General features: G+C 33.0%; 3 protein-coding genes across 5 annotated transcripts in view; 2 read left to right on the forward strand and 1 right to left on the reverse strand.

Annotated features, from left to right (window-relative positions):
* Positions 1 to 9,310: 9,310 nt before the first annotated feature.
* On the reverse strand, positions 9,311 to 9,835 carry LOC140444536 (uncharacterized). The gene has a single exon (XM_072536296.1). The coding sequence runs from the start codon at positions 9,833 to 9,835 to the stop codon at positions 9,311 to 9,313; it is 525 nt and encodes a 174-aa protein (XP_072392397.1).
* A 6,666-nt stretch (positions 9,836 to 16,501) lies between these two features.
* Positions 16,502 to 55,630, forward strand: LOC140443622 (glutathione S-transferase-like). 3 transcript variants are annotated; one of them, XM_072534977.1, is made up of 4 exons: positions 16,502 to 16,746; positions 18,937 to 19,104; positions 53,578 to 53,717; positions 55,357 to 55,630. In XM_072534977.1, exons 1-4 carry the CDS (start codon positions 16,611 to 16,613, stop codon positions 55,543 to 55,545), a joined length of 633 nt encoding a protein of 210 aa, XP_072391078.1. In that variant the 5' UTR covers positions 16,502 to 16,610; the 3' UTR covers positions 55,546 to 55,630. The 3 variants fall into 3 exon arrangements, with proteins under 3 accessions (XP_072391078.1, XP_072391076.1, XP_072391077.1); XM_072534975.1 differs by lacking the exons at positions 53,578 to 53,717; positions 55,357 to 55,630 and adding exons at positions 23,391 to 23,530; positions 31,127 to 31,400 and having other exon boundaries at positions 16,508 to 16,746; XM_072534976.1 differs by lacking the exons at positions 16,502 to 16,746; positions 18,937 to 19,104 and adding exons at positions 48,777 to 49,031; positions 51,339 to 51,506.
* An 8,010-nt stretch (positions 55,631 to 63,640) lies between these two features.
* LOC140443623 (glutathione S-transferase-like) overlaps positions 63,641 to 72,089 on the forward strand; it is an 11,310-nt gene continuing 2,861 nt past the window's right edge. Inside the window, exons 1-3 of the mRNA XM_072534978.1 lie at positions 63,641 to 63,892; positions 67,775 to 67,942; positions 70,761 to 70,900. Coding sequence (XP_072391079.1) covers positions 63,757 to 63,892; positions 67,775 to 67,942; positions 70,761 to 70,900 — 444 coding nt within the window. The 5' untranslated portion in view covers positions 63,641 to 63,756. The remainder of the gene's footprint in view (positions 63,893 to 67,774; positions 67,943 to 70,760; positions 70,901 to 72,089) is intronic.

Here is a 72,089-nt window from a genome sequence, read left to right on the forward strand (position 1 = left end):
TCCCAACTTTCGACGGAAAATCATCATGGAACAACTACATGAAACAGTTCGAATCAGCCGCAAGAGCAAATGGATGGTCTGAAAAAGAAAAGGCTGTAAACCTGACTATCGCTCTTCGAGGAGATGCCTTAGATGTGCTTCAGACCATAGCCGTAGAGGAGACCGATGATTTCGAACAACTGAAGAAGAGGTTAAATATGCGATATGGCCACGAACATTTGGAGCATGTATATCAGTCACAGCTTAAAAATCGTAGACAGAAGAAAGATGAGGCTCTTCAAGAATATGAGGTAGATATTGCCAGATTAGTACGATATGCTTATCCAACAGCTCCCGAAGACATGATGGAAAAATTGGCCGTTCAAACGTTTATTGATGGTCTTCGTGATCATGAAATGCAGAGAACACTGCGATTAGCTCGTCACAAGACGCTGGTTGATGTCCTATCCGCCGCCCTCGAATACGAGTCAGCTACGCAGGCCTCTGGCGGGTACAGTAAAGTTAGGACTGTAAAAGAGGAAGGAGATGAAGATAAACTTGACCAGCTCGTTAATATGATGAAAAGCATGACATACAAGAAAACGAAGACCATCAGATGCTGGAATTGTGGCGAAATAGGACACGTACGAAGCTCCTGTAAGCACCCTAGGTACGACGCAAATCAAGAAACTCACCATCAGGAAAACTAGAACGGGTCAGCCTTAGGGGGGCAGCTTCGACCCAAAACTTTTCCAAAGACCCTCTCATACTAATAGCTTCTTTGAAATGCCGTGAAGATAGTGTATATGTAGATGGAGACATAAATGGTAAAAAGCATACGTTGTTGGTGGATACCGGAGCGACCAGAACCATTATACGCCCGACAGTTATAAACAGCCGAAAGAAACTGTTACCAACGAGGTTACGACTTCGGACCGCTACAGGTGAAAATGCCAACATTCATGGAGAAATCCAGGTACAATTGGGAATTGGGGCAGAAAAGTTTGTCCATACTGTTATAGTTGCTGACATCGAAGAGGATGTTATATTAGGAATGGACGTAATGAATATGCATGGATTCCAATTGGATTTTAAGAATAAGGTAATCAAAGTTGGCAACGAGGAGGTATTTCTCCATCCACATAATGACAACACTGTGCAAGCAGCCATTACAGAAGATACAGTCGTGCCTGCGAGAAGCGAAACGATCATAGTAGCGCGACTACAGGGAATTGTAGACGAAGGGAGACCTGTTATGATGGAGCCTTGGAACCACGACGATGAGGTTGGCCGTGGAATCATAATTGGAAAGGAATTGGTGACTTCGGCTAAAGAAATTCCTGTGAGACTTATCAATGTCAACGACTACCCAGTGACCATAAAGAAAGAGACAAAAGTAGGAACTTGTGTACCTGTGACATCCATAATTCGTCAGGCGACAACATCTGATAATTCCAACGACAAATTCGACCAAATGGTTGCAGTTGCAGGACAGTCTCTAAATCAGATGGAGAAAAGGAAATTAAGGGAATTTCTTCGGCAGTATCGTGATACTTTCGTACCGAAAGGAGGAAAGACGGGAAGAACTACCGTTGTTAAGCATAAAATTGATACTGGTAATGCTAAGCCAATTCGTCAAACAGCTCGACGATTACCACAGGCGAAGAGAGAGGAAGCTGAAACGATTGTTCAGGAAATGAAGAAAGACGGGGTGATAGAACCTTCTACGAGTCCATGGGTCTCTCCGGTGGTCCTGGTTAAGAAGAAAGACGGAACGACGAGGTTCTGTGTGGATTACCGTTTGCTGAACAACGTTACCAAAAAAGATAGTTATCCTCTGCCTCGGATCGATGACACATTGGACACATTGGCTGGAAGTAAATTGTTTTCTACTTTAGATTTGAAGTCTGGATACTGGCAGGTAGAAATGGACCCAGTCGATAAAGAAAAGACAGCCTTCACCACAGGATCTGGATTGTGGCAATTCAACGTTATGCCATTTGGACTTTGTAATGCTCCTGCGACATTTGAGAGGCTTATGGAAAATATGTTGAGAGGGTTATCTTGGAAAACATGCCTGGTTTATTTAGATGACATAATCGTCTTGGGGGAGACATTCGAAGATCATTTGAGGAATTTAGAAAACGTTTTTAATCGACTTAAAGCTGCCCAATTGATGCTAAACCCCAAGAAGTGCCAGCTATTTCAAGGTAAAGTCAATTATCTGGGTCATATAGTCAGTAAAGAAGGAGTGGCCGTGGATAAGGGAAAAATCGATTCCATTAAGGAATGGCCAAAACCAACTGACAAACATCAAGTGAGAAGTTTTCTTGGACTATGTACTTACTACCGGAGGTTTATTAAGAAGTTTGCAGATATCGCTAAGCCATTAACGCGACTTACAGAGGAAGCAAGAGAATACCGCTGGGATATAGACTGCCAAAATGCCTTTGAAACGTTGAAAAAGCATTTAATAACAGCACCAATTTTGGGGTATCCACTGCCAGAAGGAGAGTTCATCTTAGATACGGATGCAAGTAACGTGGGAATTGGAGGAGTGCTGTCTCAGATTCAAGGAGGACAGGAACGAGTCCTCGGATATTTTAGTAAAGTCCTTTCAAAACCTGAGCGGAATTATTGCGTCACGAGAAGAGAACTTCTGGCAGTAGTGAAATCAGTAGAGCACTTCTATCAATACCTCTATGGAAGGAAGTTTTTAATCCGAACCGACCATGCCGCCCTTAAGTGGTTGATGCAGTTTAAGAATCCAGAGGGTCAGATAGCCAGGTGGATCGAACGACTCCAAGAATACGATTTTAAGATTGAGCACCGAGCCGGAGTTAGCCACAGAAACGCTGATTCTCTTTCCAGAAGGCCATGCCCAGCAGAGTGTCCCCACTGCAACAAAACGGAATCCAAGGAAGCAGCAGTGCTAAGAACGACGATTGTCAACGACGACTGGACGCCTACTAAGATAAGGGAAGAACAAGAGAGAGATCCAGTTATACAGAAAATCCGAAAATGGAAAGAGGAAAACCGTCGACCACCTTGGCAGGAAATATCAAACCTATGCTCAGTAGTTAAGACGTATTGGGCCCAGTGGGACTCATTTATCATCGAAGATGGCTTGCTTAAACGAGTCCTGGAAAATGATGACGGTTCAGAGAAGAGAAGACAGTTGGTGATCCCAAAGAGCAGAATAGCCGAAGTACTTCGTCAGTTACACGACAGTCCATCGGGAGGGCATTTTGGTGTAAGGAAAACCCTTCAGCGAATTCGGGAACGGTTTTATTGGATGAACAGTTCCGACGACGTAAAAGACTGGTGTAAGAAATGTACTATTTGTGCTACGAGTAACGGGCCTCACCGGAAAAGGAGAGCTCCTATGAGACAATATAATGTTGGAAGCCCGTTTGAAAGAATAGCTTTGGACATTGCAGGGCCATTTCCAGAAAGTGAAAATGGGGGCAAGTACATGTTGGTAGTAATGGATTACTTCACTAAGTGGGTCGAGATTTACGCACTTCCAGACCAGAAGGCCGCCACCGTTGCAGATAAGTTGATCCAAGAATATATCAGCCGATTCGGAGTGCCTTTGGAGATCCATAGTGACCAAGGCAGGAACTTCGAAAGTGATCTATTCCAAGGAATATGTGATAGACTAGGCATGAAGAAAACAAGAACTACCGCGTATCATCCGCAATCGGATGGTATGGTAGAACGAATGAATAGGACAGTTGGCAAGTATTTGACAAAGATGGTGTCCGATCATCAGCGAGACTGGGACCAATACCTTCCGTTCTTCACAATGGCCTACAGATCTGCTGTTAACGAATCAACGGGCCAGACACCAGCCAGAGTCCTATTCGGACGCGAAATGCGACTACCTTGTGATCTAGAATTTGGGTGTCGACCTGGAGAAGATGTAGCAGGTGAAGATTATGTGATCGAATTACGAAGAAGAATGGACGATGTACATGAGTTGGTCCGTTCCCACCTTCAGATCGCTAGCGACCGAATGAAGAAACGGTACGATACACAAGCCGAAAAGGGTTGCTTTAAGAAGAACGACAAAGTATGGCTGTATAATCCCAAGAAGCGAAAAGGTTGTTCTCCCAAATTGCAGCAGTTTTGGGAAGGTCCATACCTCATCATGGAGAAGATCAACGATGTCATCTACCGAATAAGCAAGATTCCGAAGGGAAAGCCGATGATAGTACACCATAACCGGTTGGCATCTTTCGAAGGTGACCACGACGTAGATGAAGAAGTGGAAGTAAACCAAGTCCAAGATGTGTTTGACCTCACGTTTGAGGAATTCATGGGTGCCTATGGAGGTACCGGTAAAGCGAGACATGGTGTTACCACTGAAGAAAAGCAAGATCTACTCGCGCTCCCCGATGACTACTCGCTGGCCCTTACCATCCCGGCCAGTATCAAAGACGCACCAGGGTTGGCATCCGTCTTTCGAAGGAAGTTTGGTCGAGTTGCAGAACTTCAATGCCAAGTGCCAGCTCCCGGTAAAACCTTGAAACTCCAAGATGCATCACGTTACCTTTTCTACCTGGTAACAAAAGACACTGCCCGTGACCAACCTACCTACCGAGATGTATGGGAAGCCTTACTTCAATTGAGAGGGCACGTACTAGAGTCCGACGTGCAAAAGTTAGCCATGCCAAAGTTGGAGTGCCGCCAATTAGATTGGAGGGTTATCCGAAATATGGTGGAGGAGATCTTTAAAGACACCGAAGTCCAGGTGTTAGTCTGTTGCAATCCGCATAGTTACTGGTGCGGAGAGAAAACCGTCCCTTGTCATTTTTATACAACTGGAAGTTGTAAAAGAGGGTCCAGTTGCCGATACCAGCATACCGTTCCAGTTCTAGTCCCAACAAGGTTCCAGGAGGAACCATCTTTTGAGAGGGGGGCAATGTTACGTAAAAATATGAGTCATAGTTTTAACCTTTAAAACATGTTTTTATTCTAATATGTTGTAGAGTTTACGAGAGGCCTCGATTTACCTGAGCGACCTTCCAGAACCGATGCGAGGGAAATCCAGTTTGCCTTTACCGTTTCGCCATCGAAGGTTTTAGACTATTCGAGATAACGGCACTGGTATATAATAACGGAACTTTATTTGGAAGGGACAGTTAATTCTCAACACCCGCGCTCGCGAATTTGTTACGTACGGATATAATAAATTATTGTCAGATAAGTTAATATAAATAAAGAAATAAATTAAATCCGTAAGTGTTATAAATATTGAACCTTTTAATAAATTCACAACACTATTCTAGATGCATTACCAATAATGTGATATATAAACATCCTTGGTTTCCAACTTAAGGTATCGTACGTATGGCAAAGTAACATGCCCTGTATAACCCACAAGCCACCAGGTTTTGATCTTTCACGCAAAACATTGTCCACTCTAAATAGGATCCGTACCAGACATGGCAGATGTGCAGACATGCTACATAAATGGGGAAAGAACCCGTCTCCTTAATGTGACTGTGGGGAGAACCAAACCATCAACCACATTATTGAAGAGTGTCCCTCAAAATCCTACAATGGTAGCCCTGAAGACTTCCTGTTTGCAACTTCAGAGTCAATTGATTATATCAATACACTTGATGTTTGTTTGTAACTATTTAAAATTTGTCCTATATTACTAGTGTTTGTAATTTTGTTCTAAATGTGTTGTAATTGCCATACGATAAATAAATAAATAAATCCAACTTGAGGTACAACGTTCTAACAAATGGATGCAGAACCTCTTTAATCGGATATTTCACTGTTTACTAATTAATCGCAATTAAAACAAATTCTAGATTCATTTTCATTATATTGATGAAATAAATCAAAAATTTATCAGATCTTGTGATACATCTTTGAAAAATTGTAGACTTCTGTTTTGCATAAAAAATGGTAATTTTCACGAGGAAGTTTGATCTTCAAATGACCTTCGGAATTAATATCAAAGACAGAGCAAATACCACCGCTGATTACATTGTTAAAGTCTAAATAAAGTCGTAAGGGTGACCTCTGTCTCGGTGCTATTGACTACGTTACCTCATGCGCGGGAACAAGCTAACGCCATTAATTTCTTGCAATACATAACACAGCTGCATTTTTTAAAAAGAAGAAAATCTTATGTGGAAACAATACTACTTTGAGACTGAAAATTAGATAATAAGATGTAATGTGTTCTCTATTCTCTTATATGGTGTCGAAGCTTGGACTTTAACAGATACACTTCTAAGAAAATTTTAAGCCTTTGATATCTGGGTGTATCGGAGAATTAAGTTGGCTACATAGAATTCGTAATGAGGTTGTTTTGCAGCGGATGAGAAAAGTAACGGAAGTGGTAGAACGGTCAAAAACCTTAAGCTAGAATAGTTTGACCATGTTATGCGTAACCTAGAAATATATAATACACTTAAAAAATAATACAAGTCAAGATAGATAAAAGAAGCGGGCAAGGTCAAAGAGGAACCTCAAGGCTTAAAACCAAAGAGCATGGTTTAACAGATCCTCTGCATCCCTTTTCCGAGCTGCCATAAAAAAAATAGTATAGCCAATTTGATAGCCAACCCCCGATAATCGAGCAGGGCACAAGAAGAATAAGAATAAATAACAACTTTGACGACCTTCAGCACCCTTAAATTTTGGTTTTTGGGTCCTATGCCCATTAAGACATTTGCTCGACATATCAAATACTACATGGGAAAGTTTGGGTAGATTTAACCGGGGACATTTTTCCATAACGTTTGGGGTCCTTTCAGAATTTCTGACTTTTAAAAACTTTTGAATTTTCCACGAGTAAATCCATATCTAAAAAGATCAAAAATAAACCCGAAGTCAAGCAACATGTTCATCGAAGTTGAAAACATTTCAATACAAATAGTGGTATTGGTTTCTGTAATAATCTTGGAAAAAGAGAGACATTATTGAGCGTTCAATTACTTGTTCAGATCTGTAGATATATTAATCATCCTGTGTACCTAGGGGTACCTAGGTTTATAGACTTTGGGAACGCATTCGACAAGATTAGACATGACATTAAAAAAGAAGATGTAACTATTATTATGAGTGACTTAAATGCGAAAATTGGTCAAGGGAAAAGTGGTGAATTAATTGGTGATTTTGGTCTAGGGAAGAGAAATGAAATAAAATTCAATGATCTAACAAACCTTAATACGTTTCTTCTTCTTCTTCCTACTTTATAAATAGGCTTAATGCCTGTTTTATTTCGGGTTTTAGCCTCAATTGACGTTGTCTGACCATCTTTTCCTCGGTTGTCCCAATTATCTTCTTCCATTTGGCGATTTGTCTCTTGCTATTCGTACTATTCTATTTTCTGTCATTCTTTAGATGTGTTGATTCCATTCCACTTTTCTTCTTTTGGTCCACGCTTTTATTTCCTCTATACCACATCTCGCTCTTATTTCCTCACTTCTTACTCTGTCTCTTAGAGTTTGGTTTGTTATTTTTCGTAAGACTTTCATTTTTGTTGTTTCCAGTAGTCTTTGTGTTTTCGCCGTATCTGCTCTTGTTTCCACTGTATACGTCATTATCGGTCTTATTGTTGATTTATATATCCTGGTTTTCGTTTCCGTTGTTGGGTATTTGTTTCTCCAGATTGTGTTGTTGAGACATCCTGCTGCTCTGTTTGCCATGTTCACTTGTTTTTGTACTTCTTCTTCCACTTTTCCGTAGGTTGACAGTTTTATTCCCAAGTATTCAGTTTCCGTTACTTGTTCTATTATTTTGTTATTTACGACTAGTTTACATCGTCTCGGTTCCGCTGATATAATTATTGTTTTAGTTTTTCTGTTGAGATCTCCATGTTGTATATGAGCGCCGTATCTTCGAATTCTTTAATTAATCTTTGTAGGTCATCTTCATTTTCGGCTGTTATTATGGCGTCGTCGGCGTAGCATATTATCCTTATTTCCTTTTCTTCCATTCTATAGCCTCTTCTTTTTTTAAATTTCTTTATGATTTCATCCATTATCAGATTAAATATTAATGGGCTCAGCGAATCTCCTTGTCTAATGCCAATTTCATATTTGATAGGTTGCGATAGTTTTCCTTTACATCTTACCATAGTTATGTAATCTTTATATATTCTCAATGGTTTTTACTAAATCCAGTGACATTCCCTTTTCATATAATAAATGTATCGCGTCCCGAATTCCCACTCTATCAAACGCTTTCTTCAAATCTATCAGACACATATATGCTTGTTTGTTGTATTCCAACGACTTTTCTTTTATTTGTCTTATTACAAAAACTGCATCCGTGCATGATCTTCCTGTCCGAAATCCTTGCTGTTCTTCTTGCAGAGATATTCGTTCGTTTATTTTTGTCGCTATTATTCTGGTTGTCAATTTGAGTGTTGTATTTAATAGATTTATTGATCGTTAATTATTGGGGTCTTTCTTATCTCCTTTTTTGAAGAACATCACCATGATCGCTCTCCTCCATTTATCTGGTGGAGTCCTCCATTCTGTTCATGGTGATTATTTTATTAATAAGAAGTTGCAGTTGTTGTACAAGGTGATCACCTAAATATTTTAAGAGTTCATTTGGTATTTGATCTTCTCCTGGTGACTTTCTGTTTTCTTCTGACCGAGATTTCGGCCTTTTCATCAGTTATTGTATTAATTTGGCGTTTCTTGTAAAGGTTCTTTGTTTTGTTTTTTAAACATTTCTGTCAGGAAGACCACCCATGTATTCTCTTGTATGTGTTCTATTTCAACTAGTTCTTTCATTTCGCTTCTTTGTTGTCTTATGAACCGCCATACTTGTTTCTGTTGTCCATAGAAATCCATCTCTAATCCTTTTGTTAATCTTTCCCAGTAATCTGTTTTTGTTTTTCTTACCAATTGATGAGTTTCAGTTCTTATTCTTTTATATTCTTCATATGATTCATTCGTTTTTTCTGACTTATATTTTAGGAAAGCTTTCTTTTTTTGGTGACATTTTTGTTTAACCTCTCGTGTAAACCATGGTGTTTTCGTTGACCACTTTTTGTTTATTATTTTCATTTCAAGGGCTTCTCGGATAGCATCCAGAATATTTTTCTTAAGTTTTCTCCAGCTAGTCTTTACATTGCTTTTATTTTCGATATTCTCCATTTGTATTTTCTGTTCTAGCCTTTTTTGATATAATGATTTTATGGAGTCATCTCTTAAATTTTCTATTTTTATTATTTCCTCTGCATTGGTTTGTTTAGGCTTCTCTTTCCACCTTTCATTGAATCTAATTTTACCAAGTACCAAATAGTGATCGCTTCCCACATTGGGTGACGTCAAACTTCTCACATCCACTATCTGTTGGATTCATATTCACCATATTCACTATGGTGAATATTTCTGTTTGTAACCACATAATCTATCATTGATCTATGTCCTCTTGTATTTTCAAACGTGTATTTGTGTTGAATTTTATGATCAAAAAATGTGTAGTTTATCCTTAGTTCGTTTAGCTCATCATAGAATTCTTCTTTATCACTGTCAGGTTTGCAGTCGTCTGGTGCACATATCCCTATTGTGTTAATAATTTTACCGTTCGCTCTAATTTTTACTAAAAGTATTCTCTGAGATATGTACTGGCACTCTTTAATTTGATCTTTATATTTTGTTTTGATCATTATTGCTACACCTTCCTTTGCTCTTTCTTGTTTCGGAACCCCACTATATATTAGTAAATATTCTCCAAGCCGCGTCTGTCCTTTACCTTTCCTCTTTGTTTCCTGTAGGGCGAAGATATCTATTTGATATTCTGTCAACTCTTTTTCTATTTCCTGATCTCGGTTATTTAGGCTTTTTATGTTCCACGTCGCCACTCTCATTATATTTTTCGTTTTCCAGTTCGTCGTCCTTTTTTTTTATAACTTATTACGATTAAACCTATTAATAATGTGGTACATTCATACTAAAAACAGTCATTAAAGCATTAAATATAAATATTTTCGTTAAGAATTAGCACGGTATGTTAAAGTCTTCTTTATATTTTTATTTACAAGAATAAAATTCAAATAATTTGTAAATTTGTTCTTAAATTATATAACCACTATTACTTGCAGTTTTTATTATATTTTTAAGATTAATATTACTGACAAATATTTATTCACAATGATTATCATAGGTACACGTAACCGTAAGATACAATTTGGTAATACAATTTATAAATACATGTTTATTTTAGAAACAAACCACTTCAGGTTAAAATATTCAAGGTTATTATTTTATTAAAAAATCATTTTTATAATGAAAGAAGCAAGTATATGTATACAGGGTCATCAACTTTTGTGACAAAGTCAGTTATATTTGTTGCTATAGGAGATATCAAAAAAGTTAATTAACACGTAATTACAAGCACGCGCGCAACTTGCCTCAGTTCAAGAAATTCTTAAAATAATTCTATTTTTCGTATAAAAGAAAATTCACAATACTGACTTTTCCCCCCACTCCTATACAGTACGCTTGTAGGTCCAACTATATTCCCCATACAAATATAAAAATTAGACAAGTCCAAAGTAACTATAGTCGTATTAGAGATGCAAGAGAAACCGATTTTGTTGAGACGCAAGCACTAAGTGGTGTTGTTGTTTATCAATATGCTAAACAAAATAGAAATAGAAATATGCTTTATTGTCACTGAAAATTATTGAACAATTTTATGGACAAAGCTAAAAAAAATCAGTCAAACAGTACAAAAAGTATAAAACAAAAAGAAATATAATAAAAAACAGAACAATACAATTTTAAATTAGTAAAATTATTGTATAACTTACATAATTTGTACAGACAACAACAAATGAGACAAATTGTAGCCACTGCTTGAGACACCCAAATGAAATTATAAACAATACTAATTTTGTTTCTTTGTTATACATTAAGAAACTCGTCAACTGACTAATATGGTCTTTCAGAGAGATAGATTTTTGTCATCTTACGAAACTTACTGAAAGATGTTGCGGATTTAATTTCTCTTGGAAGGTGATTATAAAGTTTTTTTGCACTATATAGAATAGAATTCTTTACTAGCTGAGTGGACGGGACGGGTAAATAAACGTTACAATCCGAATTTCTAATGGAGTAGCCATGATCAGGTCTATCGGGAAAAATGTTTAGATGCTTGCGAATCAAACAAACCGTTTCCAAAATAAATAAAGAGGGAAGCGTCAAAATTCCGTGATTTTTGAAGTAGGTCTTGCAATGAGTTGTTTGTTTGAGACCAAATAGATAACGAATTGCTCTTTTTTGCAACTTAAAAATAGAATCAAATTGGGCCGCTGTACTAGAACCCCAAAATGGAAGCCCATATCGAAGATGGGACTCGAACAATGAGAAATATGCCATTTTGACAGATGATAAATTTAGTTCCTTCGAAACAGATCTTATTGCAAAGTAAGCTGAGGCTAGTTTCTTCAGGCTTCTTCAGGCTAAGGAGTCAGTATGCAAGGACCATTTAAGATCGCTGTCGACAAGAATACCTAGAAATTTCACGGAATTAACGATACTGATTTGGCTCTCATTCAGAAGCAAGGGTTGAATGACTCCTTTATAAGATAATGCTACTGTCTTATCCACGTTAAAGCTAAGTAAGTTGGAGTCTGACCAAGCCTTGATTGTAAGCAAATCAGCGGTTATAATTAAATAAAGCGTTGAAATATTAGAGCTGCTCCAAGTGATACTGGTATCATCCACAAATAGAAAAATTCTCCTCAATTTTCAAGTAAGTGATGTCATTAATGAAAAGTCAAAAAAGAATGGGACCTAATATTGAACCTTGCGGTACTCCACACTCAATGTCTTTACAACTAGAGTCGGTGTCTTTTATTCTAACCAATTGTTTCCTACCTACCAAGTAAGTTTTGAACCAATTTAAAGACACACCCCGAATTCCATAGAAAGTTAATTTTTTTAATAGAATGTCGTATTTCACGCAGTCAAAGGCTTTGGAATAGTCGCAGAAAACGGTGGCGGAGGAGAGGTTACTATTTAGTGATAGATATACCTCATGTAACACAGAAAACATGGCATCACTAGTACATTTATTAGACAAAAAGCCGAACTGATTTTGCGATAAAATATTATGTTTAAGGAGAAAGGGCATAAGTCGAACTTTTATAAGCCTTTCAATAATTTTTGATAGTCCTCGAGTTATGGAAAAGTGATGGATTGGGTGTAGAAATGTTCACAGTTAACATGGGAGTAAACCGATTCAGATTTCTATTACAAGTATAAGTTAGCAGTGAAGATAGACAACAACCATAGACGTATATACGAGGAAGCAGTCTGTAGAGCTGAAGGTATGATTTCGACAACGACTGCAGACATCAACTGCAGACGGCAGTTGCAGTTGCGGCTGCAGCAGAAGTCATTGCTTTGCAGTATTAATTGGTATGAAACTGATTCCAACATCGGCTGAACGTCAGTTGCTGTGTCGCTCAACTCGATTGTCACTGTTGAGCCATCGCATCCGAAAAGGGAAATACCCCAATGTCAAAGATGTTAACATTTTGGCCACACACAATAATTTCCACAGATGGCCGCGCTGTGTATAATGCGTGGGCGATCAACTATCGTCTTAATCTCCAAAACAAAAGAATAAAATATGTTCAATGTGAAAATTATCTAGAAAATCATCCTGCCAGCTACAAGGGATGTTCAGTATACAAAGAGCTGCAGAAAAAAGAATTTCCAATACTTCGAGAAAAAAACGCAAGTCAATAACCTCTTGCTGTACATCCGTCAATCACTAAACCAACTATCAGCTATGCGAAAGTTGTTACAGAAAGAAATAATAGAAATTCATTTACCACAGATAAGACTTCTCATGTAATTGGAACAACAACTCCTCAATATATAAAAAACAATTTAGAACTAGTAGTACATAAGATAAGATAATGAAAATAATGGATAAGATTGTTCTCATAATTTGTCTGATATCTAAGCTTAACCTTCAACACTAAACTAAAGATGTGCTGTTGAAATGCCAATGGTTTAACCACTCATTTCCACGAAGTTAAAGTCGTTATTTACTCTCATAATGTAGATGCTATGTTTATTTTCAAAGCACACACGATTAATAAGAGCTATTTCTATATTCCCAAATATTCAACCTATTTAACTTAACATCCATCAGGTAAAACCCACGGAGGTACAGCAATTATTATATGAAATAACAATAAGCATCATGAAATAAATAAAATTACTAGAGTTAACATCCAAACCACAACAGTGTCGGTCGAAGATTCACAAGGCCCAATTATTTTATCTCCTGTTTATTTCCTACCGAATAAAATAATTAAAGCTGACCATTTTACTGAATACTTCAACATGCTCCGACATCATTTCATCATCACTGCTGGAGTTTATTATGCCAAACGTCATAAATAGAACTCCAGAATCATAACCTTATGTGGACGAGAATTATTAAAAAGTATTGAGAATGGTTTAATTCCTCTCTCTACTGGAAAGCCTATTTATTGGCCCACTGATAGACAAAAAATTTCTGATCTCATTATTTTTTTTATTCATAGATCTACAAAGCCAAATTCATAACTGTCCTAAACATTTAACACTTTCGAATAAAAAAACAAACTGAAACCGATATAGAGAAGCAATAGAAACATCCGTTAACCTAAACTTGCCCCTTGAAAATGATAGCTGCATAGAAAATGCAGTTGCTCACTTAGCTTAAGTTATTCGGCAAGTTGCTTGGACGTCCACCCCAAAAATTACCTACAAATACAACTTCAAGTCCTATGTTGCTCACATAAATGCACTTAAATTGGAGAAAAGAAAACTGCGAAAGAGGTGGCAGCTCACTAGGCATCTAGAAGATAAAGCAAATCTTAATAGAGCTTGCAGACTACTAAATAGATAATTGATCCAACATAAAGACAATGGAATCAACGAATATTTAAAGAACTTCTCACCTACAGATGATACAAATTATTCGCTATGGAAACTAACAAAAAAACTTAAACGTAACGAACAAATGGATATGACAATCAGGAAGAAAAATGGCAATTGGGCTCAAACAACTGACATAGATAAAGAATATACTTTTAAAAATCATCTATGCGAGGCATTTCAACCGCGTCAGCGGGAAGTCTCGGCTGAAGAAGAAATAAATCATAAAGTCGTAAATTCACCATATCAAATAGACTCGCCTATTAAATCTGTTATGAAATTAAAGAAGTAATCTGAAAGTTAAAAAGTCATCTGGGTATGATATAATATCTAGTTTAGTACTAAAAAATCTACCCAACAAAGGCGTGAGTTTAATCACCTATATATTTAATTCAATATTAAAAACAGGTTATTTTCCACTTCAACGGATTGTTCCTCAAATTGTTCTTATATCAAAACCTAATAAGAATCACATAGAAGTATTTGCAAATCGCTCAATTAGCGTATTGCCTATTGTATCCAAAGTGTTTAAACAGCTTTTTCTGAAAAGACTGGAGCTTATTTTATATGACAGTAATGTTTTATCGAATTATTAGGTTTGGTTCAGGTAACAACACGGTACCATCAAGCAATTTCATAAGGTAGTAAAGACTTTTAGAAATTCGCTCGAACACAAAAATTACTGTACCGCTGCATTTCTAGATGTCTCTCAAGCATTCGACAAAGTTTGGCATGTAGGTCTTATCTCCAAAATTAAATCTATATTTCCTCATCCATAAGTTTAATAGGTTTTAAAATCCTACCTGAAAGATTGATTTGTTTAAGTCAAAAGAGGTGGGGAAATCACTAACCTGTATCCAATATGTCTCGGAGTTCTACAACGAAGCATGTTAGGAACCACTCTCTACTGAGTATACACATCGGATCTCCCAATAACGACCGATACAACAATTGCTACATATGCCGATGACACAGTTATCATGGCTTCAACTTCTACAGCAACTAAAGCATCTCAAGTAGTGCAAAATCATCTTCTTAAAGTAGAAAGTTACCCTAAACTTTTCTTACGATTCTACTTTTAGTGGCTTTTTGCAGGATTTATTGCATTTTAAGATAATCACTGATGGTTTGAGCTTAGCTTTCTTTGATTTTTCTTGTTTAGTTGGTGTTTCTATATTTTATTTTCTGGTTAATGGTTTTGACACAGTCTTTATCGGTTTTACTTTTTTTTCTAGTTTACGTTATCATGACAACGTTTTGTTTATTCGCTTGTTCTTTTTGTCTTTGTATGCCTCTGGCTACACGTACTTCCTTATTTCTTTTTTGAATTATTAGTGTTTGATTTTTGGGCAGCACTAATTCTTTTTGGTTCGTCTTCTGTTTTTCGTTTTTTTTTTCTACCGTTTTGCTTTTTTTACTGGTTTTCTTTTTTTGCTGGACTGTCCGTCCTTTGTCATTTCTTTTCAGTTGTCATTTTATTGCCATTATGTTGTCTTTACTATATTTGCTAGTAAGAATACTAGTTTTTTCGATTTGTTTTCCCTTTTTTGTTTCTGGTTTTTCCGCTGATGGTTTATATATTAATTCTGTGGGTTTTTAAGTTATTTTTGTATCTCTTAGTCTTTTTTCGCAATGGTTTTCTCCAGCTTTTCCATCCGATTTAAGAGAGGTTTATTTCCTCTTTTCATTCTGTCCATTTGCGCGACCAATGTCTCCATTGATCCGGTAATATTGGGCCCCATTTCTGTTTTTATGCTCTCTTTCCTTCTTTTTATTAATTTGTCGTTTTCAATGCTGCGTTCTTAGGTCTCATAGAAGGCGAGATCAATAGAAGGTGAGAATATCTTTTGTCTCTAGTATATTCGCCCAAGCTGACACGGATAAGTTATCTGTTAGTAGTTTATACTGAGATTAAACTTATTCTGAACTTGTAGAATACAATTTTTTGTTATTATACTGTGTATAGCTTATACTAGGTATATACCTGAATTGTAAAACCGGCTCTTAAGAAGACGAATAACGTTTGCGATTAGATCGGTCACGCCTGAGATGTTGAGTAACGTTAGAAGAAATTTCTATTTAAGATTAGGATGTTGATCAGACGTTCAACGCTAGCATTTTAAACATCTGTTACATTTACATTGTCTAATATATTTTTTGCTATTGTAACCAATTACTGTATTCAAGAAATTTTATTATCTTTTTACTTTTTGCAATAAATTAGAAAATACTTAATAATTCAGAAACACTTCAAAATGAGTATATGACATTGTACATAAGATATGTCTAGAATATTCTGAGGAATCCAAATATTCAATAATATGTAGAGTGTTGTATTTAAAATAAGAAAGTTGGTATTGACCGCTTTTACATGACACACCCTGTACCGCCTGTAAGAAAAGTTTTTATTGCAAAAAAAGGCGCAACAAAAATATAATTTTTAATTTTTTGGCTGTTCCACCCTGTAGAATATCCACTTGTTTACTATTTTGACTCCATTACTTTTCCACCTGTTGCCGTATTCATAAAATATTCATTAAAATTAATAACATGTTCACTCAATTTAGCAACACTTTATACAAGATAAGATACATAAAGTGTTAGTCACGAAATAGTATAAAAACAGTTTACAACAGTGTTTCGTTTAATTCGAATCGTAACACCGGTGGTTCTAAGTGGACAAAAATTTAGTAATCCAAAATGGCACATACATATAAACTTACATATTTTGACATCACCGGAAAGGCTGAACCAATTAGATTGCTTTTAAGTTATGGAGAAATTCCATTCGAAGATAAACGTGTCGAGTTTGGGGAGTGGCCAAAAATTAAGCCAAGTAAGTACTTATTATTATAGCTTTAACGAAATAGAATAGAACATACCTATTTATTAAAACTTAAACAACAGCTTTCTTGTCATACATTTTCATACCATTTTAGTTAATAATTTTTAACCGGTGAATCTAATTACGTTAACCGGTTAACACTAATCTAACCAGTAACGGCTCGTGATGAGTTTTGGGGGCAAAAATTAATCAAAAAACTTTTTTCGTGCAACTTTAAAAATGATTTTTTGGGTAAAACCGAATAGAATTTTATGAGATACGTCAATAAATTATGGTTTGTTTTATAAAATAAACCATAATTTGTTAAAAACTAAATCCTCTTCGAGATTTTTTAAACAATAAAATTTTCCATAACGTTGTCAATATAATTATTTATCTAATTCAGTTAGTCATCTCGCATAATATTTTTTAATAATTTTTTTACGCGCTTAAAAGTCGAAATCAACGTTCTTATTCTTATGTAGCCATTGGGTTAGCCACAATATTTTTTAATCTGTTTGCATTTACAAATACTTGCAAATATTTTTGTTACAACAAAGTATCATAAATTCATAATAGCTCTACCAACGATTTCCTTTAAATCTTGCCTCAAGTGAATTACACACAACCAAACTATGGAATAACCAATTTCTTTTGAAAAACTTGTTATGTATTGTTGCGAAGAATAAACGTTTTTATAAAAAATAGACAAACCAATGATCGGTGAAAAAACTCCTTTTATTTCCATATAACGAACTTTAATAGCTCGCAGGTATTTTGATTTGGTTCTAGAACCTGTAGTTAGGCTCTGGAAAGGTGCAATGGGGGAAAATTTAATTTTTATGCTTGATAATGTACCTCCACATACCAACAGGGTCACTACAGACTTTCTTGAAGCAGAAGATATCACTGTTGTTGAGTGGCCTCCTTGCTCACCTGACCTTAATCCTAGATTTGTAGAATATGCTTAAAACAAGAATGATTGCTCGCCGATATATTCCACAATACGCCGCATAGCTATTACAACTTGCTTTTGAAAAATAGAAGAACCTACCACAACTTAATGTTGACAATTTGTTTAGGAGCATGCTCACGCGAATTTTTAAACTTACTTAAGGGCTAAGAGTGGAAACACTGACTACCAAGAAACCTTAAAAAATAAAAACAATTTAAACATTATTTGGCTTAACCTTCGAAAATTGGTTTGGTGCATTCGATTTATGAGAGTGTCAGAAAATTTTGTGAACTAATGCGATCATGAAGAAATAAAAAATTTCGTTTGGAAAATACATTTTCCAGAGTTGCAAATTTAAAAAGTTTTAATTCGGCAAATATTGAATAAAATACGTCCAATTTTGCTACTCGTGGGTTTTGGGGGTCGCTAAACAGTGGACAGTGCATACCTCTTCTCCAGGAGTTTTATGCTGATCATAAAACATACAAAATCATTCGAAACTCGTTTCTTGGGTTTTTTCGAGGTTGCTGAACATTAATATCATTTTAGCGAAGGTGAGAAGTGCAATAAAAATTTAATAAATATATGTAAAAAAAATAAAAAAAAATGTATACAGTGAAAGTAGGTAAAGAACTCCTTACCTGACGTAGCTTAAAGATAGCATCAGGGCTACCAACTTTTTTAAAAGCTAACAACTTTAGATAATATAAAAAAAATTTAGATTTCAGTAAACAAAATTTATTTTACACTTTAATGAGTTTTTCTCTATGGTAAAAAACAAAGTTACCTTCGTGAATGTTACAGTTTTATCTAGCACAAGCTATTCTGGAAGATTGTTACAATTAGTTACAATTCTGAAATTCTTTTGTAATTTTATTTTGTAATTACCGACACTAAAATCACAAAAAATGAACAGTATCGCAGCCCGCCCAGAATCTTTAATTTTTATTGGCTTGGAGTGCGTGGTTGAAGCGCAAAAATATATTGCAAAAAGATTAGGGAGAAGTTTAACTATGTGATATTATCAATATAGGGTTAAAGATTTATAAATTGAAATTTTCTGCGTCGTATACTTTTTTGAATGCGTCCTGGAATCTAATGATTTTAATTTTTAACTTTGAACACAATATTTTAAATAAAATGATTTTGTAACAAATAAAATAACAGTAATTTTTTTTGTAATAAAACTTTCAATTTACAAACATTTTATTTTCTCTTTGTATATTAAAAATTGTTATACATTTTAGCTACTCCTCTTGGACAAGTTCCAGTGTTGGAGGTTGACGGTAAAGCAATCCCTCAAAGCACTGCAATCTGCAGGTACTTGGCATCAATACTAAAACTCGATGGTAAAGATGCGAAAGAAAATCTTGCACTAGATGTCGCGTTGGAAACTCTGTTTGATTTACAAAAACGTGAGTATATATTAATTTAAATTGCTTCATTATATATAAAATAAGTATATTAACACGTCTTTTAAAAAAAATTATTATTTTTTAAATTTTATTCATAACAGCTCCCTTTGCAATTATAAAAATCGATTGTTTTTGTTTTTAAAACTTCTCCATTTACAGGAAAATGTTCAGAACACTTCAGCATGTGACAATTTATTCACTAACTGCTAATGTTTAACGTTTTCCTGATTCAGATTTCATCTCTTCCACGTGCTCCACTATATTTTTTTCTTCTAAGATCGTGTTTACTAACAAGTCCAACTAAGTACATATTTTCCTCAATAACTTTTTTAAAATATCAATTTTACATTCAAACCTAGAGTCTTGTGTTGCCGTTTAAATTTTTAACTATAGTTCTGTTTTAAAAGGACAGATAAATATGTAATACATATTTATCTGAGCTGTTTCGCTCTTCAGTAGTTGTTGCATTGCCTGAGCCTTACACTTGTGCAAGTTAAGTCTTGTTGTTAATTCGCTATAATTATTTTTTTCTGATTTTGCTGACTCTATTTGGATATTAATTTCGTCGCATGTCTTGCAAGTATCTGATTTTGGCAGCTTGAATCCAATATTATACTCGGTACAAAATATTTTACGGTAAATTATGCTCCTTGATTGGTTCAATTCCCATTTCTGTACACCAAGGGACATATCGATCCAAATAGAGACTGGCTATACTTATGTTATGATCCAGATAAACTTTATTCATGTTCTTGTGTCGACTGTAGTGACTTTGATACTTTGGAATCGAATGTATGTGGTTTTTAACACTTAGCATTTCAGAATCAGATATTTTGTTCACACGGTTTGTATGCTTTCCTCTGTTGTCTCTTTCTGGCACTAGATTTCCTTCTATCTTCTTGTGAACAATGTTATTTACTCTGCCCTTAGAAGCTTGAAGTCTGTGGATATTTAAAAATTCTGTTTTACAGACACGTGTAGTTTCACCATTAACAATAATGAAGTAGACTGCATTGCTCTTTCTGTGCGATTCTTGATGTTTTTTCTTCTTTCGGTAGGACCTTTTCTTTTTAACAATATCTATACATCCGAATAAGTAGCTATTTTGTAACTCCCATGAACCGAGGTTCCAGAATTCGTTAAAAATATGGCTACGTGAGTATTTCTTAATTTAAATTATTCCATTATATATATATAAAATAAGTATATTAAAGCGGTTTTTAACAAAAAATATTATTTTTTAAATTGTATCCACAGGCATATAACTCCTTCTGTTTGTTTAGTTTCTCCTTTTCGTCAACTACTATGTCCTTTATAATTCTTTCAAGCTTTTGTTTTGGTTCCTGCTATATTTTTAATTTTTTACTATTTATTCCGCGCTGTTATTGAATTTTATCACATTATGTTTTTACAGTTACATTCTACGTTATTTCAGCTTTTTATCCTTATATTCTCTCTTTATCTCTCTCTCTCTCTATCTCTCTCTCCCTCTATCTCTCTGTCTCTCTTTTTAAATATGTAATAAGTAATTTTTAACTAATAAGTAAGAAATGTTTTGTCATAATGTTAATTTAATTACATCTTATAAATGTATACAGTTTCATTTTATAAATACAGTAAAATCTCATTGATTCGTCTCTATAGAGCTAGAGGGTGTCGGATTATTGAAATTTTCGGATAACTGGATTCCATAGAAAAAGTTGTAATTAATAAAATAAACAATTTTATAAAGGAAATAGGTACAACGTTTATATTTGTGTTCGTATTCTATTCGTTTTTTATAACTCTAACGTATCATCTCACTAACTAACTACACTAACTACATAGTCAACATAGTTTTAAATAATCTTTAATTGAAGTTTCTTTTTGTGCTTTTAAACATCTGTCATCATTTTCTCTGTTTATTCATTCCCCTTAAACCAAGAATTTAAATCTTCATTTGACTCGAATCCTGTTTTTGATAAATTTTGAAACCAATCCAATTTGTGATACAGCATTCATTGCTGTATCACAAATTGGATTGGAAATGCTGATCATATCTTTTTCCATAGTGCTTGATTGCCAGGTGAGAGGGAATACAACATTATTCAAATTAAATTGTCTGAGGCGGTATGAATATACTTTTTATACATTTTGGATAACATTTTGATCCATCGACCGCCATAAAGATTGCAGTTTGATGGTATTAAGATAATTTGAATATTACCATCACCTGATCTAAGTTACTGATTGTCAAGTACGAATAAAGCTTTTGTGGGCAAGTGGTATCTTTTCATAAACTTCTTCACTTCTGGGACAAAGTCATTTTGGAATTATTCAGTGAATACCTCTCTTGGAACCCAACTTTTAAATTGGTTCTTGTACTCGACTGCCAGAAAATTTTTTTGAAAGCGCTAGGATTTCAAGCTTTACCAATCACTAACAAATCAAATTTGTGTATTCTAGTAGCATTTGATCCCGGTATAAATGTGATTTTATTTTTATTTACTTTACGACCCGGTGCGCGTTTTGTAGAAGATACGAATTTTGTTGTTGGGTAACTATCTTTAAAACCGACCATTCTAGTCTGCCTTATAGATTTGGTCAAAAAGATTAGCCATTTCTTCTACAGACTTTTACCCAATATCGATAGCTGATAGACACCAAATCGCTTTTTCAATTTATTAAGCCATCCAACATTTGCAGGAAAATCAGCTCTTCCTTTGTAATTATAAAAATCGATTGTTTTTTTTTCAAAACTTCTACATTTACAGGAATGTGTTCAGAACAGTCCAGCATGTGACAATTTATTCACTAACTGCTAATGTTAAACGTTTTCCTGGTTCATATTTCATCTCTTCCACGTGGTCCACTATAATTTTTTCTTCTAGATCGTGTTTAATAGCAAGTCCAACTCAGTACATATTTTCCTTAATAACTTTTTTAAAATATCAATTTTACATTCAAACCTAGAGTCAGTCTTGTGTTGCCGTTTACTTGAAGTTTTTAACTATAGTTCTCTTTTAAAAGGGCAGATACGTATGTATTACATATTTATCTGCTCTTTTAAGTGAGAATTATTGTAAATAAATATGTATGTAAGTACTATGCACCATAGACGTATATATTACTATAGACCGAGCATACCGGGTGCCTACTGACAACAAGTTCTCAGGTCTCTTTCTAGCACATTTTATCGAGAAGCTTACGTACTTCTACTGTTCTCCACTTAGAAGATATTGTCGTAGCTTTACTATTTGTAAGAGTGAGACAGAACGAACGATGAAAACAAAGATGGTGTTTTTACTTAGCTCTATTGTAGTTAAACTGTGGCTCTATAGACTACTATAGATAAGAGGGTTCAGTCTATGTTAATAGTATACAGTAAGCGCCACGCTAAGTGACTTATTTGATATATTGAGCTAATCCGGTCGGTTCTCACATGTGACTTTTAGCTGTCGCTTACAGATGGCGGCGCATGATGTTTAATTTGTGACTGATTTCTGCTGAGAAGCACGTATGAAGCGAAACTATTCAACGTTGTTTTTCCACACAATTTTTTTTGTACTATTTAGTTATATTTATATATTATTTTATATTTCTTAAATTATATTTTTAGTTTGAGAGAATTTCGTTGTTTTAGTCCCAAAAAATAAATACACCAGAAAGCTTATTTTCATATTATTTTGATTAATTACTTATTGTAATGTACTATAAAGTAATATATTACCTCGAAAATAGGTTTTGTTTATTAAAATAATATAAAGTACCTACACATATTTTACAATACAAACTTTTGAAGTATCATGAATAATTGACGCCTTTTGTGAAGTTACAATAGTATATTAAATTAAAATTGTTTTCCCGCTAGCTGTTCGAGCAAAAGAATATCAAAACAAAACAAATCTGTAGCACTGTAATGTTTTAACACAAATAATCGACCTGGAGTGTACTTAATTGTGAATTAAACTATTTAAACAAGTTTTTATTTATTTACTTTTATGAACTGTTTATTTCTCGGCGTAACAGTGCAACAAGGGAAAGGGTTTAGGACTGTATAAGCTAAAAATGTGCCCGTATGTCTACAAGCGTTGCGCTTACTGTATATACGATAGTATTCACATGCTACCGATAAAATTTGAGGTTAGAGACTCTTTGACGCGAATTAGCGCATACGCGGTTTGTGGTTGTTGAAAAAGGAGAGGGTCGTGAGCGGAAGATGTCAGATTATTCGACATGTTGATTTGTTGACGTGCCAAAATAGTAAGAATCTATTGTATATTATTTTAATACTAGTTTTGTTATAGTTGGCACAGAAATAAAGTATGAAAATGATGCGGCTAAGAAAAATGAGAAAGTTGAAAAATTGAAACAAGTATTACCTGTTTATTTTGGAAAATTAGATGAATATGCTAAGAAACACAATGGTTACGTAGCGTATGATAGGGTAAGTAGACTATAAGAAATTGTTAACGATAATAGTAATAAATTTAAGAATTTCCATACCTATATGTTTTTCCCTTTTATTAAGTATAAATATTATCTATTTCTATTTGGGCCTGTTAATCTCATAATTAATTATTTTTGGCTTATCCTTATATTTATACCCAAATGCTGAAGTTCTCTTTCCGGGATATCTCACAGAATATAAAATACTTAAATGAAAATATAATATTCACAAACTATAATAGCAACCAAGAATATTGAACTAAAAATCAACATAGAAAAGAGAACTTAATTTAATACAGATAAGAAAAAGGGAAAATAAAAACCAAATTAGAGCACAGTTCAGCGTAAAAGCCATAACAAATTTCACCTAATTTTACCTACCTATATTATATTGGTGTTTAAGCAAGTACAGAGAAAAGAGAAGAAGCAGAAAAGGAGAAAGTAGAACAAAGTTTATTATTACATTAACACATATGTATCATTCGTACTTGTCTTTGGCATTAGGTAAAAGCAAAATTATTTTTCATACAGCGACAGAACCGACAATCTCTCGTAGTTTTGATGAAAATTCATAAAATATACCTAGCACGTACCCTCTCTCGAACGTCCGTTTTGGTCCCAAGAGTACGTTCGTTGGACGTTCAGCGGACTTTTGGTGGAGGTCCAGCGACGATAATTGGACCTTCATCGAACGTCCATAAGACATAAAAAAACGTCCGGTGGACTTACAGACTTTTGAGATGTGTCTCGAAAATCTATTAGACGTCTAACACCATCATAAAAAGTACTAAAAGTGGCGTCATCCTGTTCCTATAAAGAATGTATTTTGAAAAATAAAAAATCGATAAAGGGACTTACATTATTATTGCATATTATATTAAATTACGTAAGATACTATATTAATATATTTATTTATATTTATACAAAAAACGGGACAATCCCACTGTTAAAATTATACAAGAATGCAGAATTGAAGAAATATACAATATATAAAATTAGAAATAAAAATAAAATATACATGAATATAATAAATAAGTTAGTACACACTTATTTACACAAAGTATAACTTTGAATTTTAATATTTCAGTGCTTCAAATAGTGGCTTAAAATATTGATACTTAAGTTAACCAGATCACATGAGCACGCATAGGTAGTCGGACCATACCTATATTTGAACCATAATTAGTTCTGCGGCGAGTATAGTACATCCACTAATAATTTTCCAACATAAACATGTCTTATTCTGGTATCAAAGAGACCGCCTTTCAAATCAAGGTTGTCAGACATATTTCCTAAAATTCCTAAGGTTATATTTAAAAAATATTCTCTATTTTCTATTCGTTATTATTCAATTGCTAGTCAACGAACGACACTCTTAAAAAATAATATGAACTTATTCTCAAAAATATATATATAAATTAATTAACTAGGTACTAATATTTCCATGGACTCTTCACTAATGAATTAAAGCAACCGTGAACTTTGTATATATTACTTATATTCTAAGTAATTTTCGAATATTGGCAACATTGTAGTCTGGAGAGAATTTGAACGTTCGACGTTGCCCTGTTGGTGAATTTAGCGGTAATACTTTTATAGATATAATGATCGACTTTTAAGAAATCAGACAACTTTTAAGAATCCAAGTTCTCAAAAACGGTTTCAAGAATTGTATTATTTTTTTCCAAATTTCATTGATTTTATACCTTACCTGGAAACATGAAAAATTGCAGATATATTAATAATGGTATTAAGGTTATATTCACTAATTTTAAACTCATGCATTATGGCAACAGCGCGAAGCGCAAACCAATAAATTCTAATGAACACCTGTTGTCTGCTATGCGATACCCTAAAATATTTCCTATTGCAGAGGCGGAGGCTTATAAGGTATAGGTAATATAAGTTATAAGTAATATTATATTTTTCTAGGATGGCATTTTTTAAGATGCATCAACTTCTGTGTTATCAATAAATTATGACAATTATGTTAATGACAGCTCTGAATTAAAAAATAAAGATTTGCACGTACAATCCCAAAGAATAGTTTTAAATATGTATGAGTGTTTGAAAAAAGAAAATATTGGGATGGCTGATAATGCAATTGTTTCGAGAATTCATGTATTAAAAAAATCGGGTATAAGACGATATATACAATTATTAAATTAGGCACAGTTACAGATCATTCCTTAAAACGAAAGCGACCAAATAAAAAATTGGGTAGGATTGACACTGCTGCAAAAGACGTTATTCAGCGAACAGTTTACAATTTTACAGGCACACTGACGATTCTTTTCAGTCCTTCTAATTAATTTCTTTACAGCTATCGCGATGCATCTTGAACACTAGTATTCATTATTATACAGTGTGTCGCATTTAAGATGAAGACAACTCTATATATCAGCTACTAAAATACATACAGATTTGACATTTTGCACAGTCATACATGTTGTTAGTGCACATTTTTTTAAGATAGTCATCTGAAATTTAAATTTTAAACGCGGCTTACTGCGAATCCACAAACAGGGTAAATTTTCGATATTTTGCTTCGCGTTAGAGAAATCGGAAAAACTTATTTGGAAAAGTTGTTCCACTTATTGTAAACGCACATACCAAATTTCATGACAAAATTCGCAATTTTAGTTTTTCAGTATTATTTGTAATCTCGATCCTAAATCTACAATTGGCTGTCTAAAGATGCATCTCGGGACAGCCAACTGTCCGTTTTAGAATCCTGACTACAATTGAAGAGCTTATTTCCAAAGTGTCTTACATCCATATAATGAAATCCATGAAATTACAGATTTTCATACAAATTTAACATACAAATTATACAATTTTACAATTTTCATATGCACTTTTAAATGGTAAATAAGAAGTTGTTTTGGTACATATAACTTTATTCTAGACTTGAAGAAATCTATAAAGTTTAAAAAAAGAAAATTTAAAAAATCGAAATTTTGGATTTAAGACACTGGAAATAAGCTCTTCAATTAATGAAAAAAGTAAAAGTGCGAATTTTGACATAAAACTTTGTTATGTGGGGTTAAAATAATATTTGGAACATCTTTTCCAAATAACTTTTTCAGATATCTCTAACTCGAAGCAAAATATTGAAGATTCACCCTGTTTGTGCATTAACAGTAGGCCGTGTTTAAAAATTAAATTTCAGTTGACTATCTTAATTGCTGGATAGACAATGTTTTAAAATTTTCTGACAGAATGAGCCATTATTTACAGATAATTGTAAAAAAATATTATGGTTTATGTAAAAACTAAATAATAAGTCCAATATTCTTATAAATCACTAAAATTAACAAGCTTTAATTTGAAAGAATTAATTTGTTATTTATTCGGTGTTGTGAGCCCGCTCCCATTTGAAAAAAAAACTGATTCTGTCCTTTGAAGAGTCCTATTCAAAAATGCCCCGTTTAAACAAATCGAAGGTTGAAGGGTGCCGGACATTTTTGCCGGAAACAATTCAAATTCAAAAGATCACCTTTTTCTGCTACGGAAAATATTGCTCCGATTTCTCACCAAAATCAATGTTGATACTTTAGTTTAGATACTCTTGAATCTCAAAAATACTCATTTACATATTTTTCAAGCCTCGAAAATGCATATTAGGTATCGCATTTTTCGGATTTTAAATCGCTTATATCTCCAAAACTATTAACTTTTGAGAAAAATGACATAGATCTTATTTAGAGTCACCCAAAAACCTAAAAAATATTTTTTGGAGCACAAAAGGTGATATTTTGAATTTGTTTAAAAAATTGTTTAAACAATTTCTGCCCAAAAATTGAGAAATTTTCCTGAATATAATTATGTAAAAATTAATAAAAATTATATGATTTTTCTTGAAATATGCGTTTGATAACTGATCCCTTTTCTTAATTTCCACGCCAATGGTCGGCATCGACATCAAAGAACCTCAAAAGCCGACGCTTGGCAAATTGACAATGGAAAAAGTATAACATGAAAAAGTGAATCCTGACGCAGTAAATGGGAAGGAAATGGGAAAAGTTATTAAAAATAAAGATCAAGTCAAAGTTAACTCTTCTGGAATGAAGAGAATCCAAATTCAAGAAATTATTTATATCAGAATAAAAGTATGGTCTACACAATTTAAAAGAACAGTACATCAGAAATCTTCTTTGAACTATCTCTAATTTTTCGGTACCTGCTTGAGTAAAGGGAAACCAGATCATAGTTGAATATTCAAGTGACGAGCGGACAATAGAAAATTATAGTTTCTCCAATTTCTGTTATGCCTTTTAATGAAACCAAAGTGTTTCATCGCCTTGTAGCATATAAGATCTTTATGCAAATTGAAGGACAAATTTCTATAAAAAACCAAACCTAGATGTATAACATTATTAACCCTTTGAGTCAAAATATTATTTAAATTATAATTAAATACGATAGGCTCAAGAGATCGATAAAACTGGATCACCTGATCCAGTTTTTCACGATTAATAATTAATTTGTTATTAACAAACTGGTTCACAATACTGTCTAATGATTTATGTAGCCCAATACAATCCGAAACGTCTCGAATAATACGAAATCATTTTTTGTCATCTGAAGACATGCTAAGACTAAGATCTGCTAGAATATGCTAAGACTTTACAGTCAGTCAAGGGTCCGATAGCATCATCGACAAAAACTGCAAAGATAAGAGGTCGCAAATAGGCTAGTAAAGGTCTTGCATATAACTTTTCAACACGTACATAAGTTCACCAGACTCTCCAAAAATTCCGGTTTATGCAATAAAAGGCAATGATCTACGCTGCCAAATGCTTTAGACAAGTCATTATATTAAAATTCACATGGCAACTGCTTTCCAATGCATTTATAATGTATGGATATGAACTTGATTCTTTAGATTAACTGTCAAAAAATCAATCACTAAAGCCTCGAAAATTCTAGGAATAGCAGCAAAAATTGTAATGGAACGGTAGTTAAAAATCAACGATTTATCATCAGATTTTTGTATGGGCTTAACAAAGGCTCTAAAATTGTGATGGAAAGTGACCCTTGGTTAGAAATTTATTAAAAATAAGCCACGGTGGTCAACATAAAGACAGACTTAAAAACAAGTTAAATATTTTATCTGGACCAGAACCTTTACTGGTATTAAAACACTATAAGCATGCCAGCATGTCGCAAATTTTAATATATAAAGAGTGAATATGGCTGTGACTGATCAGGTCTATGACTCCACTTATCTAGATAGGAAAAAAGGGATTGTGTACACTTCTAAAGAAATTGTCAAGTCTGTGGCCGACTAAAAACAGAATCATTTAACTTCATGCAACTTGAAATATCAAAATTATTTCTCTTACAATTAACCAAATTCCAAAAAATTATCAAAATGGTCAAGGTCTTCTTCTTAAGGTATTAGAAGAGAGACATTTTGCTATATACAGGGTGTAACAAAAAGGTAAAATGGATATGTGGCTTTTTTATGGCTTATAAAATATCTTAAAAAACAGTGAAATTTGTACACCCCATAAAACTTTTAAGGGGTTTGTTCCCTTAAATTCCTCAAGTGATTATATACGTTACAATTAAATTATTATTGTAGTACAATTAGTTAAACACAAGGTTTTTAAAACTTTTTTACCTCCTAGCACTTTTTTGATAAGCCCGTTTTTATCGAGATGGGGCTTCTTTTAATATGTCTCAAAATTTCTGAGTACCTAACAAACTGTAAAATATAAATAAATTCATCAGGTCTCTATAATCTTACGTAACCATTTATAAATATATGGTGGATTTGACAAAAGCTAAAAATGACCTCCATTTTCTTTAATACACATTCTACACCGTTTTAAAAAGGAAAATCGAATATTTTGAAACATCTGACGAAATCAATTTGCAGATTCCATGATTCTATTTCTTGGTTGTAGTTCGTTTATAATTGGTACGAAATATACGTACCATTTCATAAAATTCCAGCAGCAAAAGTCAATTGCGGTAAGATCTTCACCTCTGAGTGAGGTGAATTCCAATCCAACGTCCAGGATACTGATCGAAACGATATTCTTTTATTTCAATATGGCAATGCGCTGGACCACATATTTTTCCTGACTGCGAGATTGATCTCGTCTAAGTACTCTTTTAACACGTTTTGTGGAGAGTGTAAACAATATTCACCGTTTAAATTGTTTGGAAGAAATACTAGCCTTATTAGGTTATTATCCACAATTCCTGCCCAAACAGTGACTTTAAAAATTTCTTTGTTGATGAGAGACTCTTTTGCGTGGGGGTTTTCTTCGGCCCAGATGTACGTTTTAAGATGGTTCGTATAGTTCGTCCCAAACCCTTCTTTCAGTGCGTCATAGTTGATCGAATTCTCTCTAACACATTAAGCTAGAAGTGACAGAAAAAACGTGAGTCTGTGATTATTATACATAGAACTTAGAAAATTATTTATCGTAAGCTAATTTTACTTACGGATGTATAATTGGTTGGAGTTTAGAATACGCTAAATAGATATCCAATCCACGATGCGCATAAATATAATTTGATGCAGATTGTCTCGATCGTGACAGTACTTTCACAATGTCAACTGATAAAATGATAATTGTTATTCCAGATTAGTATTTTCAGACATTTTACAGTGAAAATTTAATTTTGTATTTATTTATTGTATAATAAAAATATTTTAAATATGCCGAGATATATCGAGAAAGAACAAAGACTAATATTAAAATTATTAAATTATTTTCAATTAGAAAAAGACAGATTACGATCCTGCAACTGTCAAATTTAACTAAAATGTCATGCAATAATTCTGGACATTCTTAAAATCCTATATGACGTCAAAATTAGTGACGCACTGAAAGAAGGGTTTGGGACAGACTGTAACGCCATTACGCTGTCGTAATGAGATTTTGTGTATTTTCCATTAAAAACCAATCGCAAAACCACATTCTCTTAGGATAATCTTCATCCAGTAATTCTTGAACGGATGTTAAGTGATAAAATGAAACTACTGTTTCTTGAATCTTCTCCAAATCAGCATGTGAGAAACATCTAATTTAGCCGCTACTACTCTTGTGCTGCTTCCAGGGATTTCTTCAATTTCTTCCAAAATATCTTCATCGTTTGTATCTACTGTTGGTGGACCATTATTACTAACAAGTTGCGGTCGCAATGTGCCTGTCTCTCGTAAACGACGATTAATGAAAAGAAATAATCGTCCGCCTGGTGTATTTCGAATAGAATATTTTTCTGCATAACGCCACCTGTAATTATCAAATTACCAATAATTATCTAAAACACTAATTTAGCCTACTCAAACTTACCCAGAATTAAATGCATCTCTGTCATTTATGTAAACGTGTACACACTTGTAGTAAAAAATTTAGTTTTTCTTAATAATCACTTTTAGAGTAATCACAGACTTCAACTTTTTAAATCACAATAATTTCCAATATGCTCAACTTTCTTAAGATGTATTTGAAATATAAAAGAGAAAATTGATATGGGACATACGAACATAAGCAGATGTTTAAAATTTTTCATACCTTCATTTTTTTTGGTTTTTTTTCCAGTACTAACCTTAATCTTTGTTTGTTTTCAGATATCATGGGCTGATATTTTATTCGTTTGCGTGTATGAAGTATTAGTCAATGCTGTAGGTAAAGAAGCCGTAGCTGCTTACCCAAGTTTACAGCAAGTTAAGAAGAATGTTCTAGCAGCAAAAGGTATTAATAAATGGATTAAAAATAGACCAGCATTAGAGGGATATGATTTGAAACAAGATCTTTAATAATTTTCTATATAATTTTGATTTAATAAATAATTATTATTTTTACCTACTTTATACATAAAATAAACAAAATATTTAAAATTTGTATTTGATTTTTTAATTCGGCCGAGAATAGGGATGGAGGTTGTTGACAAAACACCGGTTTTTTTACTTACGGTTTAACCTGGCGGTTCTAACTGGTCAAAAAACGGTTGTTTAAAAAGCCGGTGTTAATTTTTTTCTCAATAGCCAATAACCAATAGGACATTATGTTACATTTAAATTGCTTTTTAGTTTGCGATACTTCGTTTGAATTGATATTAATATCATTGATATCGATACTCTCGAAAGAATATATCGATACCTAAGATAATCAATCGATATATAAACAGCATCTTTTTACCAGCAGATTTTACAACCTAAAGCCATAATAAATTCCGACTCACATTGTTTCACAATGAACCGTGAACAATTTGTCGAATCATGTTCTCATGGGTGCCACTATAGTATAGTATGTAGTATGATTTACGCAAAATAATAAAATGCAAGAAAAATATTGGAGAAAAATATTGATTCTCAAATAATAAACATTTGGAAAAAATAAATGTAAAATGAAAGGCGACTTTAATAATTTACAAAAAGAAACACCTCAACTATTTACAAAAAAAATTATGTTACTTAATTATTTACAAAACGATGCAGCCTAATTATCATTAAAGCAGTCAATAATTCGAGTAATGCAGGCACCCTAATTAAGAATTAAAAAAATATATCCTATCTATATATCAGTCTGACATCCCTTAAAATCATTATCTTTTCGCAGAATCTTGCGGCAGTATTCGTCCGATTGAAATTAGAAATGTTGACGTGGTACTCCTCAAATTTTCTTCATGATGCGGATCTTTGCATCTAACCAAGACTGCTCGATTCACTGTGTGTGCGCTCCTGATACAGCGGAACCTTAGATAAATTTAGATAATAGGGACTACAGTCGCCCTCGAAAAAAAAAAGAATGGTGGCAATCTACCCAATTTTTTAACACAAACAACTGAGGATCGTTAATCCATTCTCCATGATTCCGCTGGTTTTTTACTTAAGTATTGCTGCCCTCTGATTCTGCAGCACAATCTCCTTCCAGCTTGCGTCATCGGTTGTATTTTCGGTGACCAGCCAATTTTGCCACATCAATTTAAATCGAATTCTCATTTATTCCCATCATTCCTATCATCGGATCTCTACTCTATATCATGACTGTACAAACTTCGCGGAATAGGTTGTACTAGTCGGTTACCGTATTCGCTGATTTCCCGGTTAGAAGAACAACTGTCGTGGTTGACAGATTTCTTTCCACGATCAAATCGTAATATCCAAAATATCACATAGAGATAGCTCCGAATTGATCCTGTTTTTAACATCTGTGTAATGAATAAATACATCACCCTGACGAACGGATCGTGTTACTTAGCTGCTCTTGCGAGAATAACGAAGAACTGGCTTCGATTCTTTATCACAATCGCTTTGTGTCTTTTGCTGCATTGCACTTTCAGAACGATGGCAAGGGTGAGCCTTATCAGATACGTCAAGAAGACCATGTTGTTGAAGAAACGTCACAGCACACTCTTCTGATAAACTCACGGTTCTGCAGAAGTCTTTCAGCAACATTGTAGTTTCAGATATTATGTTGTTGATATACAAAACTTAACTAATTTTTGTGCACCTACCAGGCTATTTTATTTGAAAAGAGTGGTTTTTATTATCGCAAACCCTTCTGGGAAAACATTATTGTGTTATTTATATAATGGTAAAAAAACAAGTTTATTTTATAATATTGAAAATGTTTATTATTACTCAGCAATAAACATTTTGCCTACAAACGGTTTGTTGCCTTTCATTATTGTGTGAAAACTCTTCTGAGAAAGATTATGGTGTTGTTTAGCTGCACAAGTAGATCTTATCTCTCGGTAGACTGCTAGCTAGCTATAGCATAAACGCGATGGTAGACCGCATACTATAGTGGAACCCGCTTAATGTTCATCAGTGAGAACTTTTTTTAGATCTTTGATAACGTTTTGGTGGTCTAAATACACCATTATTTTGGCGATGGTCTTTTCAAATATTATAGATAAATGATTTGTTAACACCTTTATTTTTATTAATCCCAGATTTAGCCATACGGCTTTCACTCCCTCTAAGGGGGAAAATTTACTCAACCCAGATATCTACGGTATCAAAAGGACTGAGCTCTGGTCCTTTTGATACGATAAAAATTTTCGTACACATCTGGACGTTGAGAGAAGTACAGCTTTCTGCATGGTCTTGTAGAGATGTTCATTCAGACCTAGCTTTCTTATGTTTTCTAGGAGGTTCTTCGGAATGACTCCAGTAGTAGAGAGAATAATAGGTATTGTCTGGGTACTTTCCATTCTCCACTGTCTTTGTATTTGAATTTCCAGATCCCTGTATTTGGCAATCTTTTCATTTTGTTTAACACGAAGATTATTGTTGTTGGGTATCGCCACATCAATTAGTGTTGTTTGTCTCTTTAGTTTATTAACTAGTATGAGATCTGGTCTCTTATGTGCCATTGTTTGGTCTGTGAGCACAGTGTGGTCCCAGTATAGCTTGTAGTTATCATTCTCAAGTATACTTTCAGGAACGTATTGATAATATGGGAGATGGTTTGTTTAAAGAAGTCCCAGTTTGATGGCTATCTCTTGATGAAGGATCTTTCCTACTGAGTCGTGCCGTTCCTTATTTTTAGTTGCAGCAAATGCCTGGCAACCCCCGGTAATGTGTTGGATGGTTTCTTGAGCTTGACATCCATATCGGCATTTGTCATTTTGGACCTGAGGGTCTTTGTCGATATATTGCAGGTAATTTTTGGTTGGTATAACCTGATCCTGAATGGCGAGTAATGAACCCTCTGTTTCAGGGAACAACTTTCCTGATGTCAGCCAATAGTTCGACGCTTTATTGTCGACATGGTCTTGAGTGACCTCATTAGAATGTCGCCCGTGAAGAGGTTTACCCATCCAGCTGCGCATTTTTCCGTCCTTAGTAAGATGGTTTATGCGCAATTCTGGTTCCCTCAGTTTGATCGGTGTTGTATCATCTACTGCACAAATCGCGCGATGTAGAGTAGATGTCTCAGCCTGCACCTGAAAATAAGTTCTTAAATTAGTAATGTGTTTTTCTAGTTGCTCACTTATATCCTCGACCTTCTAAATACCGCGGTAACGTCGTTCTTTCTACTGCACTTCGAGGATTGAGTTTTTGTGCCTTTGTGAGGTGTGTTCGTACTTTTCGCTGAAGATTTTCTATATCCGTTTTTGTCCACTTAACAATACCAAATGAGTAGCTAAGCGCGGAACATGCATAGGTGTTTAGTGCCTTAAACAAATTTTTACTATTAAGGTGTGAACGAAGCAGCTGTTTTACCCTTCGTATAAACTCAGTAGTTATGTCAGTTTTCATTTGCTTATGGTCAATCTTCCGCGCTTGCTTTATTCCGAGGTATTTATACATATCATTTTCACCCATGGCCTCGATGTTCTGGCCGTTTTGCATATCGAATCCATCGGGCTGAACCTTTCCTTTAATTATATTTAAGACACGGCACTTATCAAGGCCGAAGTGCATACTGATGTCATTAGGTAAATTTTCCACTGTTTTTAGCATCTGATCCAGGTGGCATCGAGTAGAAGCCAATAGTTTTAAATCACCCATATACAATAGATGATTAAGCTTTGACACAACAGTAGTGTTATTTTTTATGCTAAAACCTGTGTCAGTTGAGTCCAGTAGCTGGGATAGAGGGTTCATCGCTAGACAAAACCACAGTGGGCTCAACGAGTCTCCTTCAAATAGGCCCCGGTTGATTGCAATATTTTCAGTTTCAATATTGTTTTCACCAGGTATTTGGAGGTGAATTTTTGTCTTCCAATCTGACATTATATGTTTTAAAAAGGTGTTACCATCGACTTTACATATTTTTAATATATCTAATTATATTATTATTATTTATTATATATATTATTATTATTTATTATATATATTATTATTATTATATCTTATATCTAAATATTATTATTATTATTAACAACATAACAATATTAACAGTTTACCTATAGCTTTAGCAGTAAAGTTAAATGACAGCATCGCATGAATGACTCTGCCTTTAACTCACATCATCAGATGCAGTAGCACACCTAGAATTTGCCTCTGTTCGGTTTCAAAAGAATCTCACCTTCGCACATAGTCAATGACAACGCAAACACTCTCTCGTCCTTTAGATTTTACTCCACAGGACGGCCTCTTTTTGTCATCACGAAATAATTTTAATGACACTTTAAACACTTAAAAACTGTGTTTCATTTTAATTCCAATCGTAATATTTCTAATCTAATAATAATTCTGTGGCATAGTTTACTAATCTAAAATGGCACATGAATATAAAATAATTACTATTTAAATGGGAATAAGCCACAATTAAAGGTTAAAGTATGTTTATTGACGTTTCAATTTCCACTTCGAAAATCGTTCTCAAAATACAAACATTAGTAAATCTATATAAATAAATAAATAAATATAAAGTTATTTACTTTGACTTTACTACAAAGGTTAAACCAATTAAAATGATTTTAAGCTATGGAGAAATTCCATTCGTGGACAAACGTATCCAGTTTGAGGAGTGGCTAAAAATTAAGCAAAGTAAGTGTAGGTACAAGCTCAAACAACAGCTTTCTTTTTATATTAAACTATTTATTAATATTATAATGGTCGAAAAGATAACATCTTACGAAACACTCCGATTTAGTTTTACTATTTATTATTCTGATCATAAGGTTTAAGGAAGTGTGATAAAATTACTCTTTATACATACATACAGAAAACAACCGCGAATACCGAGTGATCAATGATAGACGCAGTTTTACTTTGCGCTGGATTAGTTAATCGTCTTGAATGGGCTATCTACAAAAATGTATGAATTTACTTGGAGTTTAAACAATAAGGTTAATAAGCAAAAATTTTTATATTAACGTTTTTAATGGGATCTAAAGTAATTAGACTCTCTAATAAAGGAAATTTGTTATTGTTTAAAATAAGTATTAATTGAAATATAATAAAAAAGCGTTTTCCCGATTCACGATGGGGTTCCTTCCCTCTTTTAACAAAAATTTTCAAAAAATAGGATATGCTACAATTATTATGGAACGCAAATAAATATATTATTATAAGAGTATATGGTTGGTAAAATAATAGAATAAAAACATATACTCCAGTAAATGAGCGTTTTAGAGTGTAATTTTCCTCGTCCCGACGGATTTGCTCGAAAATTTGGATTAAGGTTCCTCTTACCCTCTACTTTTTTTTGACTCGAGCCCAGGGTGGTTTTTACTTGGGGGGAGAAAGCCAACCCTTCTCTGGGATGAGAAAACATACGTTTAAATAAGTCAGACACACTGTTACATTTTGAAAGTAGTTGTTTAGGTAACAAAAGAAACCAAAATAAAAGAAGGCAAGAAAATACCTCTGAAAGAAATGGGAGAAACTACAGAAGTTCGGGTTATGAAAAAACCCAAACAACAAAAGAAGCGGACATTACCCTAATATAAACAGTCGAAAAAATAGTTATTCGGGCAATGGAAGAGAACCGAATAACAAAAGACGAGAATACACCCAAGAGAATAATGGGTATAGACATGGCAACGCACAGAAACGAGGACAGAACTCAGTAAACTGTGCAAGCCACCAAAACACGAAAGCTCACTTGCCACTGCGATAGTGCGCATAAAGAATAATATAGGAGGCACTTAATTAATGAGACCATTAATAGACCAAGGATCGCAATCATCATCTATTACAGAAGAAGCAGCGACAAACCTGGGAATGCAGAAGAAACCAATTCAGGCTGCAATCTCGGGAATCAGTTTCACAGGAGAAAAAACATCGAACTAAAGCCAGAAGCTACTGATTGAAACATACTTCCAGAGTAACTTTGAGATGAAAACGGAGGCATTGGGGCTACCGAAAATAACCAAAGACCTACAGTGACAGGAAATACAGTTGGAGGAATTAAATGAAAGACACGTCTTATTAGCAGACTCCAATACCATAAAGGTGTTGAGAGGTGAAATATATGAATTACTACAAATCATATTGGAAGGTAAAGGTCAGGGCAAAAGATCAGTTGAAAGACGCCAGAACTGAAAGTGGCTGATTTCGGCCACAGATTATGGATGAAAGAAATAAGGAGATGGTTTGACCGCTCATTCACAGAAATCTTTTGTGCAGCAGTATCTAAAGCTACAATTGCCATTTGTATCACTTACCTTTGAAAGGAGACGGCGCAATAAGAAGAATACCATAAAGTTGGAAAAATAAACGTATTACTAGGTGTAAAAGAGAATGAATAACGGGCTACTCATACAAAATACAAAACTAGGATAAATAGTATCAGGAATGGCACAAAAAGAAAAAGCAAGGAATCTACGACTGTACAGTATGTTATACAGACTGGAAATGGACAACAAATTAAAAACAATAGGAACTGGAAGAAATAGAACACGAAAGCAAACTTTCAGTTAAAGAACAAGAATGTGACGAATACTATAAGTACACAGTAAAAAAACTAAGGGAGATACGAAGTAAAAATACCATTTAAAGAAAACACAGAGAAACTAGGAGAAAGGGAACAACAGGCATTTGCAAGAGTAATGCAATACGAGAAAATATTTACAAAAGATAAAAAACTAGAGATGGACTATAGAAAGTTTATGAAAAACTGGGAAAAACAAGGACATATGAAAATAATAGAAAACCAGCAAGAAAAATGCTACCTACCGCATCACCCCGTAAAAAAGTAGGATAGTACAACGACTAATGTACGAGTTAAATTTGACGCGTCGAGTAAAAGATCAACACCTTCCATATTAACCAAATGTATAAAGGTAGAAAAAGAAATATGACATACGGACGCAAATATAATTTCGATAGAAGAAAAGAATATAAGAAGAATAATTACAGAAACACAATTGAATATGAAAGACATATACGAGAATATATCATAATAGAAGTAGATTTTAAAGAAACAGAGGACTATAGCAAGCTAAACAAGGAGGAAATAATAATCAAATGACACAATTGGGACACCATAGAAATAGAGGCACAACGAGAGCATATTTTGAATTTAGAAATGAATTCAGTGCCTGAAGTAGCATTTTTTTCCATGAATATAAACAAACTGGATATAGTTCGACCATAAGCGTTGCAACCTACGTCGAGCAGGAGATTGGTAAGGAGATAGTGTTGGAGTAGTAACTTAAATACCAACCTGCCAAGAGTCCTGCAGCTCCAGCACTACAATACAGTATCTACATAATGGATTGAAATTACAAGAGGAATATGCAATTATGGATTTTTTTTAAATAGCGAAGTCAATAGAAAAGGCAACGCTGGTCCTACCTCAAGGTGCAGAGATACGAATACAGCTCATAATCGACACCGAAGTCTAAACTAATGACAAATACCTAACAGTTATGGGGAACTTCATAGTAGCGAGGCTAGTAACAAACGATAAACTTATTGTAGTCCGGGTAGTAATAAAACAATACTTAGCAGTCCTTAAAGGTATGCCAATTAGATGATTAAGCTTGCAGTCTGCTTCAACCAACCTTATAGAACTGAATAAATATACAGTCCACGAGCTATCGTAGAAGCGAAAGATCTAGGAGGTGAAGCTATTCCTGATCCTAAGCAGTAGCATCCTGTCCGATCTTATACAGTTTGCCTTTTGTATTCTCTTCTTTCTCTTGATCTCCTGTGGTCAGATACTTTTGGTAAGCTTTCTTTTTACATTTATTTAGTTTTCTATCTTTGTCATCCACCAATTGTCTTTCTATAATTTATCTGGTAATTTTTTTCTTCCAGTAGCTTCTTTTGCTGCTTGGTGTATTTTAGTTTCCATGTTTTCATCTTATTCTTCATTTGTAATTTCTTGTATATCTTTCGTTTCTGACTTATTTATTAAGAAATGAGATCGACTCGTCATTTAGTTTATCTGTAGATACTTGTGTGATTTTATGTATAATCTGTTATTGATTTTTGATTAAGAACTAGTTTTGTATATCTATACGAATATTTATGTATCTCTTTATGTCTAAAGAAATCATTACATATTCTTAACGAATTCTGGTCACATAGGTCAATCAGTCTCGTTTTATTCTTAATCAAGACATTTTCTTCAAATGGATCTACAGTTTGTTACTATCCTTTCTTTTAGTTCTTAAGGTCTCCCATCAACTTAATTTTTTTCCAACTGTTTACGTTTTCTAGTTTTTCTAGAATTTCTTAGAACTGATCTTTTTCTTCTCCTTTACTGTTAGCAATGAGAGCATATACTCCTAATATGACTAAACCTCTTTCTCTTATTTTCACGTCTACACTAACTATTCTTTTATTTATTCCTGTCTATGTTAATTATTACATAATATTATTTTGTAAACACACAAAACATATTTATTATTTTGTTTCTTACTGCTTTAGAGACTCCTCTGTTTTACTTTTTGCTTTGCTTTTTGCTCTTTCGTTTTATTTACTCTCCTGTAGTAATGAATATATTCTTCTGTTATTTCGTTTTCTTGACACTTTTTCTTTATATTAGTAGGTACCGCTATGCCCATTTTTTGTTGTTTTAGCTCCATAAAACTAAACGATTAACAAAAAAGTATTTAATGACATATATTTAAACGGACTAACACCAAGACCATGGCTGAAGTTAACGTTTATTGCTCTACCAAAGAAAACAAAATCCATATCCTATAATGATTTCCGGACCATTAGCTTAATGAGCCACATTTAAGTTATTTCTTAAAATCATACATCAAAGGATATACACTATAAGAAGAAAAAATCAGTTCATTGATTACCATAAAGCGTGTGATACAGTAATCTAAGAATTATTAGCAATATTTACTGGATCCAAACATCATATATCCGTACAGGTATGTTAACTATTACCCTCGCTATTCAACACATGCTCTGAGGAAATCTTTAGGAAGAAGCAACATTTGTTTAAGCCGGAATTCGAATCACCGGAGAATCTATCATTAACATCAGATACACGGATAACACCGTGGTATTAGCTGACAGTTCTGAAGCCCTCCAGGAGTTAATAACTAGAATCACAGAAGCGAGTCAAAGATAATGACTTCCACTGAACATTAAGAAAACCAAATGAATGATGATCTCTAAGAAGAAACAGCAAATTGAAAGAATCAGTGTGAATAGTCAACCAATAGAACGAGTAAAAACATACCTATTTTGGTAGGAAAGTAATGAAAATTGGGACCATTCCCTAGAAATAAAACTTAAGAAAGAGAAAGCAAGATTTGCATTTTAAAAAGTGGCTAAGCTATTCAAATGCCATGATTTATCAGTACCCATAAAAAGCAGGGTACTAACATGTTATATTTTTCCTATACTGTTGTACTGAGTTGAGTCGTGGACGCGCACAACATACGAAATGGATAGGCAGTACAAGCAGAAGAAGAAGACATGAAAACTTGATGGAATTTCTTGAACTAGTAGAAATGGGTGACAAAGATCTAATAATTATACAAAATCTATACTATCACCAGCAAGAAAATGTCAGAATTGGCCTAGGTACTTCTGAATTATTTGAAATTCTTCCTAGGATTAAAAAGCCTAAAAGGCACTTGCCAGAATTAAGATCAGTGATCTGTGATATGCCGCAGATACTGTATTGCTTGCGAATTCTGCAGAAGTATTAAAGTTATTTAATGCAACAGTCATGCTAGAAATGAAGAGATTAGACATACAAGTATTGGGCCTTTTAGAAGTACGATGGCCAAATTCTGGAAACTACACCAAGGATAATAATACTATTTTCTACTCAGGCAAAAGCACTGGAGAACACAGCCTTGGTATTGGTAATATTATCATCAATAATTTAAAAGAGTTTGTGACAAATTTCATTCCCTTTAACTAACGTATAATGCTACTTCAGCTGAAAGCCAAACCTCTAAACATAAATCTAATCCAAGTGTATGCTCCATTATCTAATAGCAATGATGCTGAGGTCGAAAAATTCTACGCGGACTTAGAGCTGCTAACAAAAAACATAAAGAAGCAGGAGGTAAAAATAATTGTGAGCGACTTTAATGCTAAAGTCGGTCGAGGAAAACCTGGAAATATAGTAGGAAATTTTGGGTTAGGTAAAAGAAACGAAAGAGGAGATGGACTAGTCCAGTACTGCCAGGAGAAAGAATTATAATTATCATAACAAATACATACTACGACCTACCCTTACGAAGATTATACACGTATATAACAAAATGTTTCGTAATGGAGTACAAACTGCAAAAACCTATCCAAGCGCAGATGCAGATACGGACCATAATCTTTTACTAGCAAACGTCAACAATAAACTCAGAAAACCGAAGAAAAAAGTTAAAACCACCAAAATAAACATCAAAAATCTAAAAGACGACAACTGCCAACACCAATAAATGCAGAGATAAATAAATTAACTGAAGGAAGCGTGGAATGGGCAGATATGAAAAAAAGCCATACTAAAAGCGGGAAAAAAAGTCCTAGGCGAAGAAGAGAAAACCACTAAAAAAGACTGGATGATACCGGAAATAGTTGAGCTAACAACTGAAAAAAGAAAATATAAAAATAAAGATGAAAATAAATATAAAACCATCAAGAATAAAATCAAATATGAAATCAGAAAGGCTAAGGAGGAATGGATGAACAAAAAATGTCAGGAACAGGAAGAACTGAGCAACAAACATGACACCTCACACTTACATAAAAAATGAAAGAACCTACAGGCAACACCAGACAAAGAAGAACACTTATGACAAGAGATAATGATGGAGGAATACTTACTAAAAAGAGCAAAATAAAGGAAGTATGGGAACAATATATAATCTATCTGTTCCATGACGAGAGGGAAAATGAACAAGATATAGGTGAAGAAAAACAATACCTACAAATTTTACCCTCAGAAGTAAAGAATGCCCTTTAGAATGCAAAACAAGGAAAAGCATCGGGTCCTGATCAAATTCCAGTTGAACTGTTAAAAGCCTTAGATGACGGTAATATAAAGAGACTCACCCGAATTCTTAACCACATATATGTAGGGGTAACATCCCGGAGGAATGGCTTAAATCAATATTTTTACCGCTACCAAAAAACAACAATCCCAAATCATGTAATGACTATAGATTGATAAGTCTAATGTGCCACCCTTTAAAGATTCTCTTGAAAATTGTTCAAAACCGAATTTATAAGAAATCTGAGGAGCAGATAGATCAAACGCATTTTGGTTTCAGAGGAGGCATGGGTACAAGAGAGGCATTATTTGACGATACTCTTGCAGAAATGTCAGGAATATAACAAGTGTGCATATGTATGCTTCATAGACTTTATAAAGGCCTATGACCAAGTGGAGCATACGAAGTTAATAGATGAATTAAAAAACATAAATTTAGACAAAAAAGACATTGAGTTTATTAAGGCTAGATGCGTCTTGTCTCCGACTCTTTTCAACGTGTACTCACAGGTCATATTCAGAAAAGCCTTATAAAAAAGAAAAGAGGAAAGAAGAATTGGTGGAGAAATCGTAAACACCATGAGATTTGCAGATGACATGGTAATTATTGCTGAGAGTATAGAAGAACCATTATTTCACCATCTTAATTCATCAAGCCCAGAATAGAGAGAAATTTGCCATATTGATCGCCAACCTCAACAGAGAAAGCACTTAGGAGGAGGAAGATAGAAGAAGAACAAACTTTACTAGATGCAATAAATAGTGAATGCATTCAAATGGGACTTGACATCAACACAGATAAGACCAAATTTATGATAGTATCAAGGAGTCGAATAAATAATGAACAACTAACCCTTGGTGGACAGCAAATAGAGAGAGTAACAAATTAAAAATATCTGGGAGCTTACATCAACACAGAATTAGATGCAGACCAAGAGATCAGGGTACGAATATAAATGGCAAGGGCAGCCTTCTTAAAATTCAAGCAATTGTTATGTGACAAAAATCTAAATACTGCGCTGAGACTGAGGTTTGTTGAATGTTACGTCTGGTCCCAACTATTGTACGGGGTAGAAACATGGACATTAAAAGTGCAAATAGTTAAGAAGCTTCAAGCCTCTGAACTTTGGATATACCCGAGAATGTTGAGAATTTCATTTACTTCCATGACCATAGGCCAGGGTTACTAATGAGGAAGTGCTGAGAAGGATGGGTCGAGACAAAAAATTTTTGAGAAGAATAAAAGTACGCAAACTGCAAACCTTGGACACATACTGAGGAATGATTAATATAGTCTTCTGCAGGTCATCATGCAGGGTAGAGTCGATGGCAAAAAGGGAATAGGTAGAGAGAGGAAGTCATGGCTACGAAACATTCGAGACTGAACAAACGTGACTGTAGACGAAATATTCCACGTTGCAAAAGACAGAGAAACTTTTAGAAATGTGGACGCCAACTTTCGTTAATGGGGACGGCATAGGAAGAAGAAAATTAAAGTTATTAATATACGGTGTTACTGAAGAATAGGATGAATACGGCTTAAAAATAAATGCTTTAAAATATTAATATATAGTAGTCAGTAAAACAGCGGTGGATGACTACACAATTACAGCGTATGGAATAAAAAAAATTAGAATATTACCTATCTCGGATCAAACGTATATGAGAATTGGGATATAAAAAAATCTGGGTTATTTTGTTCCATCCGCAGTACATGCCCTTAAAATAAGCTTTCGAAAGGTAGGAGTATCGTAGTAAGGACGCTACGTTGGGTTGATATAGTGACAAATGAAGAGGTATTAAAACGTCTAAAATGCCACCCGAAGTGGAGAAAACCATAAAGATACGAAAACTAGAGTATTTTGCTTATGCGATACTCAGAACGATATAGAGTCCTCCATTTTAGTATTTAGGGCAAAATATGTGGAAGAGGGGTCCGGATCGAACAAAAACATCATGGCTTTGTAGCCTACGTAAATGGTTTAATCAGTTTTGGCACTCATGGCATAGAGAGAATAGGTATACTTGTTTTACGGTTTTACTGGTTTAACTGGTTTGTACAAACTTATCAATAATTAGAATACGGAAATTAGATTTTTTTCGTAACTCTGACCAAGCCAGGAAAACAAAAAATATTTTGAGTAGTATGGACCGCTGTAAAAAAAGCCTTATGTTTCATGCAGTCGATTTTTTGAACTTAATTAGTTATTAACAAATTTAGGTCAAATAACGGTAAATTTTCACTTTTCTCGTCTATCAGCAGAAAGTAAAGCATTTGAAACAAATTTAGGAAAAATAAACTTATAAGTCATGCCTCTGAAACTCGCGGGAGCGATAGAGGTAAAAAAAGCTGTAAACTGTATCTCTTTCTATAAGCAAAAATTCGACATGTTTTTGCAAAATGATTGTGCTATAGTTAAAATCGTATTTTCCTCATTTTTTTTTTAAATAATATTGATAAAATTAATCTTCTATATAAGTTACCCGTAGAATTACTGTAATTTCATCGTTTTTTGACTTTATTGTTGCAAAAAAATTTAATTTGGTATAAACAAATAAAATAACTTTAAAACTATTTGACCGGTCGCTTTAAAATTTTGGCCATAATTTAAGCGCTACAAGAGCCAACATTCCATGTAATATGAAAATTCTAAGTTCATTAAAAAAATTATTAATGTTTATAAAAACCATAATTACTTATTTATTTTGCAACTTTCTAAGAAACAAAAAGGATAGAAATATATAAAAAACGCCATTTTGAAGTTTTATTTACACTTACTTATAAGTTTACTATTCTTAAATTTGTTTCAAGTGCTTCACTTTTTGTTGATAGACGAAAAAAAGTGAAAATTTACCGGTTTTGAAATTAATTGGTTCTAAAAGTCCAAAAAATCGACAGCAGAAAATATATAAGTTTTTGTTACAGAGGTCCATACTACTCAAAACAACTGTCGTTTGCCTGGCCGGTTCAGTGTCAGTGTCACACAGGGGCGTTTTTTGCTTATTTCCCTGGCCTAAATGATTTAGGGCACGGTTCCACGTGGAAAACTTCTAGATCTAGATCTAAGGCTTTAGCCAGATTTTACCAGTCTTTTAATGATCTAACAAACCTTAATACGATTAAACCTATTAACAATTTGGTGCATTCATACTAAAAACAATCATTAAAGCATTAAATAAAAATACTTAGCACGGTATGTTCCAATCTTCTTTATATTTTTCTTTAATAGAATAAAAAATTCAAATAATTTTTAATATAACAACTATTACTTGCAGTTTTTATTATATTTTTTAATATTAATATGACTGACAAATAATTATGCTCAATAATCATAAAAAGTACACGTAAACGTAAGATACGATTTGATAATACAATATGTTTTATTATTTGATAATACAATTTGATAATATAATACATGTTTATTTAAGAAAAAAACCACTTCAGGTTAAAATATTCAAGGTTATTATTTTATTAAAAAATCATTTTTATAATGAAAGAAGCAAGTATATGTATACACGGTCATCAACTTTTGTGACAGTCACTTATATCTGTTACTATAGGATATATCAAAAAAGTTAATTAACAACTTAATTAATTTAATTCGTTCGTTAATTACGAACACGCGCGCAACTTTCCGCAGTTCAAGAAATTCTTAAAATAATTCTATTTTTCGTATAAAAGAAAATTCACAATACTGACTTTTCCCCCACTCCTATACAGTTAGCTTATAGGTCAAACTATACAAATATAAAAATTAGACTAGTCCAAAGTAACTATAATCGTATTAGAGATGCACGGATTTTATTGAGACGCGAGCACTAATTTGGTTGTCCTATTTAAGTGGTGTTTATCAATATGCTAAACAAAATGTCCTCGACGTATAGAAAAGTGATGGATTTTATCCAACATTAAGCAAAGAGGCACAAAGAAAGATCTGCCACTATATATTATAGAACTGCCTATTCACAGTAATGACAAAAAAATATTTGATATTACGAAATTACTTAACTCTATGATCACAGTTGAGCCATCGCATCCGAAAAGGGAAATACACCAATGTCAAAAATGTTAACATTTTGTCCACACACAATAATTGCCACAGGAGGCCGCGCTGTGTATAATGCGTGGGCGATCACCTATCGCCTCAATCTCCAAAACAAAAGAATAAAATATTATGTTCAATGTGAAAATTATCTAGAAAATCATCCTGCCAGCTACAAGGGATGTTTAGTATACAAAGAACTGCAGAAAAAAGAATTTCCAACACTTTGAGAAAAAAAAACGCAAGTCAACCACCCCTTGCTGTACATCAATCAATCACTTAACCAACTATCAACTATGCGAAAGTTGTTACAGGAAGAAATAATAGAAATACATTTACCACAGAAGGGACTTCTCATGTAATTGAAACAACAACTCCTCAACATATAAAAAACAATTTAGAATTAGTAGTACATAAGTTAATTAAAAGAATGGATAAGATGTTTAATGTGTCTGATATCTAAGCTTAACCTTCAACACTAAACTAAAGATGTGCTGTTGAAATTCCAAATGTTTAACCACTCATTTCCATGAAAAGTTAAAGTCTTTATTTACTCTCAAGATCTAGATGTTATATTTACTTTCGAAGTACACACGACTAATAAGAGCTATTTCTATATTCCCAAATATTCTATCCAATTAACTACAGTTATTACGCCAACGAAGGCGTAAGTTAAATTACTTATATATTTAATTAAATATTAAAAACAGTTTATTTTCCAACGGATTGTTGCTCAAATTGTTGTTATTTCAATACCAAATAAGATCACATAGAAGTATTTGCATATTACTCAATTAGCTTATCTCCTATTACATCCAAAGTGTCCTCTTTTTTCTAAAAAGAATGGAGCTTATTTTGTATGACAGTAATGTTTTATCGAATTAGGTTGGGTTAAAGAAACAACACGGTAAAATCAAGCAAATTCATAGGGTAGCAAAGACTATCAGAAATTCGCTCGAACACAAAAATTACTGTACTGCTGCATTTCTAGATATCTCTCAAGCATTCGACAAAGTTTAGAATGTAGGTTTTATCTCCAAAATTAAATCTATATTTCTTCACCTCACAAGTTCAATAGATTTTAAGATCCTAACTGACAGATCGATTTTCCAAGTCAAAAGAGGTGGGGAAATCACTAGCCTGTTTCCAATATGTTCCGGAGTTCCACAATGAAGCATCCTAGGACCCACCCTCTGCTTAGTATACACGTCGTATCTCCCAATAGCAACCAATACAACAGTTGCTACATAAACCGATGACACAGTTATCATGCCTTCAAATTCTACAGAAACTAAAGCATCCCAGGTATTGCAAAATCACCTGTTTAAACTAGAAAGTTGCCTTAAACTTTCGGCGGCTTTTGCAGGATCTCTTGGCATTTACCTCTAGATATTAGGAGAATCGCTGATGGTTTGGGCTCAGCTTTCTTTAGTTTTCTTGGTCAGTTGGTGTTTCAATATTTTCTTTCTTTGCTAATGGTTTTGGCACAGTCTTTATCGGGTATATTTTTTTATGGTTTACGTTATGAAAACGTTTTGTTTATTCGTTTGATCTTTTTGTCTTTGTATGGCTCTTTTTACACGTACTTTCTTATTTCTTTTTTGAAATATAAGTATTTGCCTTTTGGCGGCACTAATCCTTTTTGGTGCGCCTTCTGTTTTTCGTTTTTTTTACAGTTTTACTTTTTTACAAGTTTTCTTTTTATACTGGACTGTCCGTTCATTGTCATTTGTTTTCAGTTGTCATTTTATTGCCATTGTATTATCTTTACTATATTTGCTGGTATTAACACTAGTTTTTTAATATTAGATTTGTTTTTCCTTTTCTGTTGCTGTTTTTTCTGTTGATGGTTTTTATATTATTTCCAGGTATTTTTGAGTTATTTTTGTATCTCTTCGTCTTTTTTCGCGATGGTTTTCTCCAGCTTTTCCATCCAATTCAAGAGACGTTTATTTGCTCTTTTCATTATGTCCATTTGCGCGACTAATGTTTCAATTGATCTGGCAAGATTGGACTACATTTCTGTTTTTATGCTCTCTTTCTCTCTCTAGAATATTCTGAGGAATCCAAAAATTGAATAATATGTAGGGTGTTGTATTTAAAATAAGAAAGTTGTTATTGATCACTGTTACATGACACACCCTATACGAAAAGCTTTTATTGCAAAAAAAGGCGCAACAAAAAGACAATTTTTAATTATCAAATTTATTGCCTTTGGCTGTTCCACCCTGTATAATATCCACTTGTTTACTAATTTTACTCCGTTACTTTTTCATCTGTTGCCGTATTCATAAATATTCATTAAAATTAATAACATGTTCACTCAATTTATAAGCAACATTTATAGCAACACTTTATACAAGATAAAATACAAAGTGTTAGTCACGAAATAGTATAAAAACAGTTTACAACAGTGTTTCGTTTAATTCGAATCGTAACACCGGTGGTTCTAAGTGGACAAAAATTTAGTAATCCAAAATGGCACATACATATAAACTTATATATTTTGACGTCACCGGAAAGGGTGAACCAATTAGATTGCTTTTAAGTTATGGAGAAATTCCATTCGAAGACAAACGTGTCGAGTTTGGGGAGTGGCCAAAAATTAAGCCAAGTAAGTACTTATTATTATAGCTTTAACGAAATAGAACATACCTATTTATTAAAACTTAAACAACAGCTTTCTTGTCATACATTTTCATACCATTTTAGTTAATATTTTTAACCTAACATTAATAACGCTAATCTAACCAGTAACGGCTCGTGATGAGTTTTGGGGGCAAGAATTAATTGAAAAACTTTTTTCATGCAATTTAAAAAAACGATTTTTTGAGTACAACCGAATAATATTCGGTTACATTAAAGATACATCCATAAATTATGGTTTGTTCTATTAACCCGCTTATACGTATTTCGACCTTTTTTGCCATTGCCCTGTATCGAAACAAACATGTAATACCGTCATTATACTTAATTTCTCTACTCTGTTTGAAGTACAAGAAACTGAATTCATTACTAATTTTGACCATGATGAACAGCAAGTTGAATGTATATTTTAGATTCTTTTGCCGAGTAATTAATCAAGCTGTTTGCTTTGCAAGTTGTAGAAGGTACAGTGGTAAAAATTTGAATTTAGTTTCGCCAGATAGGAAATCGTATCATTTCTTTTGTTGTTATTAGATGGCGTTGTTACGTCTGTAAATAGTTATTTCGATAATTATTGGCCTACGACGGGATAGATTTTGTTTCGATTCAAAGCAGTGGCATATACCGCTCTGTTGAGACCTAAAGAGGTCGAAATACGCATAAGCAGAAAGCCGCTGCCCTGTATCGAAACAAAAATCTAATACCGTCATTATGTTTAAAAAAAATTGTTTAAACAAATTAGATGGAATATTTAACAATTTAATTATTTATATAATACATAATAATTGTAATGTACACAAAAAGTACATACAAATTAAAAAAAACGTCGAAATAAATAAACAAGAACCAGAGATACAGTTAACAGCTTCTTCCCCCTCCGAACTCATGAGTTTCAAATCCGGCCGATTTTAAGGACCACATTTTTGAAGCTTTGTGAACGATTCCATTAAAATAAAATCTTTTAGAATTTTGCTCAATTAAACTGTAAAGCATGTTCTTTCAGATGATTCTAATAAAATTTCTTAATATACGAAGCTTTTTTGTTATTTAGAAATAAACGAAGCTGCTATTAATAAAAAAAAAGGCACTAACTTCGTCCCAAAGTGTCCTGGGTCAATATTATTTTTCTTTAAATTTGTAAAAAATCTAGGCTTTCTAAATAATAATAATAATTTTCTTGTGGGCAATGGTTAAAAAGTTATTTAATTGTTTATAAGCAAAAAATTGACATGTTTTTGCAAAATTATTTTGCAATATTTAAAGTTATTTTTCCTCATTCTTCTTTTGAATAATATTAATAGAATAAATAGTTTTCTTTCAGAAGCTACCCGTATAATTACTATAGCTACATAATCTTCTGACTTACATTTTTGCACACAAATTTAAGTTGGGGTAAACAAATTAAATAATTTTTAAATTAATTAATCGATCGACTTCAAATTTTGACCATTTCTAGGAACCACAAGAGTCAACATTGTATAGAATATAAAGATTATAAGTTTATTTTTGAAAAAGTAAACATTTATAAAAAAACCAAAATTTTTTACTCATTTTTCAATTTTCTAAGCAATATATAAGAATAGGAACATTTAAAAACGTCATTTTGAAGGTTTTTGTATGACTTATAAGTTTATTACTGTCAAATTTGTTTAAAAAAATTTTTCTGCTTTTATCAGATTCCAGTCCTTTTGCATTCGAATATCATCTTTATTTCTCAACTGTAGTTTTTTATATTTAATATGATCACTAGGCAATATTTAACCGAATATTTTTAATCAAAACAACAATAAATACTGATTTTCTAATGTTCTTAAAAAAATTGAAACTGGAGTTTTTGTTCGATTTTTTTACACTTCAATGAGTTTTTCTCTATGGTTAAAAACAGAGTTCCCTTTGTGAATGTTACTTTAACTACTATGAATGTTTTATCTAACACAAGCTACTCAGGTAGTTTTTTTTCAATTAGTTACAGTTTCTTCTAAAACTTTTTTTGCAATTTTTTAGTAACTTTATTTTGTAATTACCGACATTAAATCACAAAAAATCAATAGTATCGCAATCCGCCTTCAATCTTTCATTTTCATTGGCTTGGGGTTATACTTTTTTTAATGCTCCCTGGAATCTAATGATTTTAATTTCTAATTTTCAACACTCTATTTTAAATAAAATTATTTTTTGAACAAGAAACTTAACAGTATTTTTTCTTTCTAATAAAGCTTTCACTTGACAAACATTTTATTTTCTCTTTGTGTATTAAAATTGTTGTACATTTTAGCTACTCCTCTTGGACAGCTTCCAGTGTTGGAGGTTGACGGTAAAGCAATCCCTCAAAGCACTGCAATCTGCAGGTACTTGGCATCAATACTAAAACTCGATGGTAAAGATGCGAAAGAAAATCTTGCACTAGATGTTGCGTTGGAAACTCTGTTTGATTTACAAAAACGTGAGTATATATTATTAATTAAAATTGCTTCATTATATATAAAATAAGTATATTAATACGTCTTTTAACAAAAATTATTATTTTTTAAATTTTATTCACAACAGCTCCCTTTGCAATTATAAAAATCGATTGTTTTTGTTTTTACAACATTTAACAAAAAGAAGAGAAAAAATATAAATAATACATAATATACATATATATCCATAAACATATACAATTAACATGGGTCACTCGTTTCACGTCCAGGGGACCATCAGCTTATTTTCCTTAATAACTTTTTTAAAATATCAATTTACATTTAAACCTAGAGTCAGTCTTGTGTTGCTGTTTAAGTTTTGACGTGACAACGTCTTAAATTAGGTTGTGGCTCGGAGTCACTCATGAAAAAGTGTAACGCCCGCTCACGTCTGTTACGATGAGTCACCGAACGAGAGAGAGGCCCACCGGACCGGCGAATGCCTTGCGTCTTTCTCCCACTCAAACATGATCGGTCCGCTGCGCGCGCAGCACTAGAGAATTAGGCGCGTTGAATCGGTGAAAATCACTCAAATAGAAATTAGTTAAGTTTAAGTTTACATGTACAATGTTTTAGTAAACAAAATATATTTCTATAGTTAAAATTTGTGCAATTCTTATTTTCATTCAATTCCTTGTTCCTATTGTGCAATTTAATAATATTCATATCAATAAATATTCTACCGAGAAAAAGACGTTTTCACGTAAAATCTTCGCCCGTAAAACCGACTTTACAGGCAACCGATTTTTTTTAACTATAGTTCTGTTTTAAAAGGACAGATAAATATGTAATACATATTTATCTGCTATTTTAAGTGAGAATTATTGTAAATAAATATGTATGTAAATACTATGCACCATATACGTATTATATTAATATAGACCGAGCATACCAGGTGCCTGCTGACGACAAGTTCTCAGGTCTCTTTCTAGCACATTGTATCGAGAAGCTTACGTACTTCTACTGCTCTCCACTTAGAAGATATTGTCGTAGATTTACTATTTGTAAGAGTGAGACAGAACGAACGATGAAAACAAAGGTGTTGTTGTTACTTAGCTCTATTGTAGTTAAACTGTGGCTCTATAGACTACTATAGATAAGAGGGTTCAGTCTATGTTAATAGTATACAGTAAGCGCCACGCTAAGTGACTTATTTGATATACTGGGCTAATCCGGTCGGTTCTCACATGTGACTTTTAGCTGTCGTTTACAGATGGCGGCGCATGATGTTTAATTTGTGACTGATTTCTGCTGAGAAGCACGTACCTATGAAGCGAATCTATTCAATGTTGTTTTTCCATACAATTTTTTTGTACTATTTAGTTATATGTATATATTATTTTATATTTCTTGAATTATATTTTAGTTTAAAAGAATTTCGTTGTTTTAATCAAAAAAAAAAATAAACACACTAGAAAGCTTATTTTCATATTATTTTGATTAATTATTTATTGTAATGTACTATAAAATAATATATTACCTCGAAAATAGGTTTTGTTTATTAAAATAATATAAAGTACCTACACATATTTTACAATACAAACTTTTAAAGTATCATGAATAATTGACGCCTTTTGTGAAGTTAAAATAGTATATTAAATTAGAATTGTTTTCTCGCTAGCTGTTCGAGCAAAAGAACATAAAAAAAACAAATCTGTAGCACTGTAATGTTTTAATACAAATAATCGACCTAGAGTGTACTTAATTGTCAATTAAACTATTTAAACAAGTTTTTATTTATTTACTTTTATAAACTGTTTACTTTTCGGCGTAACAGTGCAACAAGGGAAAGGGTTCAGGACTGTATAAACTAAAAATGTGCCCGTATGTCTACACGCGTCGCGCTTACTGTATATACGATGGCATTCACATGCTACCGATACAATTTGAGGTTAGAGACTCTTTGACGCGAAGTAGCGCATACGCGGTGTGTGGTTGTTGATAAGGGTGAGGGTCGCGGGCGGAAGATGTCAGGTTATTCGACATGTTGATTTGTTGACGTGCCAAAATAGTAAGATTCTATTGTATATTATTTTAATACTAGTTTTGTTATAGTTGCCACAGAAATAAAGTATGAAAAGGATGCGGCTAAGAAGGATGAGAAAGTTGAAAAATTGAAACAAGTATTACCTGTTTATTTTGGAAAATTAGATGAATATGCTAAGAAACACAATGGTTACGTAGCATATGATAGGGTAAGTAGACTATAAGAAATTGTTAACGATAATGGTAATAAATTTAAGAATTTCCATACCTATATGTTTTTCCCTTTTATTAAGTATAAATACTATCTATTTCTATTTGGGCCTGTTAATCTAATAATTAATTATTTTTGGCTTATCCTTATATTTATTCTCAAATGCTGAAGTTCTCTTTCCGGTATATCTCACAGAATATAATTTACTTTAATGAAAAGATTATGATCACAACCTATAATAGCAACCAAGATTATTGAACTAAAAATCAACATAGAAAAGAGAACTCAATTTAATACAGATAAGAAAAATAGAAAATAAAAACCAAATTAAAGCACAGTTCAGCGTAAAAGCAATACCAAATTTCACCTAATTTTACCTACCTATATTACATAGGTGTTTAAGCAAGTACAGAGAAAAGAGAAGAAGCAGAAAAGGATTTTCTTCAGCCCAGATGTGCTTGTTAAGATGGTTCGTAACACCATTTCTGTCGAAATGAGATTTTGTGTGTTTTCCATTAAAAAACAATCGTAAAACCACATTCTTCTAGGATAATCTTCATCCAATAATTCTTGAACGGATTTTAAGTGATAAAATGAAACTGCTATTTCTTGAATCTTCTCCAAATCATCATGTGAGCCACTACTACTCTTGTACTGTTTTCAGGGATTTCTTCAATTTCTTCCAAAATCTTTTCACCCTTTAATTTACTTTTGGTGGACCATTATTAACAACAAGTTGCGGTTGCAATGTTCCTGTCCAATAATTATCTAAACCCCTAATTTAGCCACTCAAACTTACCCAGAAATAAATGCATATCAATTAAATGTCATTTATGTAAACGTGTACACCATTGTATTAGAAAATTTAGTTTTTCTTAATAATCTTAAATGCACAATAATTTGAATATTTATTACTGACTATATGTATTGTTAATGCTACTATTTTATATATAGTAACCAAGGCAATAAGTGTTATACAGCTGACTAGAGATTTTTAAAATCTAATAAAAAAGTAGCACCATCTCGATAAAAACGGGCTTATCGAAAAAGTACTAAGTGGCAAAAAAGTTTTAAAAACAATGTGTTTAACGGTAACTAATGCTTATTAGTTAAACAATAACCACAATAATTATTTAATTGGAATGCATACAAACATTTGGAGGCGTTTTTAAAAGATATTCCTGCCATAAGAAAGCCACCGGTAGATTTTCAATATAATATCTCTAACAGGTTTCGATATATTAAAAAAAAATCGATTTTTATTTAATAACTTCAAAAGGCTGTAACTTTTTATGTGCACATTTGTACTAAGGTAAGTTAGCTTCAATCGAACTATTTTTGGTCCCGGAATATGTAATTTAATTTATGACCTACCTTTTTGTTACCACATGTATTAATTATTGAAATTGTCTGCTGTTCTTTAGGTGTTGCTGAAAAAAAAAATTACTGATTTCAACTTTTAAGTAGGTTACAATAATTTCCAATATGCTCAACTTTCTTAAGATGTGTTTGAAATATTATAAAAGAAAATTAATATGAGACATATGAACAACAAAAGTAGATGTTTACAATTTTTCATACCTTCATTTGTTTGGTTTTTTTTTGCAGTACTAACCTTAATCTTTATTTGTTTTCAGATATCATGGGCTGATATTTTATTCGTTTGCGTGTATGAAGTATTAGTCAATGCTGTAGGTAAAGAAGCCGTAGCTGCTTACCCAAGTTTACAGCAAGTTAAGAAGAATGTTCTAGCAGCAAAAGGTATTAATAAATGGATTAAAAATAGACCAGCATTAGAGGGATATGATTTGAAACAAGATCTTTAATAATTTTCTATATAATTTTGATTTAATAAATAATTATTATTTTTACCTACTTTATACATAAAATAAACAAAATATTTAAAATTTGTATTTGATTTTTTAATTCGGCCGGGAATAGGGATGGAGGTTATTAACAAAAGACCGGTTTTTTACTTACGATTTAACCTGGCGGTTCTAACCGGTCAAAAAACGGTTGTTTCAAAAGCCGGTTTTCATTTTTTTCTCAATAGCCAATAACCAATAGGACATTATGTTACATTTAAATTGCTTTTTAGTTTGCGATAGTTCATTTGAATTGATATTAATATCATTGATATCGATACTCTCGAAAGAATATATCGATACCTAAGATAATCAATCGATATATAAACAGCAACTTTTCCAGCAGATTTTACAACCTAAAGCCATAATAAATTCCGACTCACATTGTTTCACAATGAACCGTGAACAATTTGTCGAATCATGTTCTCATGGGTGCCATTATAGTATGCTGTCTACCTATGGATATAGTTTTTTTATAGTCTGCGGTCTACCGATCTTAATCTGAACTTTGCTAAAAGATTTACGCAAAATAATAAAATGCAAGAAAAATATTGTAGAAAAATATTCATTCCCAAATAATAAACATTTGGAAAAAATAAATGTAAAATGAAAGGCGACTTTAATAATTTACAAAAAGAAACATCTCTACTATTACAACTACGAGTATTTACAAAAAAAATTATATGTTACTTAATTATTTACAAAACGATGCAGCCTAATTATCATTAAAGCAGTCAATAATTCGAGTAATGCAGGCACCCCAATTAGGAATTAATAAAATATATCCTATCTATATATCAGTCTGACATCACTTAAAATCATTATCTTTTCGCAGAATCTTGCGGCAGTATTCGTCCAATTGAAATTGGAAATGTTGACGTGGTACTCCTCAAATTTTCTTCATGATGCGGATCTTTGCATCTAACCAAGACCGCTCGATTCACTGTGTGTGCGCTAAAAGTCTACAAACTCGAAGAAGACATCAAGGACTTAAAATGGGACATAATTGGTCTAGCAGAGGTAAAAAGAAAAGGGAAAGAGTGCATAACACTAGGGTCCGGTAACGTCCTATATTACAAAGGGAGAAGAACAAAGCCTAGATGGCGTAGGATTTCTAATTTCTAGGAAATATGCACATAAAGTAGAGCAATTTGTAGGAATATCTGAAAGAATTGCAATGATTAGGTTAAATGTAAACGAGAACATCTCCCTGAAAATTATTCAAGTATACGCTCCAACCGCAGCACATTCCGATGAAGAGATAGACGAATTTTATGAGAAAATTGCAGAATCACAGCACGTATACGATGATAATAGGAGACTTCAACGGTAAGATCGGACAACGACTTGAAAAAACTGAAAACTATATAGGACAATAATTCGACGCTAGAGTTAGAAACAAAAGAGGAGAAACCTTGGTTAACTTCCTACAAGCCTTAATTCTATAAGAAAAATCCTCAAAGAAAGTGGACGTGGCTACACCCAGACGGAAAAACTCGGAACGAAATAGATTACATACTGTGCAACAAAACATATATAATATAGGACGTAACAGTAATAAATACTGCAAAGAAAAACATAATAACCATTATAAATGAACAAGGGCAACTAGGGCAATTAAATTCGATAAACATACGACCAAACAATACATATAACATCATGAAGAAACATGTAACACTTTAAAAGACTCCACTCAAAATACGAAGTTAGAAAGGTTCCTAAGAAAAGAACTAAGGGAGTTTGAGAATATAACAGGACCCACCAACTTAATAAGACACGAAATAAAATTGAAGAAAAAGTGCGATCCAGTCAAGCAGCCTTATAGGCGGCACAATCCCGCAATGCTACAGATCATCAACCAAGAAGTGGACAAGATGTTAAAAGAAGGAACCGTCGAACCCTCCACAAGTGGTTGGAGTTCACCGATTGTACTAGTTAGGAAAAAGGATAACTCGTACAGATTTTGCATTGACTTTAGAAAAGTCAACGAACTGTCAGATAAGGACGCATATCCGTTACCCAGAATATCGGAAATTCTGGATAGACTTAAGGAAGCAAATTTTATATCGACCCTCGATTTGAAACAGGGATATTTTCAAATACCCCTAGAAGAAACAAGCCGCCCAGTGACAGCATTCAGCGTACCCGGAAAAGGCCATTTTCAGTTCAAAACCACCCCATTCGGACTGCATTCCGCAGGAGCCACTTTCCAACGCCTACTGGATAAGGTAATACCTCCCGATATGGAATTCGCGTTTGCCTACTTGGATGATATCGTAGTAATATCTAAAACGCTCCAAGAGCATTTAAATCACCTACATGAAGTTTTCCGAAGACTGAAAGAAGCCAGATTACAGCTGAACTTCGAGAAATGCACGTTTTGCCAGTCAGAACTCAGATACTTAGGACATGTGGTTGGAGCAGAAGGAATAAAAACCGACCCGGAGAAAACCAACGCTATAACCGGACTTACAGCACCGAGAAATGTGCGTCAACTCCGCCGGTTCCTAGGAATAACATCATGGTACCGCCGATTCATAGAGAACTATTCGACAATAGCAGGACCGCTAAACATGCTTCTGAAGAAGAAGAAAAGATGGAAATGGACCGATAAGCAGGAAAACGCGTTTGAAGAGCTAAAATCAAAACTTACATCGGCCCCAGTATTAGCATGCCCCGATTTTTCGAAAACATTTTACCTGCAAAAAGCTGGACCTCAGTCAATCTCTAATAAATAAACTTTAAGCTTTCAAAATGTGGGAGTATCGAAGGCGGAGTGATAAATAAAGACGTATTAAAACTTAAAACGTCTAAAAAACCACCCGAAGTGGAGAAAACCGTAAAGATACGAAAAGTAGATTATTTTGCTCATGCGATACTCAGAACGATATAGAGTCCTCCATTTTATTATTTAGTGCAAAATATGTGGAAGTGGGGTCCAGATCAGACAAGAACATCATGGCTTTGTAGCCTACGTGAATGGTTTAATCAGTTTTGGCGCTCATGGCATGAAGAGAATAGGTATACTTGTTTAACGGTTTTACTGGTTTTACTAGTTTGTACAAAACTTATCAATTAGACTATGGAAATTAGATTATTTTCGTGACACTGACCCGTAGTATGGACCGCTGTAACAAAAGCTTTATGTTTGCTGCAGTCAATTTTTTGAACTTAATTAGTTATTAACAAATTTAGGTCTAATAACGGTAATTCTTCACTTTTCTCGTCTATCAGCAAAAAGTAAACAATTTGAAACAAATTTAGGAAAAATAAACTTATAACTCATGCCTCTGAAACACGCGGGAGCGATGGAGGTAAAAGGAGCTGTAAACTGCATCTCTATAAGCAAAAAATCGACATGTTTTTGCAAAATGAATTTGCTATATTTAAAATCATTTTTCCTCATTTTTTAAAAATCGTATTGATAAAATTAATCTTCTTTATAAGCTACCCGTAGAATTACTGTAATTTCATCGTTTTTTTGACTTTATTGTTGCAAAAAAATTTAATTTGGTATAAACAAATAAAATAACTTTAAAAATTATTATTTTTTTATAAAAACCAGAATTACTCACTTATTTTGCAAGTTTCTAAGAAACAAAAAGGATAGAAACATATAAAAAACGCTATTTTGAAGTTTTGAATTTACCCTTACTTATAAGTTTAGTATTCTTAAATTTGTTTCAAGTGCTTCACTTTTTGTTGATAGACGAAAAAAGTGAAAATTTACCGGTTTTGACCTTAATTTGTTCCAAAAGTCCAAAAAATCGACAGCAGAAAATATAAAAGTTTTTGTTACAGAGGTCCATACTACTCAAAACAACTGTCGTTTGCCTGGCCGGTTCAGTGTCAGTGTCACACAGGGGCGTTTTTTTGCTTATTTCCCTGGCCTAAATGATTTAGGACACGGTTCAACGTGGAAAACTTCTTGATCTAAGGCTTTAGCCAGATTTTACCAGTCTTTCAATGATCTAACAAACCTTATTACGATTAAACCTATTAATAATGTGATGCATTCATACTATAAACAGTCATTAATGCATTAAATAAAAATACTTAGCAAGGTATGTTAAAATCTTCTTTATATTTTTATTTAAAAGAATAAAAAATTCAAATAATTTGTAATATAGTTTGTAATATAACAACTATTACTTGCAGTTTTTATTATATTTTTTAATATTAATATGACTGACAAATAATTATGCACAATAATCATAAAAAGTACAAGGAAACGTAAGATACGATTTGATAATACAATATGTTTTATTATTTGATAATACAATTTGATAATATAATACATGTTTATTTAAGAAAAAAACCACTTAAGGTTAAAATATTCAAGGTTATTATTTTATTAAAAAATCATTTTTATAATGAAAGAAGCAAGTATATGTATACATGGTCATCAACTTTTGTGACAGTAACTTATATCTGTTACTCGCAGTTCAAGAAATTCTTAAAATAATTATATTTTTCGTATAAAAGAAAATTCACAATACTGACTTTTCCCCCACTCCTATACAGTAAGCTCATAGGTTAAACTATACAAATATAAAAATTAGACTAGTCCAAAGTAACTATAATCGTATTAGAGATTCACGCATTTTGTTGAGACGCAAGCACTAATTGGGTTGCTATAATTTAAGTGGTGTTTATCAATATGCTAAACAAAATGTTTTCGAGATATAGAAAAGTGATGGATTGTCTCCAACATTAAGCAAAGAGGCACAAAGAAAGATCTGCCACTATATATTATAGAACTGCCTATTCACAGTAATGATAAAAAAATATTTGATATTACGAAATTACTTAACTCTATGATCACAGTTGAGCCATCGCATCCAAAAAGGGAAATACGCCAATATCAAAGATGTTAACATTTTGGCCACACACAATAATTGCCACAGGAGGCCGCGCTGTGTATAATGCGTGGGCGATCAAATATCGTCTCAATCTCCAAAACAAAAGAATAAAATATGTTCAATGTGAAAATTATCTAGAAAATCATCCTGCCAGCTACAAGGGATGTTTAGTATACAAAGAACTGCAGAAAAAAGAATTTCCAACACTTCGAGAAAAAAAAAAAACGCAAGTCAACCACCCCTTGCTGTACATCAATCAATCACTTAACCAACTATCAACTATGCAAAAGTTGTTACAGGAAGAAATATTAGAACTACATTTACCACAGATGAGACTTCTCATGTAATTGAAACAACAACTCCTCAACATATAAAAAACAATTTAGAATTAGTAGTACATAAGTTAATTGATATCTAAGCTTAACCTTCAACACTAAACTAAAACACTCATTTCCATAAAGTTAAAGTCTTTATTTACTCTCAAAATCTAGATGTTATGTTTATTTTCGAAGTATATACGACTAATAAGAGCTATTTCTATATTCCCAAATATTCTAACCAATTAACTACAGTTATTCGGTAAGCTGCTTGGACGTCCACCTCAGAAATTACCTACAAAGACAACTTCGAGTCGTATACTGCTTACTAAAATACACTTATATTGGAAAAAAGAAAACTGCGAAAGAGGTGGTAGCTCACTAGGCATCCAGAAGATAAAGCAAATCTTAATAGAGCTTGCAGATTACTCAAAATAAAATTGATTCGACATAAAGACAATGGAATCAATGAATATTTAAAGAACCTCTCACCTGTAGATGATAAAAATTATTCGCTGTGAAAACTAACAAAAAAATTAAAACATAACGAACAAATGAATATGCCAGTATATCAGGAAACAAAATGGCAGTTGGGCTTAAACTGACTTTGAAAATCATCTATGCGAGGTATTTCAACTAAATCAGAGGGAAGTCTCAGTTGAAGAAGAGAAAGCTAGTCATAAAGTCGTAAATTCACCATATCACATGGCTCCGCCTATTAAATCTAATAAGAAATATGAAATTAAAGAAGCAGTTGATAATCTAGAAATTAAAACGCCACCTGGTTATAATATAATATCTAGTTTAGTACTAAAAAATCTACCCAACGAAGGCGTAAGTTTAATCACATATGTATTTAATTCAATATTAAAAACAGGTGATTTTCCAACGGATTGTTGCTCAAATTGTTGTTATTTCAAAACCAAATAAGATCACATAGAAGTATTTGCATATTACTCAATTAGCTTATCGCCTATTATATCCAGTGTTTAAACGGCTTTTTCTAAGAAGAATGGAGCTTATTTTGTATGACAGTAATGTTTTATCGAATTAGGTTGGGTTAAGGAAACAACACGGTAAAATCAAGCAAATTCATAGGGTAGTAAAGACTATCAGAAATTCGCTCGAACACAAAAATTACTGTACTGCTGCATTTCTAGATATCTCTCAAGCATTCGACAAAGTTTAGAATGTAGGTTTTATCTCCAAAATTAAATCTATATTTCATCATCTCATAAGTTCAATAGATTTTAAGATCCTTAATGACAGATCGATTTTTTCAAGTCAAAAGAGGTGGGAAAATCACTGGCCTGTTTCCAATATGTTCCAGAGTTCCACAATGAAGCATCCTAGGACCCACCCTCTGCTTAGTATACACGTCGTATCTCCCAATAACAACCAATACAACAGTTGCTACATATACCGATGACACAGTTATCATGCCTTCAAATTCTACAGAAACTGAAGCATCCCAGGTATTGCAAAATCACCTGTTTAAACTAGAAAGTTGCCTTAAACTTTCGGCGGCTTTTGCAGGATCTCTTGGCATTTACCTCTAGATATTAGGAGAATCGCTGATGGTTTGGGCTCAGCCTTCTTTAGTTTTCTTTCTCAGTTGGTGTTTCAATATTTTCTTTCTTTGCTAATGGTTTTGGCACAGTCTTTATCGGGTATATTTTTTTATGGTTTACGTTATGACAACTTTTTGTTTATCCGTTTGATCTTTTTGTCTTTGTATGCCTCTGGTTACACGTACTTCCTTATTTCTTTTTTGAATTATTGGTATTTGCCTTTTGGCAGCACTAATCCTTTTTGGTGCGCCTTCTGTTTTTCGTTTTTTTTCTCCAGTTTTACTTTTTTTACAGGTTTTCTTTTTATACTGGACTGTCCGTTCATCGTCATTTGTTTTCAGTTGTCATTTTATTGCCATTGTATTATCTTTACTATATTTGCTAGTATTAACACTAGTTTTTTAATATTAGATTTGTTTTTCCTTTTCTGTTGCTGTTTTTCTGTTGATGGTTTTTATATTATTTCCAGGTATTTTTGAGTTATTTTTGTATCTCTTCGTCTTTTTTCGCGATGGTTTTCTCCAGCTTTTCCATCCAATTCAAGAGACGTTTATTTGCTCTTTTCATTATGTCCATTTGCGCGACCAATGTTTCAATTGATCTGGCAAGATTGGACTACATTTCTGTTTTTATGCTCTCTTTCTCTTTCTAGAATATTCTGAGGAATCTAAAAATTGAATAATATGTAGGGTGTTGTATTTAAAATAAGAAAGTTGTTATTGATCACTGTTACATGACACACCCTATACGAAAAGTTTTTATTGCAAAAAAAGGCGAAACAAAAAGACAATTTTTAATTATCAAATTTATTGCCTTTGGCTGTTCCACCCTGTATAATATCCACTTGTTTACTATTTTTACTCCGTTACTTTTTCATCTGTTGCCGTATTCATAAATAATATTCATTAAAATTAATAACATGTTCACTCAATTTATAAGCAACATTTATAGCGACACTTTATACAAGATAAGATACAATGTTATACCCGCCGCTTAAAACATGGAATCCAAGGTCGCATGATGACTCAATGCAAGCATCGACAGGCGCTCGAAACTAGACCTTATGGGAAACTGTTTACACCATCATTATTTGTGTCATGATACTATAACTTAAATGTTTTATGTGTCATGATTTGTGTTTCACTTTCGCTGGCTGGTGAATTTTGTGAAAATGTTTAAAATTAATGTAAATCAATAACCTCTAAAAAACGGTATAAATATATTATAGCAACATTGTTAGTTCGTTTTTGTTGAGCGGTGTAAACGTGGGAAAAGTGGTAACATAGGAAGAGGAATATTTAAGAGTGCCTGCCATTCGCATGATCAATCACAAATAGTATAAAAACAGTTTACAACAGTGTTTCGTTTAATTCGAATCGTAACACCGGTGGTTCTAAGTGGACAAAAATTTAGTAATCCAAAATGGCACATACATATAAACTTATATATTTTGACGTCACCGGAAAGGGTGAACCAATTAGATTGCTTTTAAGTTATGGAGAAATTCCATTCGAAGACAAACGTGTCGAGTTTGGGGAGTGGCCAAAAATTAAGCCAAGTAAGTACTTATTATTATAGCTTTAACGAAATAGAACATACCTATTTATTAAAACTTAAACAACAGCTTTCTTGTCATTCATTTTCATACCATTTTAGTTAATATTTTTAACCTAACATTAATAACGCTAATCTAACCAGTAACGGCTCGTGATGAGTTTTGGGGGCAAGAATTAATTGAAAAACTTTTTTCATGCAATTATAAAAACGATTTTTTGAGTACAACCGAATACCATTCGGTTACATTAAATATACATCCATAAATTATGGTTTGTTCTATTAACCCGCTTATACGTATTTCGACCTTTTTTTGCCGCTGCCCTGTATCGAAACAAAAATCTAATACCGTCATTATATTTAATTTCTTTACTCTGTTTGAAGTACAAGAAACTGAATTCATTACTAATTTTGACCATGATGAACAGCAAGTTAAATGCATATTTTAGATTCTCTTGTTGAGTAATTAATCAAGCTGTTTGCTTTGCAAGTTTTAGAAGGCACAGTGGTAAAAATTTAAATTTAGTTTCGCCAGATAGGAAATCGTATCATTTCTTTTGTTGTTATTAGATGGCGTTGTTACGTCTGTAAATAGTTATTTCGATAATTATTGGCCTACGACATGATAGATTTTGTTTCGATTCAAAGCAGTGGCATATACCGCTCTGTTGAGACCTAAAGCGTATATAGCTGTATCGAAACAAAAATCTAATACCGCCATTATGTTTAAAAAAAATTGTTTAAACAAATTAGATGGAATATTTAACAATTTAATTATTTATATAATACATAATAATTGTAATGTACACAAAAAAACATATAAATTTAAAAAAACGTCGAAATAAATAAACAAGAACCAGAGATACAGTTAACAGCTCCTTCCCCCTCCGAACTTATGAGTTTCAAATCCGGCCGATTTTAAGGACCACATTTTTGAAGCTTTGTGAACGATTTCATTAAAATGAAATCTTTTAGAATGGCATGTTCTTTTAGCATGTTCTTTCAGATGATTCTAATAAGATTTCTTAATAAACGAAGTTTTTTTTTTATTTAGAAATAAACGAAGCTGCTATTAATAAAAAAGGCACTAACTTCGTCCCAAAGTGTCCTGGCTCAATATTATTTTCCTTTAAATTTGTAAAAAATCTAGGCTTTCTAAATAATAATAATTTTCTTGTGGGCAATGGTTAAAAAGTTATTTAATTGCTTATAAGCAAAAAATTAACATGTTTTTACAAAATTATTTTGCAATATATAAAGTTATTTTTCCTCATTTTTTTTTGAATAATATTAATAGAATAAATATTTTTCTTTTAGAAGCTTCAGAAGCTAGTATATTTACTATAGCTACATAATCTTCTGACCTACATTTTTGCACAAAAATTTTATGTTGGAATAAACAAATTAATTAACCGATCGACTTGAAATTTGACCATATTCTAGGAACCACAAGAGCCAAAATTGTATCTAATATAAAGATTATAAGTTTATTTTTAAAAAAGTAATGAAAATTTATAAAAAACCAAAATTTTTGACTCATTTTTCAATTTACTAAGCAATAAATAAGAATAGGAACATTCAAAAACATCATTTTGAAGGTTTTTGTATGACTTACGGCCGGTTTCACAAAGTAAAGTTACCTTGCGGTTAAGGGATAACCAGCGGTTACCCTGAAATATTGGTTTCACAATATAAGGTCAACATCTCCGGTTGTGGTTAACCTACAAAATTTTTAACCCAAAAGTAAAAGTGGTGGTTTAGAGCTTGACCAGGATATCCTAACCTAATTTCGAATTTCGTTTTGTTGAGATTGACAGAGTGTAGACAGACACGTAAATTATTAATTAATCAGATGTGGATTTATATGATGTAAATGCTTTTAGCAGTGATGAGGAAGCTGGCAGACCAAGAATCATTAGGCACAGAACAAGTCATTTTGAAGAACTAGACCATGAAGATTTTTTCTGTCGGTTTAGATTCTCAACGAACACAGTTGAAAATATTTTGCAGCAAATTATTTGCAGCAAAGATACATTTCTGAAAATAGATCTCTTGAACATTTTTGTGGGTTTCATTTTATAATTTTAATTTCAACTTGGAAGAACAAACAACCACTACTTAGAACAAACTACCACACTAGACACATAACATAACTTGAAAATGAGAATAACATTTGTATATTGTTTTCGATCTAACGTGACAAATGTGTCATAACTCATCTATACTGGTCAATGTCCATAATATTTACTGACAATATTCCATAAAAATCTGTTTATTGCCCATAATTTCCTATCAACATAAGAAAAATAAAACGAAACCTAAGGTTAAGTGACCATAACTGAATCTGTGAATGGGAAACGGCATCTGTCAGTTAAACTAGGGGTAAAGATTACTTAACTCCTAGGGTTAACCACTGATTGTGAAACTGGCCGTTATAAGTTTCTTACTGTCAAATTTGTTTAAAATGCTTCACTTTTTGCTAATAAACCGAAAATAAAAATCGAAAATTTACCGTTTTTTGGCCTTAATTTGTTAATAACTAATTAAGTTCAAAAAATCGACTGCAAGGAACATATAGGCTTTTGTTATAGAGGTCCATACTACTTAAAACAACTGTCGTTTGCCTATGTCGGCTATGATTAATTTTTTCAACTATAAAATAATACGAAATAGCAGATCATTTCATATTAGTTTGGTTGTGTGTTAGTGATGTAACGAATGTCATTTTTTGAACATTCGCGAATGCGAATGCGAATATATGCTACCGACATTCGCGAATGCGAATGCGAATATTCCGTGTTTTTTTTAATTGACAATTTTTTCAGCGATAAGTTCAAATAAATTTAGTAATTCAGCAATTGTCAGAACGATTATACAAATCATATTGTACTGTATTACATTACGGTGTAGTGTACAATACATATATGTATATTGTTCCGAAAATTGCTGAATAACAATTACTAAATTTATCTTAACTTATCTAGCTGAAGTCGAACTATTTATGTTTGTTTGTTTAAACTCTACATAAAAACACATAGAATATTTTTAGTTTGTAGTTGAATAATTCTTAGCTTTTTGAAGATGATTGTCTAAAATTAAAAACTTCAAGATAATAACAGTTTCAGAGAATAGTTTGTTTTTATTTGTTTACATTGTATCATTTATTTTTTGGTTTCTAATTTTATAGTTTTCTAAGCTTGTAAAATAAAGTGAGTTTTCTTAATAAAACTCAAAAGTGAATGGATTTTTATTTTATTAACCGAATCTTCAAATTTTTTTTTTCTTATATTCATATTCGCAAAACATTCGCACAAATTTCGCGAATGCGAATGCGAATATGCAAAAATATGCGAATATTTGCGAATGTGAATGCGAATGCGAATATTCGTATATCACTAGTGTGTATTTCTAATTCTGTTTTCGTCTACCTTTACACAACGTAGCATAAAAAGTAACTATGCAGGTATTTAAATAATTTCTCTATGGTTAAAAACAGAATTCCCTTTGTGAATGTTACTGTAACTACTATGAATGTTTTATCTAACACAAGCTACTAAGGTAGTTTTTTTTTCAATTAGTTACAGTTTTTTCTAAAACTTTTTTTGTAATTTTTTAGTAACTTTATTTTGTAATTACCGACATTAAATCACAAAAAATTAATAGTATTGCAATCCGCCCTCAATGTTTCATTTTCATTGGCTTGGGGCTATACTTTTTTTAATGCTTCCTCGAATCTAATGATTTTAATTTCTAATTTTCAACACTCTGTTTTAATTAAAATTATTTTTTAACAAGTAACTTAACAGTATTTTTTCTTTCTAATAAAGCTTTCACTTGACAAACGTTTTATTTTCTCTTTGTATATTAAAATTGTTATACATTTTAGCTACTCCTCTTGGACAACTTCCAGTGTTGGAGGTTGACGGTAAAGCAATCCCTCAAAGCACTGCAATCTGCAGGTACTTGGCATCAATACTAAAACTCGATGGTAAAGATGCGAAAGAAAATCTTGCACTAGATGTCGCGTTGGAAACTCTATTTGATTTACAAAAACGTGAGTATATATTAATTTAAATTGCTTCATTATATATAAAATAAGTATATTAACACGTCTTTTAATAAAAATTATTATTTTTTAAATTTTATTCACAACAGCTCCCTTTGCAATTATAAAAATCGATTGTTTTTGTTTTCAAAACTTCTCCATTTACAGGAAAATGTTCAGAACACTCCAGCATGTGACAATTTATTCACTAACTGCTAATGTTTAACGTTTTCCTGATTCAGATTTCATCTCTTCCACGTGCTCCACTATATTTTTTTCTTCTAAGATCGTGTTTACTAACAAGTCCAACTAAGTACATATTTTCCTCAATAACTTTTTTAAAATATCAATGTTACATTCAAACCTAGAGTCTTGTGTTGCCGTTTAAGTTTTTAACTATAGTTCTGTTTTAAAAGGACAGATAAATATGTAATACATATTTATCTGCTATTTTAAGTGAGAATTATTGTAAATAAATATGTATGTAAATGCTATGCACCATAGACGTATATATTAATATAGACCGAGTATACCAGGTGCCTGCTGACGACAAGTTCTCAGGTCTCTTTCTAGCACATTGTATCGAGAAGCTTACGTACTTCTACTGCACTCTACTTAGAAGATATTGTCGTAGCTTTACTATTTGTAAGAGTAAGACAGAACGAACGATGAAAACAAAGATGGTGTTGTTACTTAGCTCTATTGTAGTTAAACTGTGGCTCTATAGACTACTATAGATAAGAGGGTTCATATAGTATACAGTAAGCGCCACGCTAAGTGACTTATTTGATTTACTGAGCTAATCCGGTCGGTTCTCACATGTGACTTTTAGCTGACGCTTGCAGATGGCGGTGCATGATGTTTAATTTGTGACTGATTTCTGCTGAGAAGCACGTACCTATGAAGCGAAACTATTCAACGTTTTTTTTTTCCATACAATTTTTTTTACTATTTAGTTATATTTATATATTATTTTATATTTCTTGAATTATATTTTTAGTTTGAAAGAATTTCGTTGTTTTAATCCAAAAAAAAACACACCAGAAAGCTTATTTTCATATTATTTTGATTAATTACTTATTGTAATGTACTATAAAATAATATATTACCTCGAAAATAGGTTTTGTTTATTTAAATAATATAAAGTACCTACACATATTTTACAATACAAACTTTTGAAGTATCATGAATAATTGACGCCTTTTGTGAAGTTATAGACAATAGTATATTAAATTAAAATTGTTTTCCCGCTAGCTGTTCGAGCAAAAGAATATCAAAATAAAACAAATCTGTAGCACTGTAATGTTTTAATACAAATAATCGACCTAGAGTGTACTTAATTGTCAATTAAACTATTTAAACAAGTTTTTATTTATTTACTTTTATGAACTGTTTACTTCTCAGCGTAACAGTGCAGCAAGGGATAGGGTTTAGGACTGTAAAAGCTAAAAATGTGCTCGTATGTCTACAAGCGTCGCGCTTAGGCGCGTTTTCACGGGTCGATCGAGGTTGAACGATTTGGATCGTTCGAGCATAATTCGATCTGTGTGGAAAGTGGAAAGCAAAAAGGTTTACACGACAGGCGTGAATGTTAAATAATTAATTGTGGTACAAAATGACGTCACGTGAAATGATTAATGTAGGTGTGCAATTAATTTGTTGTGCAATTTGGGAAGAAATCGCTAAATCAAACAAAAAGAAAAAAAAAACGAACGTGGTGGACACGACCGTGGATTGTGAGACGAAATACACATGGTGCATCACAAATCCTGCTCCAAGAAATGGTTGTGGAAGATCCAGAGGCTTATAGAAATCATTTAAGAATGGATGATGCTCATTTTAGAGAACTTTTAGAAAAAAACTGCTGAGATAAGTCAAAAAACGATACAAATATGCGTGAAGCATTACCAGCAAGGCTGAAATTGCAAATAGTTCGTCGATTTCTAGCCACTGGAGACAGCTGTGTGTAAATGATTTATTAATGACTAGTACAACAAAATGAATGTTTTTAAAAATAAAAAGCCAAATTAGAACCGGTACATATAAGTCATCAGGTCCAGAGCCGCTCTTTAGTGATTTCAATACTTTGCTCAATTCACGATTGTATGTTGTTCTAATATATTTGATTTTATTTTTCAAGTCATTTTCAGACATATTGAGTTTATTCATATGTTGTAGAATTGCTTGCAATGCCTCTCGCCTCGCTTGCAGATTGAGATAAAGCTCGGTTTGTGGATTCCATAATACATTATAATTTTGATAAGCATGCAAAAATCTTGCCATGTCTGCATCTGATCATTTTTCAGTCATTTTTTCCGAAAATTACAGCTTTTCGTACTAAAAACAACAACTTTATACACGCTAGAAGTACTCTACTCGGCTTTCGGTACGTTGTGTTTCCGTTCGACCAGCTGTTTACACATTCGATTCCAGTCGTTCGACATCGATTCGGCGGCAATCGCCCGTTAAAAGTAGACAGTCTTTCTACTTCCGTCGAATCGACTCACTCCGCCGAACAGCCAAGTCGATTTGAGGTTTACATATTCAATTTGCTTTCGATTTTATAATCGACTTAAATCGTTCAATCCAGATCGACCCGTGAAAACGCGCCTTTACTGTATTGTATATACGATGGTATTCACATGCTACCGATAAAATTTGAGGTTAGAGACCAATTGACGCGAAGTAGCGCATACGCGGTTTGTGGTTGTTGAAAAGGGAGAGGGTTGTGGGCGGAAGATGTCAGATTATTCGACATGTTGATTTGTTGACGTGCCAAAATAGTAAGAATCTATTGTATATTATTTTAATACTAGTTTTGTTATAGTTGCCACAGAAATAAAGTATGAAAAGGATGCGGCTAAGAAGGATGAGAAAGTTGAAAAATTGAAACAAGTATTACCTGTTTATTTTGGAAAATTAGATGAATATGCTAAGAAACACAATGGTTACGTAGCATATGATAGGGTAAGTAGACTATAAGAAATTGTTAACGATAATAGTAATAAATTTAAGAATTTTCATACCTATATGTTTTTCCCTTTTATTAAGTATAAATATTATCTATTTCTATTTGGGCCTGTTAATCTCATAATTAATTATTTTTGGCTTATCCTTATATTTATACCCAAATGCTGAAGTTCTCTGTCCGGGATATTTCACAGAATATAATTTACTTTAATGAAAAGATTATGATCACAACCTATAATAGCAACCAAGAACATTGAACTAAAAATCAACATAGAAAAGAGAACTCAATTTAATACAGACAAGAAAAATAGAAAATAAAAACCAAATTAAAGCACAGTTCAGCGTAAAAGCAATAACAAATTTCACCTAATTTTCCTAGCTATATTACATAGATGTTTAAGCAAGTACAGAGAGAAGAGAAGAAGCAGAAAAGGAGAAAGTAGAACAAAGTTTATTATTACATTAACACATATATGTAGCATTCATATGATTGACAGAACCGACAATCTCTCGTAATTTTGATGAAAATTCATAAAATATACCTAGCACATACCCTAATAGTACAGGAACGTCCGTAGGACGTCTCTCGAACGTCCGTTTTGGAGGTTCGTTGGACGTTCAGTGGACGTTTGTTGGAGGTCCAGCGGCGATAATTGGACCTTCATCAAACGTACATAAGACATAAAAAAACGTCCAGTGGACTTACAGATGTTTGAGATGTCTCTCGAAAATCTATTAGACGTCTAACACTATCATAAAAAGTACTAAAAGTGGTGTCATCCTGTTTCTATTAAGAATGTATGTAAGTTGGAAAATAAAAAATCGATTTTTAAAAAAACTTACATTATTATTGCATATTATATTAAATCACGTAGGATATTATATTAATATATTTATTTATATTTATACAAAAAAAGTATATAAAATTACAAATAAAAATAGAATATACATGAATAAAATAAATAAGTTAATACACACTTATTTACACAAAGTATAACTTTGCATTTTAATATTTCAGTGCTTCAAATAGTGGCTTAAATTATTGACACATAAGATAAACAGATCTCATGAGCACACATAGGTAGTCGGACCATACCTATATTTGAATCATAATTAGTTCTAAATCTTAGCTCTAAAATTGTGATGAGAAGGGACCATCGGTCAGAAATTTATTAAAAATAAGCCA

Source organism: Diabrotica undecimpunctata, chromosome 6 (genome assembly GCF_040954645.1).
Source record: "Diabrotica undecimpunctata isolate CICGRU chromosome 6, icDiaUnde3, whole genome shotgun sequence".
Classification (NCBI taxonomy): domain Eukaryota; kingdom Metazoa; phylum Arthropoda; class Insecta; order Coleoptera; family Chrysomelidae; genus Diabrotica; species Diabrotica undecimpunctata.

Coding starts and splice junctions, on each gene's coding strand:
- LOC140443622 (XM_072534977.1), top strand. CDS start 16,611: ATGGCACATACATATAAACTTACATATTTTGACATCACCGGAAAGGCT. Junction 16,747..18,936: donor GTGGCCAAAAATTAAGCCAA/GTAAGTACTTAT, acceptor TATACATTTTAG/CTACTCCTCTTGGACAAGTT. Junction 53,718..55,356: donor GTTACGTAGCATATGATAGG/GTAAGTAGACTA, acceptor ATTTGTTTTCAG/ATATCATGGGCTGATATTTT.
- LOC140444536 (XM_072536296.1), bottom strand. CDS start 9,835: ATGAGAGTGGCGACGTGGAACATAAAAAGCCTAAATAACCGAGATCAG.